The 67,831-nt window shown below is 45.9% G+C and overlaps 7 protein-coding genes across 15 annotated transcripts in view; 4 read left to right on the top strand and 3 right to left on the bottom strand.

Annotated features, from left to right (window-relative positions):
- SARAF (store-operated calcium entry associated regulatory factor) overlaps positions 1–3,266 on the bottom strand; it is a 9,233-nt gene extending 5,967 nt beyond the window's left edge. Inside the window, exons 1-3 of the mRNA XM_079305488.1 lie at positions 3,137–3,266; positions 2,305–2,480; positions 725–1,115 (exon numbers count right to left, since the gene is read on the bottom strand). Coding sequence (XP_079161614.1) covers positions 725–1,115; positions 2,305–2,480; positions 3,137–3,212 — 643 coding nt within the window. The 5' untranslated portion in view covers positions 3,213–3,266. The remainder of the gene's footprint in view (positions 1–724; positions 1,116–2,304; positions 2,481–3,136) is intronic.
- A 51-nt stretch (positions 3,267–3,317) lies between these two features.
- Positions 3,318–6,454, top strand: LOC306801920 (leptin receptor overlapping transcript-like 1; the record flags this gene model as incomplete). Its single annotated transcript, XM_079305487.1, has 4 exons — positions 3,318–3,546; positions 3,750–3,825; positions 5,076–5,262; positions 6,250–6,454. The coding sequence occupies 4 exons, from the start codon at positions 3,318–3,320 to the stop codon at positions 6,364–6,366; spliced, it is 609 nt and encodes a 202-aa protein (XP_079161613.1). The 3' UTR covers positions 6,367–6,454.
- A 3,750-nt stretch (positions 6,455–10,204) lies between these two features.
- On the top strand, positions 10,205–24,028 carry SRP72 (signal recognition particle 72). Its single transcript, XM_079305436.1, has 19 exons — positions 10,205–10,362; positions 11,379–11,499; positions 13,258–13,381; positions 14,190–14,333; positions 15,001–15,112; positions 16,176–16,207; positions 16,761–16,885; positions 16,979–17,036; positions 17,216–17,347; positions 17,741–17,869; positions 18,359–18,431; positions 18,995–19,059; positions 20,071–20,166; positions 20,616–20,719; positions 21,333–21,410; positions 22,034–22,171; positions 22,455–22,492; positions 22,802–22,961; positions 23,773–24,028. Exons 1-19 carry the CDS (start codon positions 10,257–10,259, stop codon positions 23,945–23,947), a joined length of 2,010 nt encoding a protein of 669 aa, XP_079161562.1. The 5' UTR covers positions 10,205–10,256; the 3' UTR covers positions 23,948–24,028.
- Positions 24,029–25,960: 1,932 nt separating this feature from the next.
- ARL9 (ARF like GTPase 9) lies at positions 25,961–31,988 on the top strand. The gene is made up of 4 exons (XM_079305478.1): positions 25,961–26,265; positions 26,693–26,861; positions 29,597–29,772; positions 30,802–31,988. Exons 1-4 carry the CDS (start codon positions 26,110–26,112, stop codon positions 30,979–30,981), a joined length of 681 nt encoding a protein of 226 aa, XP_079161604.1. The 5' UTR covers positions 25,961–26,109; the 3' UTR covers positions 30,982–31,988.
- On the top strand, positions 30,902–40,014 carry SPMAP2L (sperm microtubule associated protein 2 like). Of its 6 annotated transcripts, none has more exons than XM_079305463.1 (9): positions 30,902–31,039; positions 32,897–32,939; positions 34,979–35,029; positions 36,023–36,145; positions 36,780–36,893; positions 37,192–37,312; positions 38,356–38,487; positions 38,999–39,174; positions 39,742–40,014. In XM_079305463.1, the coding sequence occupies exons 1-9, from the start codon at positions 31,000–31,002 to the stop codon at positions 39,854–39,856; spliced, it is 915 nt and encodes a 304-aa protein (XP_079161589.1). In that variant the 5' UTR covers positions 30,902–30,999; the 3' UTR covers positions 39,857–40,014. The 6 variants fall into 6 exon arrangements, with proteins under 6 accessions (XP_079161589.1, XP_079161591.1, XP_079161592.1 ...); XM_079305464.1 differs by lacking the exon at positions 30,902–31,039 and adding an exon at positions 32,132–32,236; XM_079305465.1 differs by lacking the exon at positions 36,023–36,145.
- A 1,631-nt stretch (positions 40,015–41,645) lies between these two features.
- Positions 41,646–49,186, bottom strand: HOPX (HOP homeobox). Of its 4 annotated transcripts, none has more exons than XM_079305483.1 (3): positions 48,923–49,186; positions 44,394–44,569; positions 41,646–42,088 (listed from the first exon to the last, which is right to left on the bottom strand). In XM_079305483.1, exons 2-3 carry the CDS (start codon positions 44,529–44,531, stop codon positions 42,011–42,013), a joined length of 216 nt encoding a protein of 71 aa, XP_079161609.1. In that variant the 5' UTR covers positions 44,532–44,569; positions 48,923–49,186; the 3' UTR covers positions 41,646–42,010. The 4 variants fall into 4 exon arrangements, with proteins under 4 accessions (XP_079161609.1, XP_079161612.1, XP_079161610.1 ...); XM_079305486.1 differs by lacking the exon at positions 48,923–49,186 and adding an exon at positions 46,595–46,619; XM_079305484.1 differs by lacking the exon at positions 48,923–49,186 and adding an exon at positions 44,834–44,911.
- A 10,169-nt stretch (positions 49,187–59,355) lies between these two features.
- SPINK2 (serine peptidase inhibitor Kazal type 2) lies at positions 59,356–65,085 on the bottom strand. Its single transcript, XM_079305482.1, has 4 exons — positions 65,012–65,085; positions 64,549–64,586; positions 63,983–64,092; positions 59,356–59,519 (listed from the first exon to the last, which is right to left on the bottom strand). Exons 1-4 carry the CDS (start codon positions 65,052–65,054, stop codon positions 59,474–59,476), a joined length of 237 nt encoding a protein of 78 aa, XP_079161608.1. The 5' UTR covers positions 65,055–65,085; the 3' UTR covers positions 59,356–59,473.
- Between the last annotated feature and the right edge of the window lie 2,746 nt (positions 65,086–67,831).

The raw sequence follows: 67,831 nt of genomic DNA, 5'->3' as shown, positions 1-67,831 counted from the left end.
ATGAGTTAATCAGACACCATATGAGTGATGTTTATTTCCCTGAGACAGTATGAGGCCTAAGGAAGACCATTTATTTATGTGACAGAAGTCACTAGTTTTCTGGGAAAACTGCCTCTTTTCCCTTGTCACTGCTTTTGTAATTTTCAACTTCAAATGAAAGGTCCCCCATGAGATTCAGATGCTGTACCCTATAATGACACTTCACAGACACTGTTCTCTGCTCTGGGAACCAAATCTTTCAGCTGCTGGGACTACACGGAAGCCCTGTTAAACAGAGGATTGGTACATGATACTCCATCAACTGCTTTGTGAATGAAATCAGGGCTGAAAGGCTGTTCTGTAAAGTTTCAGACTGCTCCTTTGGCATGGGTTTGTTTGCGGCTGCCTAAGAACATTCTCTTTTCCAGATTACCTATGACAATTACTCTCCCCATCACAATCCTGCTATTTCACAGGTGATGAAAAGAATGATTGCAAAGCAAGCAGGGAGGTAGCTTTTCAAAGGTTCAAAGGGCAGCCTGCCCTGAAAGCCTGTGGAAAACCAAGCCTTATTTCCTATTTGGAACAAAGAGCAGAATACAAAGCTGGCTGTAGTCTCCACAGTCAATTCGGTAATTGCATGCAAATTCTGTGGTTTTAACTCTATCCCACCTTCTCTAACCACAGATGAAACAGGACAATCCTGCTTGCTCTTTTGAATAAAGAGTAAGTTGCTGAGGCCTACCTGTGAAGGTGGATTTAAAACCAGGAGGAGGAGGTGCCTGCTGACTCTGCCAGAAGGGCTGAGAGAAGCCATCACTATGCCCAGAATTCTGCTGAGACTGTTGGTTGCTGAGGAATAACTTGTATACTCCAAAAGCAAGAACGAGAAGAACGATAACAACAATTGCTCCAGAACCAGAATCAGAATAATCTTTCCTTAACTGGTAATAGCTAGAGCCAAAGCTTCCAGAATTCTTCACTTTCCTTTCACCTTCTTCAGTAAGCTCTAGGCTGAACAGCAAACTACAGGAGCCTCTTAGTATGTAAGGATCATCTGGGTAATCGTAGCCTTCACAGCTCACTTCCATTTGTCCAAAACGGTAGGTATTTTCCAAGTCTGCTCTGCACTGCCACTGAAAAAATAAACACAATACAAAGTAAAACATACTGCCCCAAAAAGGAAAACAGCTATCTGCTTCTCCACATACCCTTTATCATTTACAAGCCATAGGTAAGAAATTTCTGTGAGCTCCTATTTTGAAAAGGAGTAGGAATTTGATGTTTAAATGAACTTTAAATCCTAAAACTTAAAAAAGATCTTATCTTTCAGAACACTGAAGAATTATAACTCTGGGAGATTTTGTTTTGTTCTTGATACATAACAATACTTCTAAAAATGTGGTGAACTCTGTACGACAGCTATTTAATAAAGGCCTGTCCTGTTCAAACTTGACAGCACCCACAAAAACATAAAACATGAGAATGAAATCCAGTTGCACCACTGTGTCCATTTGTGCAGAAATCAAAAGAAATTTGGACAGACATCATTAGGCATCTATATGCAACACTTAACAATTACATTGGTGATTCTCTGGCTGAACATAGGTTGCTTGTCAGGCTCACAACCCCCTGAGGTACACAAACATAGGGATCTCTAATGGTACGTGACATGTATTTTGGAGAGAAAATAAGAAAGTAGTTGTTTCTAAATTAGTCATTCAGTACAGCAGTACCAACTGCCAATTAATATTTGACTGTTCTTTCACAATACTGTGTCAGTTTTAGCAATTACTTTCAGCCTTGGTTCCTGGTTATCTATTGAGAAGGGCCTCAGTAACAGCTATAAGTCAAGACTATTTACTGACCAGCACTCACAATCCTAAGGAGGAAGTGAAAGTCAGGCAAGTCTGAAATCAAGTTTTTAAAAGCTTTAAAAAGAGCTGAAGTAAAGAAAATTTTTAGAAGCCCTTTCCATGATAATAAAAAATGGAAATTCACACAGCAATAATAATTCAAAAGCATCCTCTGGGGTTTGCATGTGTTCGATTTTATAAACTCAAGCACCATTTTGTTTAAAATCAGCAAAGACTTGTTATGCCATGCTTTTACATTAGCTTCTTCAAAGATATTTTAAACACATACCTACAGCAGTTGTGGAAAATCCAACCCTAAAAGTATCTAGATTAAGTTTTAACTGTAAGAGTTCATCTAACAAAAACTACCTAAACCGACAACCTCAAACACTACTCCTTGCTCCTTCAGAACTAACCAACTTGGGACAAAGTGATTTCATAAACAGTTTAACAAGTTTTAAACAGTTACCTGTACATCATAGCCATCCCATCCTTTGTTGTAACACTGAATAACCTCAGGGACGCGAGAACACCCCGCAGAGCCTCCTGTGCACTGCAGCTGAGGGACCGCAGCTGTCCGCCTGGATGTTGTGTACTGCCCTCTGTGGAGAGTGAGCGCCTGAACATCCCGCAGCAGAACCTTCCCTGAAACAGACAGCACGAAGAATCAGAGAATCCATTAGGCTGGGAAAGACCTCTGTGATCACCGAGTTCAACCTCGATAAAAGAACCCTACCATGTCAACCAGACCATGGCACTGAGTGCGACTCCCAGTTTTTCCCTAAACACCTCCAGGGACGGTGACTCCACCACCATCCCGGGCAGCTCATTCCAATATTTGATCACTTTTCCTGTGAAAAAACCTTTCCTTCTGCTTGTCAGCGCTTGTGCAGGTGCACTCCTCTTGGCTACAAGGGCCTCCTCTCAGGAGAAAGCTGGCGATATAGAGACCGAAGCAGTAAGCCTGCACCTTTACGAGACGCAGCTCTAGGATGCATCAGACGCCCAGAGGAAAACACGGCAGTTTCCCATTTCCCTCCAAGGCGGCTCTGGGATACTCCTCGCAGGCCGACAGCCACCACTGAGGGCAGTGCGGGATCACTGCTGCGACACAAGCCAGTTAGAGGGAGCCCAAACCGAAATGCTTTCCTAGCGCCGACCCCGGCACAAGCCCTTCTTCCCCCTGCGCTAAACCGGCAGGACTGCGCAGTGCCGGGCCGCGAGGAACCGCCAACGCGCCGGGAGAGGAGGCGGGGGCGGCTGAGGCCGCGCTGAGCCCCCCCTATCCCCACGGGTCTCACCCGGTCGGTCCCAGCCCAGCGCGAGTCCCGCGGCGGCGGAGAGCAGGAGGAGCAGGTGTACAGTCAGCCCTGCCATGGCAGCGCCGAGAACTGTCACCCTCGGCCTAGGGGGCGGGGCCCGAGCCGGAACGCGCGGGGCCCGAGGAGAAGCCCCGCCCCCAACGTGCCGTGGGGCCAATGGATGGCGAGGGCGCGCGCTTCCCGCTCTCTGCGAGGAAGCGAGGCTGCGGCCGGGGAGCCTACGCGCACATCACGTATGAGCGTCACGGGGCCGACCCAGCAGGGCGGCGCATGGGCCTCCCCCTTGCCGGAAGTGGCTTCCGCTTCCGCGCGGCAATTCCGGTTTCCGACGCGCACCTCTCCGGTGCCGCGCGGTTGGCGGGCAGGCGGCACCATGGCGGGAATCAAAGGTGCGCGCGGGGCAGGGTAGGGCGGCCGGTTAACGGCGGGCGCGCGCGGCTGACGCGGGGAGGGCCGGGCTGGGGCCTCGAGTGCCCCCGCTCTGCCTGGGCTGCGCTGAGACCCGCGTTTGCTTGCGGGCGGCGGTCGGTGTTTTTTTTTTTTGCACGATGCGTGGTACCTTTCATATTGCTTTGATTTGTTCTCATTGTAGCGCTGATCAGCCTGTCCTTTGGTGGAGCGGTCGGACTGATGTTCTTGATGCTCGGATGTGCCCTGCCCCAATACAAGTATCGTGCACTATCTTTCCATTTCTCTATTTCTGTTATGTGTGTTTGTAATTTCAGAGGAGTCCGGCTTCCGTAATGGTAGATTGCGAAGTCCTTTCTGTGTAGGAGAGGCCTCCGTTTTTTGGGGTGGAATTATTAGGGTGTTTTGAGTTTTTTTTCTAGTTGATTGGGCTTTTTTGACTTCTGCTTCAAAAGATTGGGGTAAGGAAAAAAAAAAAAAAAAAAAAAAAAGATCATCCAGGAATTAATTATTCCTAAAAAGAAATTGCACCAAAAGTTAAAATACCAGGCCTGGCTGCAAACTATAAAAAGGATGCATTGCCCTGACTCTCTCAACTGGTGTCCTGTTGTGACTGACCTTCAGATAGCAGTGTCTCCCGAGGTGGGCAGCAAGTGTGTGTTACCCAGGGCAGCATTTGCATTTTCAGTGGCTGTATAGGGACAGCTGGGCTGTCGATGATAGTCAAGTGGATTCTTGGCTGTGTCCCACACTTGTAGTGTAGCATCTCACTAATTGCAGTTGCTATCTGTACTTTCCTGACATCGATTTATGTCTCTTGGTTTTCAGGAGATACGAAGTATCTCAGGTGTTTGGCTAGTATGGGGTGTTCAGCTAGTAAGGCCTATGGCTTTGACCCTTTGCAAGTAAATGCTGACTTTACAGATAATATTTTAAATTTGCCTATTCATTGTTGAATAAATACCAAATATCCTGTTGATAGACCTGATACTGGTTGTGAATTGCAATTTCTATGTATATGACTAGAATGCTTAGGCCAGCCTTCTTTTTTTATAAACCCAGTGCTAGTGACACCCTTGTGAAGGAGACCCTTATGCAGTTGCCCTTCAAACAATGCAGTAAAGTTTTATTGAAATATGTGCACCTGCATTTGTGTGCCTGAGAAATCTAGTCTGGGATGCTGCCAGGGTATCTTTTAAGTACAGCTGACAGGATAAACTTGGAGTTGAACTCACCTTATGAGGTGGCATTAGATTTAGGCTTACCTAGTGAAATCTTGCTTTATGAATCCTGTTAGTGAGCTTTCCTGCCATGGAAGTCAGCTGAAGCCACTCATGCACATGGTCTGGATTAATGTCAGCTCATTCCAAGGTAAAGGATTTGCTTTCTCTGGGCTTGTCTGTCTTTCCTAAATGGGGGTGTTGAATGGCAAAAATGCCTTGCATTGATTTTAGGAGGAGCAGGAAATAAGTCCAGTTAACTAAAACTTTTCTTCTCCTTTCTTTTTCAGCCAATACTGGCCACTGTTTGTTCTGTTTTTTTACATCCTTTCTCCTATCCCGTACTGCATAGCAAGAAGATTGGTAGATGACACGGATGCTACAAGTAATGCCTGCAAGGAGCTGGCAATATTCCTTACAACAGGCATTGTGGTCTCAGCATTTGGGCTGCCCATAGTGTTTGCAAGAGCAGAACTGGTTAGTAATATTTCAACTTGTCCATTTTTCCTAGAAAATGTTGGGTTTTGTGCTTGTTTGTTTATTGAAGATAAAGCTTTCGTGCACTGAGTAAGGCTTATAGTTGCATACTTTTGGAACTAGAATAAGATTTTTTTTTTTTTTTTGCAAGAAAAATCAATACAGAAACGGGAGCATGGCAGAACATTGTGAGTGCCAGTGGCTTCATGTGGTCATGGAATAAAGCTTAACAATGCAATGCAGAGAAAATGAGACAGAAAATTTAACAGGGATGTAACGAAATACAGAAGTGTAAAGAATACTTTGAAGACCATTTGTGGAATAGTTGGGCTAAAGCATGAATAAAAAACAAACAAAAGAAAGCATTTTTGTACTCGTAAACTATATTGTAAATTATATTGGTGTCATTTTCTTAAACTTCCAAGTTCTCATTACATATTTCCCAGTGTATAGCTTTTCACTAAAATACTTCAAAAGTTCACTTTGTGGGAATGACAGAAAGCACTAGTCAAAACCATGGACTACACTTTCATAAATGTCTTTAGGCAAGAACAGTTCAGATGGGCAGTTTGAATGCCTCACACCCTTTGAGTAATCCACTTACTCTTCTGTGAAAACCTCCTTTTTGTTACTGGGATACTTTCTGGCATTTTGCAGACCTTAAATATCTGTTTTAAAAAGTCTTACAGCATAGCTGGGCTGCAGATGTGTTTGATGCTGTTATCAAGGCTTACTTTACATACCAAACCAGTTATGCCTGCTAGCCAATGCTTTGAGTACAGCTAGAAGAAACTTGCAATGCTGCTTGGCTGGCTGTGAATTTGTCAAGTAATTTTGTGTAAACAACCTAGCCTGCTTGGTATAACCATAGATGAGATAACACCTCATGGACATGTTACTGAACTTTGTTGAGAATGGGACAATAAGATGTTCCCTTTTGTCTTGTTCAGCTCCAAATGCATCTAACTGAATTTCCCCTGTTCACAGATTTACTGGGGCGCATGTGCACTCGTTCTTACTGGGAATACAGTCATCTTTGCCACGATCCTAGGATTTTTCTTGGTCTTTGGCAGCAATGATGACTTCAGCTGGCAGCAGTGGTGAAGGAAGAGAACTATCCACAGGCATCCTGTCATGCAGTGGCCATCCATACAAATGAGAGAATGGGCAATAAAGAGAAGTAGCGTAGCAAGCCTCTCGAGTATTCTAGATGCTCCTTTTGATGTTGTTCGTTCTGAGTGTACTACTGTTGCTGACAGGGTTTCTATGTTTTTATGAAGTGGAGAGATTATTGATTTAATTTTTACTTATGGTATGTTTTTAGGTGCTCTCTTGGTTTAAAATTGTCATCCTCCTGTCCAATAATGTTTTATGTGAAGCTTTAAACCAGGAACAACATTTAAACATAATTTCAAAGATTTAAAGTTGGGGGGTTTTTGGTGGGGTTTTTCTTTATTGGTGGGTTGTTGTTTTGTTTTTTTTGGTTTTTTGTTTTGTTTTTTTCTTTTTTAAGTTAAGCATTAATAGTATGTTTCTTTTTTTTTTTTCTTTTTTTAAATAACAGGATTAAATTATATACAAGCTGAATGGAGGTAAGAGATTGTCCACCACTGTTGCCAATTACCATATCAATAGATTTTTGCTGTATTTTAGCAGAAGCAAGTTGGGTTGGAGAGTACCTGTTGCAGATTTTCTTCTGCCCATACCTCAGACTGGGTGGTGAATGCTGATAGCCTTCCTTTCAGGAGAAGGCTGGGGAGCAGGTGGAGTTATTTGGGAGAAAAGTCCTAAATTTTAACACCACTAGCTCTTTTACCTTCTTTGTTACCAATTCTGTGGATGTGACATTCAAATACTCTGTAAATGTATTGATGCTGACATACAAAACTGAAGTGTATTGTAGGGGAAGAGAAAATGATGTTTAAATTCCATTTTTTTGAAAAAGTATCTTTTGAACTCTTTCTATTTATAAGTATTGTATGGTTTTGAACTTTTATGTTAACTTTTTACCACAAAGATGGTAAAATGTTCATTTATGGAACTACTGGTCTTTTTAATTTGAAGCATATAAAAAGCTATTTCCTCCTCCCCTTTTAAATTTATTTTATACATAGCATATATATATAAAAATATATAATGAAACAGCTTTTAAAATGTAGATTAAAACTTTGTGTCAAACTTTCCTGAGTTTCCTCCCCCACCCCTTTTTTTTTTTCCTTTTTTCCCCCCTTCAAAGCAGCTGAGGCATAACTTTTTTGGAAGTCACTGGCTGAACTGATTTCATTGACTGTTTTTAAGTTCTTATGCATTATTGGTTAATAAGATTTACTGCTCTGTCTGTAACTGTAGCTTGTGTTCTGTAAGATTGCACATGTAGCTTCAAGTATTTAAGACAAGTTTTCTGCATACCTCTCAATTGTCCAGATTTTTTATTTGAAGAAATCTGTCATTGGACATTCCATCACAACACATTTAGTGAGTACCACTTAAGCAGGTTTGCCCGTACCACGTGCAGTGATAACCTTGACCAAACTTAACTTCTAAACATTTTTCAGTTCTTTAAAAATAAATCTATGAAACTTAGCCATGTGTAATTGAAAGCTGACAATTGCTTAGGTTTTGCTCAACAGTATGAAAAGGTACAGAACTCAAGGTCTTGGCTGTAGTATTTGTGCATGGATGCAAAGTATAAAGTTTGCATATATATATATATATATATATATATATGTATGTGTTTGTAAACATGTATGAATATATACAAAGTCTGATAGCAATAGGGTGTGCTCAAGGCACTGGTACTGGCAAGTGGGAGCAGCTGGGGTGTAGGTACCTCCACACACTGCTTTCTTAATGTCCTGCATGTGGAACAGAGGAACAAACAGGTGCCAAGGCTCCAGTGCAGAAGCCAGTCCAGAGCAGAGGTATTTAAAGCACAAGCAAGTGCTTCACCAGGCTGCCTGTGATGGTGGCATTTGGAGCTGCATGAGCACTGTAGGATCATGTTTGTTTCCCTTTCTCGGCAAGGTTTCTGCGCCCATGCCCCCAGTACAATGGAAGCTTCAGAAAATCTTCCAAACCAGTGGCTAAAGTTTCAGTCCTCTGCAGTCTTTGTTAAGGAGGAATGCCTAGGACTTGTACAAATATGAGTCTGTTACCTATTACTTTTTCATGGTCAGGAACTGTTTTCCTTCATTCCTGAATACACGTGATGCTACTCTCTGGATCACTGGTCATGGAGCTGACTGTGTATGTATGGTAGTGTATTTTTTGTTTGTTAATTGCATTACAGCACTCCCTCCTTGCTTGCACACCAATACAGGCAGTATTGCTCTGTATTTATGAGCAGGACACTTGAGAGGTATGATCCTTCCACATAATATGCACTGAGATTGTGTTACCATCCTTGTAGAAGGAACAACTTTGAGCGATACAAATTTTAAATAGCAATCTTGAGTTCTGTATGTTTAATCAAAAATACTCTAATAAAAAGAGTATTTTGTTTAAAGTGGTAATTGTTCTTTTTCCTTTCTTTAATGTGGTTTTCACTCCTATGTAAGAGATGACACCAGACTGCTCACTAGTTGCTCAGAGCAAGTATTTGTGGTTTTTACCTGGGACTGCTTTATAAAGAGAGGCACCAGTGTCCAAGTTGCACTGAGCTAACTTTGTTGGTCATATCTCACATTGCAGTTTTTTCTTCAGCTTCTGTTTGAAAGCCAAATCCTGATATGTTGGTGATGTTATACAAAGTGATGGCCACCTTAATCCTTTGACTGTGTTTATTATAATTCTATAATTTTTATTTTTAAAAAACACACAGCCTTTGTGATATTTGTATTCATGACATTTCTGGAATTTGAAAACATAACTGATACCAGTCTTTTAGCAGAAGAAAGTAATGGGAGTTGGTGGAAAATCCTTTTTGGGGTGCTCTGTCAGACCTTCCCTCTGCACACACAGGCTTTGTTCAAAACATTGGAAGAGGAGTGGAGTTATTTTGCAGTGATTAAGGTCCTACATCTAAAGAGCTCATTCATGAAAGCAAATTAAATCAGTAGAATCATTAAATATTCTGAGCTGGAAGAGACCCATCAGGATGACTGAGTTGAGCTTCAGTCACTGTACAGGACCATTCCCAGAATCACACCGTGTGCCAGAGAGCACTGTCCAAAAGCTTCTTGAATTCTGTCAGGCTTGGTGCTGCAACCCCTTCCCTGGGGAACCTGTTCCAGTGCCTGACCACCCTCTGGGTGAAGAACTTTTTCTTGATATGTAACCTAGGCCTTCCCTAAATAAGCTGTATTCCATTTCCTTGAGTCCTGTCAGCAGAGGGAAGAGATCAGTACTTGCCCCTCCTCTTTCATGTGGATGTTGAAGGCGACAAAGAGGTCTCCCTCTCTCCTCCAGGCTGAACAGACCCAAGAGATCTCCAACACTCTTCAACACATCTTCCTCTCAAGGCCCTTCACAGTTCTTTGGACACTAACAGCTCCATGTCTTTTTTAGGTTGTAGCACCCAGAACTGCCTCCAGCACTCGAGGTGAGGCCGCCCCAGTGCAGAACTGAGCTGGACGAGCCCCTCCCTTTCCCTGGCTGTGCCTAATGCGCCCAGGACAGGGTTCGGCCTCCTGGCTGCCAGGCACAATGACTCACATTGCTATTCACCAGGACCACCAGCTCCCTTTCCACAGCACTGCTCTCCAGCATCTCATTCCCCAGTCTATATACACCACAAGGGTTGCCCAGGTGCAGAACCGGCACTGGCCCCTATTACACCTCATAGTCGCAGCGTTGCCCGCAAGAGTAGAAGCTGGACAATGATAAAATCAAAGCGCACGGGTCCAGCGGCGGCTCCAAGCAAGGCGGGGGGAGGGGCCGGAAAGGGTGGGGCTGCCGGAAGGGTACGAGCGCCCGCTGGGGGCGGGGCCCCGTTCGTCAGTTCCGCTTCCGGCGCAGCGCCGCTCCCGCGACGTGTGTCTAGTCCCGGTGCCAAGATGGCGGCGGCCGCCGGGACGGCAGCGGTGGCGGGGTTGTGGAGCGAAGTGAATCGCTGCGGCCAAAACGGCGATTTCGCCCGCGCACTCAAGTCCGTCAATAAAAGTGAGTACGGCGACAGTGCCGGTCCCCGCCCCGCGGCTCTGTGGTCTCTATCGGGGCTCGTTGGCCTTGTGAAGGGGCGGTGTGGCGGGGAGCGGGTGGTGTCCGTCCGTAGGTTTGGTGCTGCGAGCAGGGCTGTGGGCAAAGGCTCCGGGGATTTTACTGTGTTGGGGTAGAGGGAAGAGGGGCACCCGGGGCCCAGGCTCCGCTGCAGTACCGCGACCATCGGGTGCTTGTGTTGCATCACGCATCCTTTTTTTGTGGGTCAAGCCTTCGGAGTTACTTGTAGGTTTTCCTTCTGTTTTGATCTTGGGAGGAAGGAGGGCTTTTCCTCCGGGAACTGCAGGAGTGCTGTTCTGCATATGGACTGACTCGGGAGCAGTAACTTCCTCGAAACGGAGAGGTCACGATGAGATGTGTTGTTTTGGTGATTTGGCACCCAAAACGGAATTGCCCTATAAGGCACGTTGTGGTTAAAAGTTTTGTCTTTGCTGGTGATATGCAGTAGGGATTAATCTCCTATCCTGGAAAAGCTAGCATCCGTGGAAAAAATCAAATAGCAAATCCCATGCCTCTCTTCTAGTTTTCCTCACTGTCATCTACTAGCAGAAAGTTTTAGCATGTAAAGTGACGCTCTGACAAGAGCCACACTGTTCTTCTATACTAGCTGTTTTCATTCCTGAGTATCCTTTATGTGGCACTGGGGCCTTGACACTGTGTTCTCTGCTTGGAAGTGAAATGCCAAGGAACGGTTTGCCCAGGTGTGTATAGCCCCTTTGGTTCAGCTCTTCCAGACATGTTAGCACAGTGCATGTTTCTGGATTTATGCTGGATTCTTTTATCCTGATGGGGTTTGTTTCATGATCTGAGCCAAAGCAAGCCTTGCCAGGATGCTTTAAGTTGATGTGATAACTCTTTAGGATGGATTTTTGCAGCTGTAACAAAATTAGTCTCTTACAAAGCCTGAATGTATTTGATTATGAGTTAGATTGTTGTGTTGAAACTAGTTTCTCCTCCAGTATTGCAGATCAACAAAGATGATGTGACTGCACTTCATTGTAAAGTAGTGTGTCTTATCCAGAATGGGAACTTCAAGGAAGCCCTTGGTGTAATCAATACCCACACTAAAGTGTTAACCAGGTGAGTTGTGTCTTGCTGTGCTCTACAAAATATGACATTCCTAAGTCTTTGAGAAGCTGCTGCAGCCTCAGTGGAGGGGCCTAATAAGGCAACAAAATAAAGGCCAGAATATGCTGAAAGACATTGGGGTTGGTCTTCTCAGTGACGTATTTGTGGGAGGAGGTGAGACAAGGTCTGGTTGAGTTTGAAGTAGTCTAATGTCTTGCTGTTACTGTTGACGGGTTTGTCCCTAACCAAGTTTTCAGCTACCTTCACATGCTAATTCTGCTTGTAGATGTGGCTGAGTAGCATGGCTGCTACAAGGGAAGGGGACTCCAGGAAGGAAGTGAGAAGGGATAAACTTTGGTTGGTAGCAGCAAGCTGTTGGGTTTGCTTGGCTGTCTGACCATACAGATCCTTGCGGTCCATTGCTTTGCCAGCTTGAAGGAACTGCCTCAGCTTTTGGGGTGGTGCAGGTCCTTTGTGCATCCTCTCAAAACCAGGACCTTGGAGACAAATTGTGTTTGAGAACAAGTCAAGCTTCCCATTTGTCTCCGTAAGATTTTAATTTTGTTTCTCATAAGTATGCTCTTTGTGCAATGACAAGGATAAAAAGTGCTACCCAAGAACTGGCTGCCAGCAAAATTTTTGTATTCCAGATACTGTTCTTATTAAGGAACTTCCCAGAAAGGTGTTTTGAAGTTATCAGTGTGATGAAACATACCTTTGTTTTTATTTACATCTGAATAACATGTAATTACCCTTTTCACCAATTCCTTCTTTCCTGGGACAAAAGGTGCTTAATTCAAGTTTTATTGCTTATTATTTTATTATGTAGGAAGGAGAAGGAACTTTTTTTAATTCATCTGGTTTCAGAGTTCTTCCTATAACTTCTTTCAGCTCATTCTACTGTGTGTCTGTTTCTATGTCCTGTAGAGCAAGGAAAGTGGTGGTTCTTGGTCTATCTTGAAGTTTTCCTATCCTGCTCTGAGGCTGCTTTGCTTTAATTCTAAATGCCATTAATTTTCAAACTTCCTTAATACTCAGTTGAACTGAGTTAATTTTAAATAGGCAAAGTAAAGCTGACAATAAGTGGCCCCAGGCATGAACTAAAGAAATTGCTGATTAATTTTTCTTTGGCTTAAGTGGTAACTCAGAGAGTAAGTGGAACATAGCATTCAAGGCTCTGCTTCTTTGAGAATGCTTCCCTCCTAGTGTGAGCTTGCTTTGAAGCCAGTTTTATGTTGGTAAAAGCAAACTCTTTTGCTACAGTTCTGCTGCAATGATATTTCAAAATAGGTTAATGTTACCTTTGTCTTGATGTTGGCCTGTTGGACTGTGTTTTATACTTCGCCCCCCCTCCATCATGAGTCGATTGTATTTAAAAGTTTGCTGTAACAATATTTCATTGCAATGTAATGCCTTCTTAAGAAAATGTTAGGGAATGAAGTTTGCTGTTGTTTTACCTTTTAAGCATTTGATTAGCATAATTTTTAGGCGGCCTGGAGCAAAGAGGATTTGGAATACAATGTGTGTGGAAATGCCATTAAAAAGGAACCTTTTTTTTTTGGATGAAATTTTGTTATGCTTTCTCTGTTGAATGCCGAGTAGATAGAAGATACTTTCAGTGCTCAAGAGATACATAATTCAGTAATCTGGGATCACATATTTGGGTTTTTGGTATGTAGGAGTCTCACTAATTAGGGCTGGTTATACGTCAGTGAATGCTGTTGAGTGGAAACTGTAGTGCATGCTGTCAGCATTTGTCTGTCCTTGCAGTGATGTTATTGCCTTTGAGAAGGCCTACTGTGAATACCGGTTGAACCGTATTGAAAGTGCTCTCAAGACCATTCAGAGTGCCAGTCAGCAGACAGACAAACTGAAGGAGCTTTATGGACAAGTGGTAATTACAAGCTTTTCTTCTTCATGGGAGTTTCATATACTAGATGCCTTGTCCCTCCTCTAATGGGGGGCAGGTATGGGGACAGAATTTCCTTCTCTGGCTCGAAGGTAAGGACAGGTGTGTTTCCAACTGCTCAAACTTCAGTGGAGCTTCAGTTGTCTATTTCTGGCAGCAGAGTCATCATCTTATTCCCACTGAACCAAAGCAATACATTTGTGACTTCCACTCCCTTCCTGAGTCTGGCCTGGTATTAGCCATCTGGTTGAGGAAGAATGAGAACTAGTGGGACTTGTTTGTGGTTCAGCCATCTGTTTGCATTAGATACCTGTTCAGGAATGGTTTGTGGGACCTGACATCTTAGGCATTAAAAGTGATGCAGAAAAGACATTATGCTTTTTCTTCTCTTTTTTTTTTTTTCTTGGTTGATCAGAACAGTTTTGTGAACAATTCACTATCTTCTCTCAGCTGCATGAAAGACCATTATTTAATTTCTATTTTAGAGAAGCAATCTAATTTGGAAGAAGGCTGTTTTAGGACAAAACTGAGTAAACTAATGCATTTAAAGAAGCTGTTTTAGGAGTAAAAACTGTGTCATTTTGGTGCAGGTATCTGGTGTCATTGCTTGAGTCCTTGTAAGTGTAGTCTATATAGTTTGCCCTTAAAAGTAGATGCAAATGTTAGTAATGTTCAGCTAGAAAACATAAGATGCTCTGCTGCCCTCAGTCCATGGGGAGGGAGGAAGGAGGCTACAGTTACCAGCATGCACAGAAAAATACTGTTCTGAGGGCTAATCTCTTTCCTTTCTCAGTTGTACAGACTGGAGCGTTATGACGATTGTCTGGCTGCATACAGGGATCTTATCCGCAACTCCCAGGATGAGTATGAGGAGGAGAGAAAAACCAACCTCTCTGCTGTTGTGGCAGCACAAAGCACATGGGAGAAGGTGGTGCCAGTAAGTGAGTATGTGTGTCTATGGGTGTAAGAGTGAGAGCCAAGGAATAAAGAATACAGGTTGTATTGGAATTGTAGATACTGAATGGGTTAGAAATATGTTCCTGTCTCATAAAGATTTCTGAGTGTGTTGAAGATCACCAAGTGATTTTCCCTGTATGGAGAAATAAATGTTTCTCTCTCATTACTCTCTTGCCCAGGGTTAAAGCTAGTTGCTCTGATCACCAAGCCATGCTTGGGAATATTTTTGTTAATGAGCAGTAAAGATTGTAATGTTCACATTTGTTTAGAAATCCTTGTCCTTGGAGGTGTACACAGCATGTTCAGCTTTCTGTTCAGTGCTGAAGATCCACTTTCTAATTCGCTAGAGCAGCAGCTCTTACTTGCCGTCTTGCACCAGCCTAAGTAGTTCCCAGGTTCAGGTCGGAGTTTCTTTGCTGTCTTGTCAGTTGCCTCTAACTTTGTGTAGTGAGTGGGAAGATCCTTTGTGCTGCAACTTACTTGCCAGGTGTTAAATTTAACAGGTGCCCTGCTAAATTTGCTTCTTAGATTTATTTTTCAAGGATTCATTGGAAAATACAGGAAAACTTTGGTTTGTGTCTGTTGCCTGTTAAATCTGTACAGATCAGTTGGTGTTTATGCAATGTTATATTTGTTTTTCATGCTAGGAGGATTTAGGCCTTCGAGAAGCTACCTATGAGCTGTGTTATAACAGTGCATGTGCATTGATTGGGCAAGGAAAGCTAAATGAAGCAATGAAAAAATTACAAAAAGCAGAAGGTAAGAGCCTGGTGAGGTGAGAGGAAAGCTTTGTGTGGTATAAGTAGTTATTCGCTCTCCGTAGACACAAATCAGAGGAAAAGAGGTTTTGAGAATTTAAAGACTGACCAGCAGCAGGATTTGATGCAGAATCTTTTTGGTAAAGAATTCCTCTGCAACTCTTTTCCAGAGCCATGCAGCATGTACCACTTCCTGTCTCTTCTACAGCCCCCTGATTTGTATTCAATAACTTTGTGTATTTTTATGAAGCAGAAAGTAGATGTGAGATGCATCATCTATTCTAACTCCTGATTTTGTTAGTATGAGTATGTATTTAAAGACATGCTGTAAGACTTCAAAATACTTCATGCTATGAATTAGTATTAGCTAGTAAATGAGCTTTTTAGCAAAGAGGATTTTTTTTTTTATGGAGTGAAATGGGGATTTTTTGTGTTTAAAAAGAAGAACTGGGGAGAGGACTAGGAAGGACTAGTTTCTGTCTGATCTAATTGCTCTTGCAGATAAATAGGTCAGTTCTGTCCCAGTTTTGATGAAGAAAAAAACCTGTCCCATACAAGTGATAAGCATGTGTAATTTGAGCGTGTGTCCTTTGATAGTAGTCATTTGGAGAGCAAACAAGTGATGTTCTGGTGAAGGATGAGAAAGTTAAGAAGTGACTAGTATGGGTACTGAAAACTAACAGAATTGCTGCTCTGTAAAGGGTGTTGTAAGCTGAATATTGCAGGCTTGCAGCACTTAACTCCCAAGACCAGTAAGCAGTTCCAGCTGAGAGATCTGTATGGGAAAGATCAGAAGCTAGGTCTAAGGAAGTTTGCTCAGGAGAGAAAATGAGTGTCTGGGAGGGACAGTCTCTTCTGTGCCTTTAATATTTCTTCTGCATCTCACAGTCTACTCTCTCATGCTTAGTCCCATCCATTATCAGGGTGGTAGTCTGCTGTGCCCTTGTAGTTTTGCAGAAGCTTCAGGGATACATGAAAAAATTGTATGTTTCCTCATGCTTGTTGCCTGATTTTTCCCCCTAAAGCCTTCTAAACTGTGTTTTTCAAATTGTTTTTCCTTGTAGAGCTGTGCCGCCAGTCGCTGTCAGAAGACTCTGTAAGTTCCTGATGTTGTCCTGTTGCTTTGCAGCAGCGGGTGCAGTCACGAAGTGCAGAGAGCCAGAGGAGAGCCAGGGCTGTTCTGCTAGTACCAGCTTTTGAGGCTGGGGCAGCCATCATGGCCATTGCAGGAGAGCAGCTGACACTGCAGGCTGTTTGTTGCTGTGTTCCTTGCATAGTTGCCTGTTCTGGTGCAAGTAGAAGGGTACAGGTTGTCTGAAACCTCCCTGTGACCTATTCCTGCTAGGGATGAACATACTGAGTGAGCGGTGACAAACGGAATTTGTAACCAATCACTGCAGAGGGGCAGATTGAATGTACAAGTTAAGGTAATCTTCAGATTCTAGCTGGAGTAGGTGAAGCTTTCTTTTCACCTAGTTTAACTCAGATATGCTTCTCTTTGTGCTGTGGATACAGCCTTCACCTGTGGTAGCTTGGGTACTTTGCTGCTAATACTACCCAGGAATGCTCACAGATGTTTGCCAGCAGAATTTGAAGCTGGAAGAGAGGTGAGATAGCAGCTTTTTACTTTTGCTTTGATTTTCCTTCAGGATGTGACAGAGGAGGACATTGAGGCTGAACTGGCTATTATTCATGGTCAGATGGCTTATATCATGCAACTGCAGGGCCGTACAGAGGATGCTCTACAGCTCTACAATCAAATAATTAAGTTGAAGTAAGAGGATTTTTTTAAAACAAATGCTCAGCCTTACATCTCTGACAGACTACTGTTCAGTGACAGTATGCTTTCTGCTTTTCTTATCTGCAGGCCAACAGATGTAGGACTCCTTGCTGTCATTGCAAATAATATCATCACAATTAACAAGGTATAGAATTACCTTGCCACTTTCATTGTGGTTACTCAGCTTACTTCTCTGCTTCTGTGGAGAGAAGGGAGATAATCACTAAAGATGTTTTCTTAAACAGTAGTTAAATTGCAGACCCAGGGACCTTTTCTTATTCAAGGAATGTAGTGAAATCTTCTCATGATGTGCAATTTCCCCAGGACCAAAATGTCTTTGATTCAAAGAAAAAGGTGAAGTTGACTAATGCAGAAGGTGTTGAGCATAAACTCTCCAAGAAGCAGCTCCAGGCCATTGAATTCAACAAAGCTTTGCTTGCAATGTACACTAACCAGGTAGGGGAAACTGATCTACAGTAAGTAGCTACGGATTAAATCCGCAGGAGTTTGACTGGGCAAAAATAGAGATGCCACTGTTGTGTGTCAGAAGATAGAACCTCTTGGTTTAGGCACATAAATGAGCAGGAAAATAAAATCATCCCTAAAAGCACAACTGTTTGTTTAGTGACTTGGATATTGGTGCAGGGAGGATGGTGTGGAGATAACTAGAAAACAAAAGGGATGTGGGGGTTCTTAGATGTATTTGAAGGGCCACTGAGCAGACTTCCTGGTTTTTTGTACTCATTTCAGGGGAGTCACCACTAGTACGTCTTCTTATATACTGTTGGTTTCTTAGCCATGTGTAAGGTGCTTACAATGAGAAAAGTGTGTTCTCTCATTCCACTCCAGGCAGATCAGTGCCGCAAGCTGTCAGCAAGCCTGCAGTCCCAGAGCCCTGAGCATTTGCTCCCTGTGCTTATACAGGCAGCCCAGCTGTGTCGTGAGAAGCAGCATGCAAAGGCCGTAGTGCTTCTGCAGGTAGATAAGAGAAAGTTGGCCAAGTGCCATTTAAACTTGTACTTTGTGTTCTCCTGTGCTGTTTTCCCTTTGTTTAATTTGGTTTAAATTTCCAGGGCTATCTGACTCCTTATTTTGTTTGGTTTAATGCTGCTGGAAAGCTTTCCACCCAATTGAATAATTCTGCATTTAAAGGGGAATAGTTCCCTTTCACCTCTGATTTTTATGCTTAGGTAGCTGTAGTAGACTTCTAGGGTAAGAGATGGGCTTTGCTGCGCTGCTTAGAAGCAGTTTCCAACAGCCTTCTTGGGAAAGAATGAGTGGCCTGGGACAGAAATCTGAAAGGGCACACTTGGAGGTCCTTCTCTGCTGTGTGCTGAAGCCTGCCTGTGCTGGAAAGCTTCCTTTGGCTGTTGCCAGCTTGCTGTGACTCAGCATGACATATGATTCACCAAAGCAGCAGCCTGCTTCCCACACACAAGTTTAATTGTTGTTTCTTCTGATTCTCAGGACTTTGCAGAACAGCACCCTGCCAATGCAGCTGAGATCAAGCTGACGATGGCCCAGCTAAAAATTGCTCAAGGTATCTAGTCCTCCTTTGGGAAGTGTCTGCACATGACAATGGTACAAGGGGTAAGAAAACCAGACTTCAGGGCAATCTTTGCTGCAGTCACTGTTGTGACAGGAATGCAGAGCAGAGATACTTTCAGTCAGGTAATATATATATTTTGCTATGGCAGAATAATGCTGATAACTTAATATTTGGATATATAGGCTCCACAGATTGCTGGCAGAAGTGCCCACAGTCTCTGTGAATAATAGGGCTGAATCTCTTCTGGGGAGGATTTTGAGAGTAATGTGAGGCTCCATAATGGTACCATTCCTGTGTGCAGTCAGGCAGCATAGACTTGAGCCTGACGAGAACTCCCTGATAGCCAAAATCCTTGAATTCTGTACCTTTGCAGGATGTGGCAAGAGCAGAAAGATCCATTTTATTGAGGCCTGTCCTGAATTCCTAGAATAGGAAAGATGTTGTGAGAAGGGGAATTGTTCTGTCCCCATTGTTTGCCTTTGGCTCAAAGTTCACTGGTGGGATCAGGTGTTGTGGTTCCATTCAGAGTGTGTTCTTCCTTGTTTCTCTTCTAGGCAGTGTCACCAAAGCCTGCATGATCCTGAGGAGCATAGAAGAACTGCAGCACAAGCCTGGTATGGTAAGCAAAACTGCATCTACACTGTGTAAAGTTTTTCCCTTGAAGGAGACCTTTGCACTGCCTGCTCCTTTTTGCCTCTTCCCCATGGTTTCCTCTTGGCTTGAGTGTCTGCAAAGATTCTGAGCCCATCTTCCTTGTCTTGGACAAAGGTGGTATTATTATAACTTGCTTCAGGTAGCCTGAACATACCACAGAAGTACTCTGCCTGTCAGAGGGATGCTCTTTGCCTATGTTCCCACTCCCTGGTAGGTAATCTCTCAGTCCTTGCATGTTGCATAACTCAGTCCTGACTCTCAGTCCTGCATTTACTTGCATAACATGACTGGAGCAACTGCTGGTTGCTGGTATGTACTGTTGGGATGTTTAAGAAGCAGCGTTTGGACAACAGGCCTTAGGAGGAAACTGCTGTGTTCCATCCCTGCAGCATCAGCCTGGTCTGCATGCTTATTCACATCTGGTATTCAGAAATGCTTGATGTAAATGCTCATATGTTCAGCATAAGGATAAGGGGCTCAAAGTTGTGGACCTGTTCCAATTGTAAGTGTGAATGATCAAAATAATTTATAGGGGCTGTCAACAATAACAGCTCCTTGCCCTGTGTCACCTCTACTTGTGACTGGGATATTGACAATGGATGGTATCCTTATAATCTCTTCAGTGCTGATTTCTTTTTTCAAGGCTCTTGGCATAGAAAATGGGGGGAGAAAAAGGTTTTTGAATGAAACTGAGTCCTGTGATAAGCAAATAAAGTGCTAGGACATGAAGAGTCCTTTTGTGAATGCAATTTTAGGCTTGTGCTGTAGGAAAAAGATGATGGGGAGTTCCTTTGGGAGTGACTTGGGTAGGAGGATCTGACCTGGGTATTCGGCCAGTTACCACAGCTGTTTTTTAGGGACAGCAGAAAGCTCACACTGACTCTGCTTTTGGGAAATCCATCATTAAACTGCTGAGACTCTGGCTATAGACAATTTGCATTAAGATCTGCTATATACTGCTCTTGAATGTTTGCAGGTGTCTGCATTGGTGACAATGTACAGTCACGAAGAGGATATTGACAGTGCAATTGAAGTCTTCACACAGGCTATCCAGTGGTATCAGCAGCACCAGGCAAGTCAGGCCAGAGGTGCAAGAATCTGTCCTGGATTTTCTAACTCATCCAATTCAGCTTTTTCTGTTGATGTGTAGCCCCAGCAGTTATCCAGTTGGGGGTTTGGAGACATGTGAGCTCCTGTTTTGTGAGCATTTATCAATAATATATTATTTTAGATGTTACAAATAGGGAGCAGCAGCTCCTGTCAGATTAGGAGAGTGGCATCAATGGATGCCTAAATGTAGCAATCAGGACTTCTCCCTGATGGAAAAACATGGTGAAGTAGCAAGTTGCCTTGTCCCTTGTTTTTCTGCCTGACTTCCCAGAGTGCATAGGTGGTCTGCTTTCTGCATAATAGGATGTTAGCTCAGTTCTCCTTGGCCAACCCAAGGGGCATTAAAGCCAGCTAGAGCTGGGCTCCATGCTGTGATAATAAGGAACTAATCATGGCTGCTGTGTCTTTCAGCCAAAGTCTCCTGTCCATTTGTCTCTGATAAGGGAAGCTGCCAACTTCAAACTAAAGCATGGCAGGAAGAAGGAAGCAATCAGCGACTTGGAGGAGCTCTGGAAGTGAGTTGGGTGGTTGCTGAGCAGCAGGTCTCCACCCAGAGTCCTCTGCAAGCTGTCTGGTGGCAGGCAGTGTCTGACAATTTTGATTGACTAGTAGCTGTCCTTTAGAGTTGCTTTTGCACAGGGGCTTCAATCCAAATCTGTATTTTGGAAGAAGGGGAGATATTTCATTTGATCTGTAATTGATGTTCACTTGAAAACCTGATAGACTTATCCCAGAAGCCTGTTGTGTGCAGTGACCATTGCTTTGGGGACTGGAATGCAGTTTTTTCTAGTGCTACATAAACATGGATGTCTAGGTCTTAGTTTCTGTTGTGCATTTAATGGGATCTTTTATTGGGGGGAGTGTTAGCTTGCCTTTGCTACTGGGTTTTTCCTCTTCTATTGCCTGCTTCATGATACTGTGAAGTTGTCTGCACCTCCCTTTATCCACACCAGTGGTGTTGGGTGCTATGCTCTGGAGAAGACCACATCCTAACATGTCTGTCCCCACAGATAGCAATTGTGCTGCAGCAGCAAGCACTGTGTGGTGTTATCAGTCTTTGGGATGAGTAACATCGGTAACAAAATTTTTCTGTTTTGTTTCGGACTTTTTTTTTTTCCCTCTACAAAGGCAAAACCCAAAAGATGTGCATACTCTGGCACAGCTCATCTCTGCCTATTCCCTCGTTGACCCTGAAAAAGCTAAAGTGTATCCTTTTAATGGTGGTGAAAGAGGTGTTTGGGTATTACTTCCTTGTATTTTAAGCTGGGTGGGGACTTCAGACCCACTCTTACTGGAAAAAAGGCAAGGAACTTCCCTGGAACAGCTACATATTCAGGTCAAGCTGTCTGGAGTTACAGTATTTCTCTAATTGGCTTCATTACTGTGATCTTAGGACCTTTTTATCTTTGGTCTTCCTCTCTTTGAGAATTAATAAGACAAGGTTGAACCAAAAATAAGAGCACGTCCGTCTTTTCTGTCAGAATCTTAAACCTGTGGTAATAATGCAGGACTGATATAATATGGCTAAGCTCTTGCTTACGCAAAATCTGGTTTACATACTGCTTTTGTCACCTGAGCTACTTTCACAGGAAGTTGTTCCCTGTGTCCCCATATTATTAGAGGAAAAAAATGAAGCAGATGGCAATTAAGCAGCTCATTCCAGCTTGTGTAAGAAGCTAGTGAGAGAGATGGAAATAGGCCCATAAGCCTGGCTGGTGTCTGCATTGCTAACAGACAGAATTTATTCAAGCTGAGGTTTCCTCTTGCTGTCTGGAAGAACATGGGTGTTTATGCTTGCTGGTTTGCATCCCTGAGCTCTTCCCTTGCAGTCTTAGCAAACACTTGCCTTCCTCAGACACCATGTCACTGAAAGTGGATGTTGATGCACTGGAGAACTCCCATGGAGCAACCTATGTTCGGAAGAAAGCTGGCAAGCTCACTGGAGACAACCAGCAGAAGGAGCAAGGGTAAAGCAGACTGCTAAATGTTTTATTTCATTTTATTGCCATAGCTCTGGTGCATCCTTCTTTGGGGTGGTTCAAGAACCACACCTGGTATGGTGAAGGAATAGCTGTAGAAGGCAGGTTAGTGGAAAAGGAGCCTGTCCTTTAACTGCAAGTAGCTTTATACAGCAGCAGACAGCAGCAGAAGTTCTTAAAGAGATGGGAATGGTTTAGCTTCTTAGAGTTAGTTTTAATTGACTTGTCTGCTCTGTCTCTGCTATATCACAGTGTGTTGTTTTCCTTTCAGACAAGGGGAAGTGAAGAAAAAGAAGAAGAAAAAGAAGGGTAAGTTGTGTTTTCTAGCTGTTGCCACAGCACAGCTCCAGAGAGCTCTCCAGATTCTTTCTTCAAATAGCCAGCCTCCAGGTCCCTAGGAGCTAGAGCCCTTTACTAGGACTGGGTCTCTGGGAGCCTGGATAGCTTGTTTGGTTGGGGCATTTTTTCCTCAGAAGCAAGAGCAACAGAGAAACACCTTGATAGGATGATGTAGTTGCTGGTTGCGCTGCCCAGCTACTGACATCCCATGCGTGTCCCTTGGTGATGCCTCTAGTGTGTTGACCCCAGTCTCATTTCCTGGCACTGGATGTTCTGCAGGAAAGCTGCCAAAGAACTATGACCCCAAGGTGACTCCCGACCCTGAGCGGTGGCTTCCAATGCGAGAGCGGTCCTACTACCGTGGACGGAAAAAGGGCAAGAAGAAGGATCAGGTTGGCAAGGGGACTCAGGGTTCAACCACAACTGGCTCCTCTGAACTGTAAGTACCTGGTTTGTAAAGATTGATGCAGGGATTCATTCCTGGGCAGCTGGGAGGGCTGTGTGTGTGCTGCTCTGCTGTAGCTTTGTCACCGCATCAGCCGTGATAGCACGTGACATTTTTGCTGCTGGAATCTGCTAATAGCTGCTCTCCCTGGAGATCCATATAGGTTCCTGAAAACCAATATGATAGAATAGGCATGATTCAAGGTGCAAATAAAATTCTCATAGTCTTTTAATGCACTTTTCTTTTGGCAATGAGATGAATTTTGCATGACTTCTCTTGAGCAATTTGCTTTCAACCGTTTTGGCAGCTGCAGAAGCATTAGCATGATTTGAGAAAACACTGTACTTTATTCTAAGCTGACACTGATTACTTGAGCTGGAACGAGAATTACCATTATGTATGAAGGCTGACAGCAAGGTGGTGTCTTACTGGCATCTGAGAGGAAGGAGGCTGGGTTTGCACTGCCTAGGAGTGGGACCTGAAAGGCTTCTTGTGTGTTGCATGAGCTGTCACATATCTATTCAAAAGTTAGCCTTGCTTTCATTGTCAGGGCCTTACACCATCTAGTGAACATCAGTTAGGAGGTGATTGCTGCCCTTTGAGAGGATGTTCTCATCCTCCGCGAGCTCTTTCTGCATTTTGAAACCTATGTAAGATGTCCTCGCATGGGTGCCCTCATAATGCTAGCTACCTAATGGGGCTGTTGCAGCTTTTCACTGTCAGCTTCCTGCATTAGTACCATATAACCACATCTTGCAGGTGGTTATAAACCCACATGGTGTCTTTTTCTCTTGTCCTCCTGCAGGGATGCCAGTAGAACTGCCAGCAGCCCACCTACCTCCCCTCGGCCTGGCAGCGGGGCAGCTGTATCGGCTACAAGTAACGTCATCCCTCCCAGGCACCAAAAACCTGCGGGTGCTCCAGCCACCAAGAAGAAACAGCAGCAGAAAAAGAAGAAAGGAGCTAAAGGAGGGTGGTAAAAAGCAAGATATGTAACCTCCCTCCTTCAGTATATGATGTTGGTTGCAGAATAAAGATCAAAAGCAAGTGCTGATGAAAGACTCTTGCCATCTGGATCTCTGTCCTGCCTGCCTGATCTGGGGGAGATGGGCTGGTATAGATGCCATGATGTGTCTGCTCAGCAAGTTCTCTTCCTCACGTTTGCCTCCACTGTGACTTGGGTTGTTGCCATCAAAGTCAAGCATAGCCCCTAAGAAGAAATCTGTTTCCGTGTTGCCAGACATTTAAGAGATATGGGATAATCAATGGGATAATTTCTTGAAATGTAGTTTCATGCTCCTCTTGCATATATGTCAGTTTAGGCCTTTAGATTTGTCTGTGCATCATGCAGTCACTGTGTTTTATGTCAGTCATTGACCATCAAAAAGCAAAGCCACAAAGTATCTTAGAAAACAACATCTGGGCTTTGTAATACAGGATAAGGGAAGCTGAAGGGGGATAACAAGTCTGTTAGGAAAAAGCATGGTGAAGTGGATGGCAGCAAAATCAGGGTCCTATTTTCTGCAGGCCGGCTGCCTTATTTTAAAAGGGCTTGGCAAAAAAAAAGTGAGCGGAATGTGTGTGGTTGTCTCAAGTGCACTTTATCCTCCTTTGGCCTTGATCCTATTTTTCTACAAGTCTTAGATGCTGGGTTTATGAAAATGGAGTGGTACAGCAGCAGGTCAGCTTAAGTCTGGTGACTGGAGAGGAGCCCAGAACAAAAGAAACTCCAAAGAAACCTTTGCGACTTGTAAGTGCCCACCCTGCTTCTTGGCCCACCCTTCTTGGCCCAATGGTTATTTTTGGTCTGGATCTTTAATACCTTACCGAGGTATTTCTCTGTGTGTGTGCAGGAAGACTGCTGATGGTTCTTGTTGCAGCTTTGCTGACAGTTGTCTCCTTATCTTCTGGTGCACCTACTCGCTGGCAGAGCATGGGAAGCTACAAAAACCCCAAGTGTTAGGATAAAGACATTTATCAACAATGAAAGCAACTGTGTTATCAATATTCTTCCTGTATTAAAGACAAAACACAGCAATATACCATCTACTAGGAAAATTACTAAGAAAACTAATTTCAGGTATGGAGGTGTAAGTTTATGGTTTGCAGCTTGAGGCTTTAGCAAATCCAGCTACTCAGAATGAGGGAGTAAAGCTAAGCAAACAGCATACTAAGTTATACAGAATTATAACTGTGTATCTCATTCTGCTGAAAACTTATTTATGATAAACTACTATCTCTCAATGCATGTCTCGAAACTTCTGGTTTGACCTGAATGTAGCCAAAACATTTTTCCAGACATGGTCTGTCAGTGGGTTGAAATAGCCCCTGGGAGAGTGGTTGTCAGATATCAGCCCAAAAGGCTTTTGTCTCTGAAAGAGTTTAAATAAAGCAAATGCCTTAAAAGGCAGGGATCGAGGGACATTACAAGTTACTGTGGCTTAAGAAATAACTCTTGAGTCTCCAGGGAGTAAAAATCTATTGTGCAGAATCCATTATTTTTTACTTTGCCTGTACAGTGGGAGTATCTGAGTAGGGGGCTGAAATGTGTTGTCTGAGAGAGACAAAGGAACAGAGCACAGAGAAAGAAAACAGTTGCCATGAGTGGCTGGCAGGCACTTGCTGACCAACTGAGTGCTGAAGAGTGGTGTTTTAAATTACCTCCCTGGGCCATGTGCCTCTGCTTAGGCAGCAGCTGGTGACTACCGGAGAGAGAGCACTGTCCTGCAGCAATCCTGTTTGGAGGAAAGATACTGGAGGAGAACGCAGCTCTGTTCTTCAAGCGTCTTCTCTGGTCAAACCTAGCACAAACTCTGCCCTGATGGGAAGGCTGACTCGTGACACTGCTGGAGCCCTGTCCCGGGTACCCAGACAGTGTCCTGACGGCTGCGCCGCAGCTGGGCGCGCAGGAAGAGGCAAGCTGGGAACAAATCCCGCGGGGATGGGAGCCGAGGTGGGGAGAGGGGAGGGTGTAGCAGCGGGTGTGCGGAAATCGTGGCCTCCCTGTACCAGCGAGAAGCCGCCCGCGTGTTCCGAGCCTGGCACTGGGCGCCCTGTCGGCGGCGGGAGCAGCGCTCGGGGCTGCGTGGGGGCGCTCTCCGTGCGCGGTGCGGCTGCGCGGTGTCCGGTGCCCGTGGCCGGAATGGCGATGGGCTCCCGCCTGCGGGCCGCCGCGCTCTGCGGGGCGGCGCTGGCCCTGGCGGGTGGCACAGTCCTGGCGCTCCGGGCCTGGGCCCGCCTGCGCAGCCGTGTCGCGCTGCCCGCCCGTTCTGTAGCTGCTGCTGCTGCCGCCGATCAGGTACCGGGCCCGGGTCGGGGCGGCGGGCGAAGCCGCGGGGTAGGGGAACACCCGCGGGGCTGCCCGGCTCCTCTCGGCGGGGCAGCGTCGCCCCGCCCGCCTCGGGCCACCCCAACCACGCCCGGCGCGCCCCGGCAGCCCCGGCGGGCGCCCTGGGCTGCGGCGGAGCGGTGGATGGGCCGGGCCGCCCTCCCCCCTTTTCTGCCCCGCGGTGCCCGGCACCGACTAGCATCCCAGGGGTCCCTCATCGCTGCGGCCGTGCGTTTGTGCCGCAGGAGCCCCGCGGGCATCTTCAGCTTCTTCACCGCAAAGGGGCTTTAGCTGTGCCCTCTAGGCCCCTTGTTCAGCCTCCTTCTTTCCTCCAGCCCTGCTAAGCCTTACTCTTGCCTCGGCTCCCCGGGTAAATGTGGTGCCCGTCGCTTTGCAGGGTAAAGGACACAGTAAGCAGATCCTGGTACTGGGCCTGGATGGGGCTGGGAAGACTAGCATTCTCCACTCTCTGGCAACTAACCACGTCAAGCGCAGCATGGCTTCCACCCAGGGCTTCAATGCAATCTGCATCAACACCGAAGAGTCCCAAATGGAGTTTCTAGAAAGTAAGTGAACCTGTTTAGTGTTGAACATAAAATAAGTTTCTGTTTTGTGCCCTCGGGATCAGGCACGTATTTTGAAAGCTCTTTAAATGTCCCCACATGCCTACTTCGATAATGTGAAGTTATGATTATTTTCTCCTCGAGGATTCTGCTTTCCTACCCAGCATCTTTAAAGAAGAAGACACAATGGTGTTAGACATCAGTTTTCAATCAGCCCTGACATCCTGGGAATTCTGCTCCCAGAGAGAGATGGGTAATAAGCCTGATTGGGTGAAACCAGCAGAGGTTTCCCCAATAAGCCCTGTGTTGTAGTCCATAGCTGTTGTACTGCTTCTCCTTGGTGCTTGTGCCTGGCAAAGAGCAAGAACTACAGAGGAATAAATAATAAATGAAAGAAGAGAGAAAAAGACAAAAACTTTGTACCCTTTCTGTTCAAAAGCCTCATAAAGTGGTGTTTCCTAGTCTTAAATAGTCATTTGAATGTCTGTAGCATTTTGTTAAAAATTCTGTACTGTCCTTAGCTCTGATTTTTGGATATTGCCTGTGCCTGCAGAGGGCATCTCCTGTGATGCCTTTGGTGTGTCACAGCTATTCCAGGTGCAGGTAGCTGATGGGAAAGATGGAGGTCCTGGGGTCAGGTCACTCCCTGGTACAAAGAGGCTGACATCCCAGCTTCATCCATGCCTGCCTTCTGTCAGGGGAGGAGCTGCTCACTGCTTCCTGCTGTTTCTCCACTGTGCTTTACCAGTGCTTAACTGGCTCAGTTGGCAGTTAGCCCATAGATGGCTGTGTACCTTTAGCAGATCTAAAGGAGTTGTGCTGTTCCCAGGTAAATTTTTGGGGTGTGGGGATGAGGTCACGTAGGCAGTTTCATTCCCAGTCTTATTACCATAGATGTCTCTGCAGTGGAAATAATCTTTAGAGAGATGCTTGTAGTCTGTGTCCTTTGCCTGGTAGGTGAGAGGGTGTCTCCTACTGGGATGTGCTTTGACTGTCTGAGCCCAGAGAAATCCACAGTGTCTCTTCTCCTGCCTGGGGATAGTTTGGGCCCAGCACTGCCCATACCACAGCAGAACCTGTTGTTTCTGAGTCATCCTTCCCTCTCTGGTCCAGGTAGGTAGTGACTGAGATGTGATGGCTGCGATCTGACCCATGGGAAATGCAATGTCTCAGGCCAGTTTCAGCCAGGTAAATCCATGCATGGCTCTCTAATCTGGTTACTTATCCAGTCTGTACCATCGCCTAGTCCAGGGGTTAGCAGCCTATGCTGTGATCACATAGCAGGGGTGATCAGCAAATAGCAGAGGTTTTATTTTTCTGGCTTAGGCAGGTGGAAAACTGTTCTTTTTCTTTGTACCAGCACACAGATAACTGGGTGGTATCTTGTCCTCTGCAGGGGGTAGGAGCTCCTGGCTTCTGCTGAATTCCTGTAAGTTTGGGGGAGAAAAGTACTCTCTGTGAGGTTGCTGACCCCTGGGTTATGCTGTGCATGAATACACTTAACAAAGGGAGCAGTACCGAGCCCCTGCAGTATCACAGTACAGAATTGGGCTCCTGTTCCAAACATGTCAGTCACAGCCCTTTGGCTCCTTTACACAGTGGCAGACTTGCAGTTCTGCCTCTAGGTACACTGGGCCACTTGAAGAGGCAGGCATGCTCTAGTGGGAGCATGTATTCTTGAAACTACAGAACCCTTTTGACTAAAGTGAAAACAAAGTTGCTTTGACACAGAACAGTCAAAGAGGGCAATAAAAGATATCTGTATAGTCAGACAATTTTGAAAAGAGGTCCTGTGTAAGGCAGGAGTTAGTGATAGGGAACCCCAGATATATGGCTTTGAAAACTTGCTACTTTTGAGAGACTCACACGTGCCGTTTGAGCACCTCAGTACTCTTTGAGTGAGTGGTTCTGCAGTGTGCCTGGAGAAGACCTAGAGACCTGAAAACAAACCTGAAATACTTAATATACTGATATTTATTCCTTCTGCTATTAAACTCAGCAAACTACTGAATTCTTTGTCCTCAGATGGGAACAACAATTTGAAACAATTTGCTGACTATAGTTTCACTAGAAAATTATTTTAAGACCTAGTTTTGATGGTGAACAGCTTTCCTCTGTATCCTGCAGAGAAGAGCTCATGGAGAAATGCATGCTGTGCAAAGATAACTCCAAAGGGTTGCCTGAAGAGTCTGCTGGGATTTGATTTTTCTCTCTTCCTTAAGCACCTCTGGTTATGGACAAGACTGTGGGAATTTTGAGCTAGTTCATAGTGTCATAAAAATAAAACGAGAATCCTCCATACCTCAGAGCTAATTTCTTCTCTGGAAATTGTAGACTTGCTTTGTCTTAAAATGAGATGGGCATTTGGAGGTAGGTTATATGGGGACATTTGGCGTTTATGGACACTGAACTCCCCTTCTACTCTCCTTACTTGCTTGAGAGCAAGAACCAACAAGGCAGAAAGCAGTTGTAAAGAAACTAAACCAGAATCCTCTCAAAATAAGAGTTTAAAGTGAAAAGATTTTTTTTTCCCCTCCATAGCATACACATATGCCTTCATGGGATCTGACTGGGGAAAATAAAGCTGTTTTCAGTCTCATGTACAGTAGCTCAAATACTTTGAGGTTTTGGTAATCCAAATGCCTTCAGTTTTCGGCCCAGGGCTTGCTGTCTGCAACTCTGGGAGCAGTGCTGCATAAATTACTTGGTGAATCCTGTGCTGCTATCTTCTCTTCCAGTCGGGGGCAGTGAATCTCTGCGTTCATACTGGAAGATGTACTTGCCCAAAGTGCTTTTGCTGATCTATGTCGTGGACTCGGCTGATCATGCCCGACTGCCTATGGCGAAACAGCTGCTTCATCAACTAATCCAGAATAACTCCACCCTGCCTGTGGTAGTTTTGGCCAACAAGCAGGTAAGAGTTCCCTGCTGCTGGCACAGCTTGGGCTGGCAGCAGCTGTGGAAACAGCAACAAAGCTTTTTGAAAGAGGCTTCATGTCTTTAAGGAGCGCACACAGCTGGCAGTCTTTCTGGCACACTTGACCACAAAACAAAATATTCTGAGGTTGTTTTGGATCTGCAAGATGCAGGTCCTGTTCTTGGTGAAGATGCATTCAGAGCTGTGGGTGGAAACTGCTGTACAGTTGCAATGTTTGGGAGCTTCAAGGGAGACCACAGTTAGATGTGAAGTTAGGTTTCTGTTCTAAGTATCTGCCTAGAAGTCCCACTTCACCAAGCAGCAGCTAAAAAGTGAAATACTGTTGTTTGCTTTCAGACTGTCCAGTTGGTTGCTCCTAAAGCAGCTTCTGAAACCTAAGAGAAAGAGCAGCTTTCCTCACAAGGTAGTGCTTGCTCCTAAGATCTTTGTGAAAGTCTCAATGATTGGTGCTGTACCTGGAAAATAATTGGACCTCTGGTACAATCAGATGATGGAAGAAACTAAAAGTTTCTCTTTTATCAAGGTTGTATGCTCAGTTTGCTCTACATTGTTACCTCCTAAATTTCTAGTAACTGAGGCCTGTTACTAGTAGTCATTTTTGTTACTCTTGAACACAAGTGCAGGCTTGAACTTCATCAGACTCAAATGCATCAGAAACACTGCTGGCTGAGAAGGTAGGCAGGGCATGACTGTTGTGTATTTGCCCTATTCTTATAAATCTTTGCTGTGCACCTGGGGTCTTGAGCCAGCAGTGCTTTTGTCTGTCTTGTGCAGGTGGTCTTACACAACTGTACCCATATTTCTTTGGCAAGAAATTAGGTTAGAGATTAACTCTTTACCCCAGGGCATTTTAGGACATGAGAAGTGACCTTATAGAAGGTACATAAGAATGGTTCCCCAGAGCCTTTGAGACTTGTTCCCTCCCTGGACAAAAGCAGTGGCTCAAAGTAGGAATGGTGCCACCACCTCTTGCAACTAACGGGGCTGTTTTATTTTTGTGAACAGGACCTTGAAGGTGCATATTGCATCACTGATATTCACGATGCTCTGGCTCTGTCCGATATTGGGGATGAGAGGAAGATGTTCTTGATTGGTACCCATGTGGCAGAAGATGGCTCTGAAATCTCTTCCGGCATGAAGGATGCCAAGGAGCTGATAGGGCAGCTGGTTTTGGACACACAGTAGCAGCTCTTTTCTTACAAGATGGTGTTTGCAGCTGAGGGAGGTCAACTGTTAGTATATGGTCAGTTTGCTATGTGGCAACTGAAATGTACAGATGTGCTGTCCTGGTGGGTATAAATTCCTCTGAAAGTGATACCTAGTCGGTAAGAAAATCTTAATTTATAGTGGTTTGAAAATACATTTGATAAGTAGTCTATTTTTAGCATGTTTGTAGGAGAAAAATAGTCTGTCTCTCAGGCAGCAGATTTAAGGGAAAATATAGCTTAGATGGGCTAGATGCTTTCATGTCAGGTGAGGAATCAAGCACTGGCTTCCATGGGAGAAAGTTGCATCCAGTGAATGTAACATGACTTCATGTCTCAGGTTCAAGTGAAATATGTTTACTTCACAGATTTTTTGCAGAACCATTTTAACAGTGATGTTCTGTTAAAAATGAGACCTCACTTCTTGACAATATCAGAAATTTAAAGTGCTGCAACTGGTATTTTTGACAGTGGCAATTCTTGTTGTGTTGGACCCAGTTGTTATGGAAGTGGCAAATTGGTAATCTCTGGAAATTGGGTTGGTTACTGCTTCTTTAGTGGGTAAGAATGAAAAAATGAAAGCAGTAATATATTAGGTGTTTCTTTGCCTACAGGCAAAAAACCATAATGTGGTAGTGACTGGATGCTTTTAAGTTAAATTGGCAGCAAAGGTGGGAGACTTAACCATCAGGTTGAGCAGCTTATTTAAGCTTAGTCCGAGTTGTCCTCGAGCAAGCAAGCAGTCTTAGTTGTGAAAACCCTGTTGTTTCTTGATAGTGATTTGTGTTAGCACAGCAGGTTAGGAAGGTGACAAGTTGTTGAGGACTGTCACTCTCCCAGTGGTCTCCTAATTATATTTAAAGCACATGACCCAGGAACAGGCCTGTAAAGGACCTATTTTGCACCCGCATCTATTGTACGAGGCTTTTATAGTTTTGTCCTTTTTGTAACAGACACATAAAGCAGAAAATTCCACCCTAACCACCAGTCCGGGCTGCTCTCTTCTCTTCCAGTTGGGGAACAAGATGTTCGGGTGCGGGAGGCTCCCGAGGCTCTCTGGGACGGCCAGCATGACAGGGATCCTTGTGACCCACGGGCAGAGGCCGCTGCCGTGGCCCGGGCTCGGGCTGCCCCCGGCACCCAGTGTGTGCCCGGGCCCGCCGCGGCCGGGCGGGGCGGGCGGAGCCGTTGGGCGGGGCGGGGCCGAGCCATGGCGGCGGCCGGGAGGTTGTACGGTGCGTGGGGCCGGGGCAGCTGGGCCCCAGCGGGGCCGGCACCCGCGGGCGGGGGCGGCCCCTCACCGAGCCCCGGCCCCGGCTGCCGTAGGCTCGGTCAGGGAGGGCTCCCGGGCGCGGAGCACTGGCTGGCGCCGGCAGGCCCCGGGCACCGCGGCGGGGACTGCGGGATAGCGGCCCCGTTTCATGGCCATCGCTGCCGTCAGGGCAGCGTGTTGCCACGTCGCTGGTTTTCCTGTCATCCTGTATCCCCGACCCCCCAGTTGTTTTGTACTGGCACCGCGTCCCAGTTTAACACAGCTGCTATTCCCCCGAGGCTCTGAAAACCTCCCATGGAAGCTGCTGAATGCAGTCATAAGGGGTGACTACACTGAGTCAGGTGGGAGCCCATAGGCTGGTGACACTGCTGCTTGTGCCAGGAGGAGGATGTAGTGCTGGGGGTGCTCTGTCCTGCAGCCTTGGGGGCTGCCAGCATCCCCCCGTGAGAAGCAACAACTGGAGAGGAAGGTACCAGGGAAAAACAATATGAACATCTGCTGAGCAGCTGTCCTGAGGAGATGCATACTTCATCTGCCATATGATTATTGCATGCTAAAGAGTAGACAGCCCAGGCTCTAGTTGTTGCCAAGCTTTTAAATTCACCTATTCTTGTCTTTGCAGTGCCACCTTATACATCCGACATACCTGTACGCCCACGCAGCAGGTAAGAAGCCCTCCCCTCCTGGCTGGGTGTTCAGGCCAGCATCCCATGTTTCTTGAGAGGGCTCAGTCAGGGATTTACACCAAGCAGTGAGTCAATATATTGGATGACACTGTGATAATCACTTGAGAAGAAATTATGCCTGGTTTTGCCCTTACCTCAGCTTCTGAAAAACATCCAACCATCCTGCCCCTTCAAAACAGAGGCTATGACTCTTTGCTTTACAGGGAATTGGTCTCAAAAGGAGTTGATCTCCCTTAAGCAACAAGTCTGTGAATGTTCAGACAGTGGAGGGGAGGTGTTTCTGTGTCTGGCTGATGCAAGGCCTCATTTTTCTTGCTGGGAAGCATGAGCAGGCCCAAACAACAAAGGTTCCACCAGGGTTGTCTTGTCAGTGAGGTGGTTTAACCCCTTCAAGCTGTTGAGCTGCTGCATTTAGGATGCCTGTCTGTCTAGAGCTTTTGCCATGATAAATGTAATACTTCTTTTTGTAATTGGAAAAAGACAAAGAAAAGATTGTCAAGTGAGTTGAGAGACCTGATCTGAATGTATGTGTGCCTCGTTCCTTTGCTGGATCATGATGCAAGCTTTGTACAGTAGTGTGGGGCACTAGGGCCATGTGAATGTTGTGCTTAGATTTGGCTGTGGCTGTGTGTTGGGTCTGTGCCAGCAGCTGAGGAAAAGCAATGAGCCTGCTTGCAGAGACAGTGCCAGCTCTGCAACACAGCTAGGCTGGGGGCAAAACTCTGTGTGCTAATCCTGCTAATTCCCTTGCACCTTTGCAAGGAAAACCCTCTGGGGATCCGCTTAGAAATAAAAAACTGGGTTTTGGCTCCTGAAATGATGTCTGCCTTCCTGACCGTGTCCTGTCTTGGACTAGTGGCAGGGGGCCAAAGTCCTATGGGCAGTTGCCTCTGTGGGATCTCAGCAGGACTTGTGTTTGCAGCACTTGGGCCCAAGTTAGGCGTGACAGGCATCTATGCAGTGATATGCTGTAACAGCAGCCTGCCATTTCAGGGATCTCTGTGGCACTGAGCTCTCTGACAAGCATTTTCCAGGGCTTGGCATCTTACTAGCAGTCCATCAGAGAAACCACAGGTGTCTCCCCAAAGCACAGATTGTTTTCTGTTGACAAGTATCTCTCTGCTGGTGTCCTTGCTCATCTCTAGGGCCATGCTGCCACATTGCCAGGGGATATGAAGCAGGGAAGCAATCCCCCAGGCTTCCACCTTCTGTGCTTTTTCTATGGTAGGGCATTTCCACAGCTGCCTGCACAGTGTGGTTGTTCACTAACTGGCTGTGGGTAGGCACCTGTAGCCCCAGTGGGTGGGTATGGGGTTGGTCTGTGACATCAAGGAGTTGTGTAACATGCTTGTGGCACTGAATCATCTTGTTCTTCTCTGTGTAAAAAGGCTCATAAAGTTCAAGCACTTCCCAGTCACTGGGATTTCAGACCTCAGCAGCGATACCTGATCTTCATGTAAGAAGATCTTTTGGTCTGTTCAAGTATATTCAGTAAAAACATTTTCAGAGCTGCTCCCAGGGCAAAGACCATGTATGTTTCTGTGTCTCTATAGCATCTCTTTGCTAAATGGACTGAAATAAAATGTACTTCTAAAGCCATGTGGGAACACATGGTGCCTTTTAGTAAACCACGACAACAGTGGTGACAACAGATGTTTGTTCATCTGGCCTCCCATAGGCTGGAAGATAATCCTTCTCGTACCTGTTTCATGGTATGTTATTGACCAGAAAAGTTCCTTCCCATTCTCCTAGCCATCAGTGGAGGCAGAATTGCAAATTTGTGTCTCTGCAGTCCAAGAGAAAATAAAAAATTCATGGGCTGGTGAGTTTGCCAGATTAAATGGATGAAAAGTACTTGAAGAGAGAGGTCCTTAAACACACTCTCAAGGGAATGGAGGTAAAAGCACAGGGGTTTGAGAGTGTTTATATGGCTTTGAGTACAGCAGTAGCTTCTTTATGCTTTGTTGGTTTAACTGTATTGTTAATGGCATGATTGTCCTTTTCTGCAATTTTGGCAGGATACATGTACTTGCAGAACCCAAGCCAGTATTTTGTGAGAGCAGTCCCAGGTAAGCAGGTGCTCAAACACCATTTTCTTAAGGGCTGGTGACTGACAGGGCTCAGCTGGAGCAGACCCTTGGCCATTGTCTTGCTACTCTTTTACCCTCTGTCCCTAGAAAAGCAGACTGAGATGTTCCATATTTGAGCAGTCTCCCTTCATCAGGGCTCCCTACAATTTGCTCTTTCAAGTTCTCAATCAAAAACCTGGGCTTGGCTTGAGCCTTGCCTTTGTTGCCCCATCTGAGCTGCCCAACTGAGATGTTGTGAGATAGAATGGCGTGTGGTGCAAGGTGACCGGACCACGGGAGCCAGGCTGTTCTATCCTGAAAGATACAGCCTAGCTTTAGGAACAGAGTAGCTGTCTGTGTGATGTGATCAAACTACAGCTTGACAAGCTGGGGCAACAGTCTCTTGATAACATCTCTTTTCTGTTATCTGTATGGGTCTTGAAAAAAGCTCCACAAACCCATTGCCCTGCTGTTCCCTGTACTGACTACCCTGGTACCCTCTCCCACCATGGCCTCTCAGTGAGAGATGAGTAACTTCAAATTTGCCCTGGGCACAGGAGAGTAACCACTAACCTGCTATAAAACCTCACCCACTTTGCATGGCACACCCTGAATGTAATGTTATTACTATTTTTACTGTCATACCTGTGGTGTAGTTAGGTGGTAATGGTGAAGCAAAAGAAATGCAATGATGAAACTCCTTCAGGGGTTTCAGAGACGTAATGAAATTACCCTTTCTGCACATCCACTGGTAACTAAAACCAGGCCTATCACTTTAAGACCCTTTTCTTTTTCATTGACTACAACCAGCAGGAGAGTGTTGGGAAATTCCGTGCCACAGAAGGAGAATGCTCAGGACACTCTGCAGGTGTGGGGAACCATAGGGCATGTGTGTGTATGTGTTCCATCCTAGGCAGGGAAAGAGACTCCCAGCAAACACATTTCATACTTGTGCATGTTACTAAAATTTCACAACCTTGCTGTTCCTGCTAGGCTTGCATGGGGAGACCAAGAGACGATATGGACCCTCTCATGGGGTGCTTTAACAGCTCGACCATCTGCAAGAATACTGTCTCTGTCCAAGCCCAAGACAGATTTTAGCAAGTACAAGTTCAGGTTAGTGATGTGGTAGCACATCCTGGGGAAGGAGGCAGCTCAGAGTATGTTCTCTAAGGGGGCATACTGGCACCCAGGGAAAAGGGAGAATGCCATCTCCTCTCCAGAAGAGGCTGCCCCACAGGTAGCTCCATGGCATTGAAACTCACCAGCTGTTTTGTGTTTGGAACAGGGGCTGTCTGAAGCAATGAAGAAAGTGCTGTGGGACTATAGTCACCCTGAGTACTTGACTTCCAAAATAGGGAGGAACTTAGGAGCACTAAATTTTGGTGCCCTTTTATTTCCTCATACGCACTTCCCAACTGTGAGAAGAACTTCTGCAACACATAGGTGTCAGTCTGATTAGAGCTCTGGATTCCTATTAGCTGCCCTAGAAGCTTGTCTTGATCTCAGTCTCCAAGCATGTTCCTTTGCTGTAACAAAAATATGCATCCAACAGCTCTGCTTTAGTTTAAAGTAGACATCATGTGCATGCATGTATTCCTTAATGGAATGTGTGTATTGCAGAATGTGTGAGTAGAGAGCAACTGTCTTTAACCAGGCTTAGGTTACCATCTGCCAGGATTGTGTTCTCTGTCAGTTGCCTTTTGCTAGCTGTTCTGTGCTATTCCTCAAAATCCTTCTTTCTGTACAGGTGCAGACCAGTAATTGGTGGGCGTTCCCTGCTAACAAAGTTTGGCTACCCTTCTGAACGGCTACTGAGGTTGGCTGAACCTAAAAAATACCTCCCTGCTTACCTGGAGAAAAGGTGAGAGGCTAGAAAGCCTATAGGGTGGTCTAGGTAGAACCTTGGGCCTTGTAGTATCACTGCATCTTCAAAGTAATAAATGCAGGAACAGAGGATAGGTAAACAGAGGGCAAAATGCAGAGCAGGGTCTCTGCTGGGATTAGAACTTCTGGATTCTCTCATGGGATGAGTTCTACACTGGAAATGGCCACAAGACAAAGCTGCCTTCTGCTGCAGCAAATGTGAGGCCTTGACCTCCCAGCTGCAGCCAGAATGGGGAACATCTGTGAGTGGCAGTGCCATGACTCTCTGCTTCCAGAGCCCGTGAGTCCCCTGAGTGGCCTGTGTCCCTGGCTGCACAGAACTATAATGCCTCCCAGCGGATACTGGAGCTTGCCCGGCCAAAGGGGCTGCACCCAGACTTCGTGCCAGACAGAGAGGTGAGGAGGAGGTTGAGTGAGATTTGGAGGGATGCAGCAAACTGTCCAGAGTTTTTAGACCCTGTATCACATCCCTGGATGTGCCCAGTGTATGGAGGGTAGAAGCTGTCTGGTTCTGCTGGGGTTTATGACACTGGGAGAAACTGCCTTTTCAGAGAAGACTGCTGTCTTTGCAAATCTCCTGTTGGGAGACAAAAACCAGCCATGTTGGAGCAACTTAGTATAGCAGGAGAGCCACGGGAGGCATCTGGGCTGCGTCCTTTGATAAAGCAGCCTGGGAAAGTGGAGAAACCTGATGGAAATGGCATGTTTAGCTCTTAGGGAGTAGTCATGTTTGTAGTTGGGCAGCTGTGCTCCTGAGTACACAGGGGGCATGAGATTGCAAATACTATGTGTATTTTAACTACATTTTACCAGAACCCTAATTTAGATTTCTGATCTTGTTCCTTTTAGATGGGTCATTGCTTTGGCAGGGATGAAAGATCTTGGAGCAATCTCAAATTATACTCATTTCCATTGCAAAGGCTAGGTTTTCTGGATACAGCCTCTGGGCCTGGGAAATGGAAGGCTGGGCTGCAGCAGGACTGAGCAACAGTAACCCTGTGAAAAATTTTGGAAGAAGTCTCCTGCCGGAGAAGTAATCACATTTTCTGTAGGAATGCAGTTAACTGTACCAGCAAATTTACCCTGAAATCTGAGTCTCTCTTCTCAGCAGAGAAGTTATTTGATTCGGCCAGGAAGATGAATATAAAAAACATAGAAGAGATTTCTCTTTTCTCACTTTTACCTGGCTACGCAGGCTCTCATTACAGGTGCTCCCCTCCTGGCTCTGAGTGGGTGACAGCTGGGAAATCCCTATAGCATCAAAATTACTTAATAGTTGAAGTGAAAGAAAAATAATGGATTCTGGAAAATTAAGAGTGACCATGTCTGCAGAGGAAGGGTGCTGGGATGCTCATCCTTTCAGAGAGAAAGTATGTCTCTCTGGGCTGCTGTACAAGCTCTGTGTCTGCACATCCCTCCCCCATTCTGGACCCATGCAGGTGCCAACACGGGTTTCCAGCTTTGCAACCTCGGCATATGCATCGGTGCGGGTCCAGAAACTCGCTGAGCCCTTGATCAGGGAGTTGACCTGCTGCTCTAGGCACACCCATCCTAGTTCAGTCATCTCTACGGTAAGGAAGCATCACTCCGGACTCTACATGGACGGGACTCTTGGCAGAGGAGAGGGCAGAGGTGCTCAGTCACTTTTGGCTCTCTTCATCCAGCCCTGGATATTGCTGCTGTCCATGAGGCTGGTGTAGCTGCTTCCTGAGCTGGAAGACAGGACTTGTGCTCCATTCAGAGCATGAACTGACTCCCAGCACATGTCCTTAGAGAACAGCAAAGCTGTACCTAGCCTGCACTTTTGGGGATGGGGAGAGCTGGACAAGTGCCTAACTGGGATCTCCAGTGCTGGGGGTGGGTTGTGAGTAATAGGAGGCTGGAGGACAGGTTGTGGGACTGGCCAGGCAGTGATTTCTCCTTCTACAGTTTGCCTGGTGCCAAATACAGCTGAGGACAGCATCGTGTCCCATCTGCATGTAGTCAGTGACTGTGAACCTGGGAGCACTGAGCTGGTTCCAGGCTGAGCACCCTTGAATGCCAGGAGCACCTCTAAGGACCTTCCTCCCCATTGTTCCACAGGTTTCCGGGCCACCCCAGAAGGCAATTGCGAGCCCTCGGACCATTGAGCTGTCAAAGCCAAGACAGCTCCCTGCTAAGTATGCGCCCCCGCGGGATCCTGAGTGGCCTGTGACAGAGGCTGCCAAGCGTGCAGTGGCTACACCAAGGGTTCTGGAGCTGGCCCAACCTAGCACAAGGTAGGTACGGCTTCCCTGTCACAGGGAAATGATCAGCTGCCAGCCCATTTTGTGTGGCTTATGGCACATTGTTCATTTGTTTTTCGTCAGAGAGATTAGGCCAAGATTAGGAAGTTCTCTTCCACTTCCAAAATGCAAGGATTTTATGTCTGGATGTGTTAATACTACATGGATTACAGTTTAAAAAGCCCTTTTGAAGTAGAAGGAGTCAGAAGAGAAGAAACAGAAACATTGCAATTCCAGCAGGAATTACTGGCTGGGACTTCTTAGTAATTCCAACTATTAAAAGCAACCAATTGGCAAAGGGCATGCTGCCCTGCATGTTGCAGCTGACCTCAGCCCAGTCTGCAGGAAGTGCTGGGGAGGATGTTTCATAGAGGGTGGGGGAATGCCTGGCTATAGTGGCTGAGAGATATCCCTCCCCTGATGACAGCAGTGAAGGTATGGTGCCTTTTATCCTCCCTTGACAGCGAAGGGCAGGCTTAAGTGGAAGTGTGGGAGCTGGCAGGCAGCTGACACCTGGCCTTGCTCCAGTCAGGACTGACCACCCCTACCCTCTTTCTCCAGACCTCGTATGGGCTTGACTGCATTCAACCCAGATGCATTCAGAGTGAAAGAGGCTGCTATGAAGGCAGTTTGTTCTCCACGGCTCCAAGAACTAGCTCGACCAATTCAGCGCTAAGCTCCCTCAGAAATGCTTGCCATCTGCCCACATCACCCCTTGGAACATCACTCTCTGGGTTGTGCTGTGGCTGGAAAATCTCCTTGAACACAGCACAGAGGCAGCACTCAGCAGGAACACTTTTTGGGAGCTCAAATAAAATCATCATTCCTTAAGAATAGTCATCAGGGAAAATTAACAGAATTCGACCTAATGTGGGAAGACTCTCCCTAGGATGGGTTATTTCTGGAGTTTCTCTCTTGATTGTTTTGCTATAAGAGTTTAAGAAGTAATGAAACAACTGCTGGGGGAAGGTAGCAGAAGGAACTGTACTTTCATGCAGGGAAGCATGGCAAACCAAACCCAAGAGTGTACAGTAAGTTGATGCAACACAACTCCTGAATTTGGATTTAAAATTTTTTGCTGAAGTTTAAACATCATCTTACTGACACTCAAACAAGAAGTCACAGAAGTAGAAATAAAAAAGGCTACAATATATGTTGAGTTGGCTTGGATTTGGGGCCTGTTTTCTCAAATGCCTGGAGAACAAGCAGATCCAGTTATGTAGGTGGGTTGAAGCTCTGTGGTTCAGATACTCAGTTGTGCAACCCTGGGCAAAGTAAGAGAATTCTGCACTGGGAGTTTTGGAGCCTAACTCAAAAAAACAGAGTTCCCCTCAGTATAAGAGAGAAGGCAAGTTGCAAAGGCTAAGCAGAAAACAAGTATTGATGCCAGAGTCTGCAGAACAAATTCTGAGCTCCCGTCAGATCTGTGGAGGAGTCAGTTTGGCAGCTGGATTGCCAAGAACAACACAGCCTGTGTGGGGCATGGCAGAGGGAAAATGCTTTTATCTACTTCCTATATGGTTAGTGTGTTTTGCACTGGCTGCCCAATCACTGGCGACAGGCTGGAGATACTGAGGCAAGAGAGATGCTTACCAGGGACAAAAGGGACAAAAGCCACAAATGAAAGCATATGGCAGTTTCAGAGCAAATGGATTTTAATCTCCCCTGTGTTAAGCTGATTTTCCTTTCAAAGGAGTAGAAGCAAGTGACCACAAACCAGAAGGGTTTTAATGATAGGATCCATTAATTGATTCAGTAATCCACTAAGCAGAGGACTTTTGAACAAGGTAAGGTCACTGGGCAATGGTACTGGTTATTTTTAGATCAGGCTTTATCTTGTGCCAGGATGGATGAGAGTTTGGACTTCATCCAAGAGCCTCAGTGCAACTGCATTCCTCAGGCTTGAGAAAGGCCAGGAGGAGACTGGGGTCTCCCCCTAAAGCCCCCATGCTGTGGGGTAACCCCAACACCACCAGCTTCTGCCACCCCATGGATTAGGAGGTGTGTGGGGCTGTGTGGGCTGACATGCATGGACACCCAGGTGCCCTAAGAGATAGTTGCCTGTGGGTGTCCCTGTGGCAAAAGGAAAACCCACTGTGCCCACTGAGGCTGTCTGGGAAAAATGTTGCCCTTCCAGAGGAAGAAGTCTGCCTCCTGTCATGGGGGCAGGGAGCACAAGCAGGGACATAGCACAGCTCTTCTCATCAAAAACGTTGGGTTTTTATTATTGCACTGGGAAAAAAAAACCAAAACAACCCATGAGTTTTTTCTCTTTGGTGGCCTTTAACAGAAAGGTAAAAAAGGCATTCAAGGGGTGCTTGGCTTGGTCTGATTATGGTATAGGCACTTGGTTTGCCAGTATCCAGAGCTGATTCAGGAATGTTGAGCCAAACCAGGTCACCTGAACAACACACTTGGTTTTCCATATGATCTGTAACTTAAAGCTAGAACACATACTTTGCCTCTGAGGATTGTAAGGAAAAGGAATCTTTATTTCTTCATTCTATATTTGAACATATATCATGGCAAATTTTCTGCAAGCCAGGGACAAGGGCATGAAATTGCCTTTTCTTGTGCAGCTGCCGTTAATGAGTTGGAATCACTAGACAGGTTATCAGCCATCAAAAGTTGTATACACACATATGTCTATGTATATATATATATATATGGTTTTTTTTCTGGTTATGTACATGTTAAATAAAATTTATGTTAAATAGCAGAGTATTACTTTGTATCACAAAACCTATTGCAACAGAAGAACCCCTAGGAAACCCACTCTGAAGAGCTTCACCATGGTTTACAAGAGGCAAGGGGATTGGCGCAGCATCCTCTAGTCCCTGACGGACCCGCTTTCTGAGGGCAGCCCTTCAGACTTCCTCCACTCAGCCAGGCGCTGCTTGAACCATTTCTGGAGAGAAAGAACAAAGCAGAGGCTGAGTGCACTGGGCTGAGCAAAGCCTCGGAAGACTTTGCTAGAGGTGCAGATGTCAGCACGTGGGTCAAGGTGAGGGGAACTCATGGTGCTGCTGCCTTGTAGCAAGGTGCTGTTCCCAGGCAGTACAGGCAGCCAGGATGGTGGTTCCTGACTGAACAGTCTTATAACCTACTTCTGCACCTCTTTCAAACTGATTTCTCTATCTCACTTCAGACCTTGGCAGCATGGGTGAGTCCTTTTTTTGTTGCTGTGATTCCAGGGTTTTTCTTGCAAACACAGTAAGAGATTGGCTAAGGAGCTGGATGGTGTCTATTAAAATGACTGGAGAAGTGAAACAATCACTTGTAGGTCCAAAACTGACAGGAATGAAAAGCTCAGCTGTTTCAGAAAGCATGAGAGGTACAGCACATTGGCTCTCAACAAATTTAAGAACATGTCTGTTTTTAAAATTGTTTCTAAATTGTCTTACTGTTCAGGCAATATGCACATCCATGTTAGCAGTAACTTAGCACTATGTTGTAACTTAGCATCTGGGAAGTCCATTCCAAGAGCTGCTGATGCCACTTCAAGACAGCCACAATTTAAATTATTCGATAAAATGTATCTTGTTATAGAACACTACCTAAGAAGAAAAGTAAGAAAAGAAATATAACTAATGTGCCGGAAGCACAGCTCAGCCTTTTGTTTGGCAATGTGCCTGTGATTCCTTTTGTTGTAGCTCATTTAGTTGCTATATTTGTTCATAGTTATTTCTGAATCTATTATGGTTCCTAATGATACAACCACGGTGCTCTCTGCGTCTCTCACACTCACACTGCCTTTGACCACATCCAGTGATTGATGATTGACAGCCTAGCCTCCTCTCAAAAATTTCACTTTCTGTCCCAAACTATTACCTCCTCTTTGCATCTCATTGTAACTGAATTTTTTATTAAAATGGCTGCTATTTCTGGACAATAAAGCACTCCAGATGTCAGGGGCGATGATTCCCTGTGTTCTACACAATGCAGGCACTTTGCAGCTCACCACCCTAGTCTTGATTCTGTCCCTAACATGACCTTCAACTCCAGATCTCTAGGAGCACTGTAGATTAGTGGAAAAAGATAGCTATCAGGGAAGATTTTAAGACCTCTACAGAAGTTCCCTGGGCATATATGGCTTGTGTTTACAAGTTGCTGTAGGGAAAAAAAAAAAAAGGAACAGTGTCATTTCTACGGAGAAGAAGGTATTTTAGGGGTACTTCCTCCTTCCTTCCTTGCTGCCTCAAACAATCAGTGATTGATCCCTGCCTGTCACCAAAGCACAGTCCACTCCAGCTGAAGACTATCAGTGCAATAGATGCTTGTTCCAGCATCTTTCCTTGGGACAGGCTAAATGCTGACATTGCCAGCTCAGCTTTTATATCCCTTTGGCTTTGCTGAGGCAGAGCCAGGCTTGGCAGCTCTCTGCAAACTGCTGCTAGCTTTCCAGTGGGTTAAGTTTCTTTCTATACTCATAAATGCTGCCCTGAGTCTAGTAGACACCTGCATCACAATGAGCTGCACTGCCACCTGAAGGAACTGGGAAGAAGCCGTTTGCTTCTGAAAGCCCATGGTAGCCCACAAGTAGCTCGTTCGAGTACAAGGCTTGCTGGAATTCCCAGACAGTGGCAGCCTGTCCCTGTGGAGGGGTATTTGGAGGTCTCTATGTCTCCTGAAGAGGCTGACAGACTTGCCTGACATCTGGGCTTAGGGATGCTGAGGCAGAGGGTGCACAGCCTGAGCATGTCCCAGAGCATATTCTGCAGGAATTGCATCTATCCTCTGTTTTTAAATTACAGTAGTTTCTTCAGACCTTAAAACCAGCAATTGTGCATCCAAGACTATCAGAAATTATTTGAAAGAACAGCATGCATGGGTTGTACATTCAGGAGCAGAAACACAGAGAGTGCAGGAAGGATGTGGGTACAGGGAGGTTCTGTATTGCATTAGAGCTCTCTGGCTGCAGAGGGTTGTGCTGGGGGTTGCAGAGGTGCAGACACTTGTGGGTGCAGTGAGGAGTGTGCAGGGTGCACGATGATGCAGAGAGTGCAAGCAGGGAGCACATGGGGCACAGAGGAGTGCAGGCAGTATGGGAGGAGCATGAGAATGGCAGGGGCTGCTGTAGGAAGCCTGTGTGGGGGACAGATGGGTACAGGTGTATGGTAGAGAGACCAGGACAGGGCAGAAAGATGTGGGGCACAGAGGCATTCAGGGGGAGCGCGGCTGGTGCCAGAGGTGGGATGAGGGCATACACTTACCAGCGTCTGCTCCTCAGAGAGCCCTGTCTCAGCAGCGATGAGGCACAGTGTGGTGGGGTCAGGATGCTTATTCACCTTGCAGAAGTGGTACTCCAGGATCTCCAGTTGCTCTTCAGTGGGAATCACTGGCTTTTCCATGGCTGTTTCCTCCTGGGGAAGGTCTATGTGGGCAGGCACTGCAGAGAGGGGCTGGTGTCATTTCTTAGGCTGGGAGTGGCCAGTGGGGCCACACTTGCTGAGTCCAAGATTTGCCATCTGTCATCCCACCGACCTCCCCCCCCTGCCCCAGCTGTTGCCTCTGGCTGCAGCAGGGCTCAACTCCCTTCCCAAAGACATGCCAGGGAGCTCAGCAGGGAGCACCAGCACCCACAGCAACTCTGTCTCAATTTCCTCACTGCAGTGACCACACGCCAGCAGTACCCAGCGCTAAGCTGTCTCACCATCCTCAGCTGGCAGGAAGCTGCAGCCTGCTCAGCACTCCCCTGGTGCTGTATTTATAGCCAGTGTGACTCCCATGGGAACGATTCCCGTTTATAGCCGTATTTAGGCCTGGACGTCACTTAGGAATGATGTCACAGCAATGGGCATGTTCAGGGGGTTAATTTAAAGATATTAGTTAAAAAAGATTATTTATCCTCTGGGGGAAGGGACACTATCTGACATCTAAACTTTTGTTGTCTTTTTTTTCCCTGCTTCTCCATCAGGCAAGTTTGTGCAAAGGAATGATAAAACAGAGCATACAAGATGTTCTAGCAGCATGGTCAGCAACCACCCTATTTCCCCTCCTCAGGGTCAGTGTCCTGGTCCTTCTCTTAACAGTGTGGCCGGACATCACACAATGCTGGCCATGAGAAAGTGAGCTGCATTGTTTTAAGTAATATTTAATGTTACCACATGCAGGCATAAGCAGTTCTATTGTTTCTGAGCATCACTGAACTGGCTGGTTGATTGGTTGGTTGGGTTTTGGTGTATAAGTGTTCAAATCCTTAAGGACTGTACCCAATTTATGTGTGTTGCTCAAGCACTTACTGCCTCTGTGGTCAGTCCTAGGTGCTCCCAGCAATGGCAGCACCAAGAAGCCCACATTTTCCTCCAGAATAACATTTGTCCTACTTGTGCTTTGCATAATCTCTGGAAGATTTGGCCCAAAAGAACAAGTGAAACAAGTGCATCTTGGCTAAGTCACACATCTCTCCTCTGCTGGGGTCCAGGTTTGCTTTCACATGACAGAGGGTCCAGCTTGCTAATTCAGTCAACTAAAACACAAGGCACTGCCCCTGCACAGCACGCACAAGTCCCCTGATGCTGAATCACTGTGGTGTTTTTGAAACCACGCTGTGGGGTATTGGCAGGGGAGGAGCCGGCTGCAAAAATGTGGCATTTCTTGATCAGCTCTCCTGCTGTCCCAGTTGCCTGGCCCATCTCTGTCGGGTTGGCTGGTTGGTGTTGCTGGCTCTCCAGTGCTGCCAGGAGCCCTTGGCCCTTCTTGGGACTCCTGTGGGCCATCTGCTGCAGATCTGCCCTACCTCCACACTGCAGTCTACCCTTTGGCTCTGGGGAATAAATCCTGGAACATCCATCATGCTGCACTCCTGCATAGGTTTAAACCCAACTGCTTTCTTGGTTGACTGATAACTCACTTTTATGTACCCTGGGGTATTGAATGTTCCAGGGCTTTCACTTGCTGACAGAACTTCTAGGATGGAGCTCAGCTTCAAAACTGTCTTGCAGCTTGCTAAGATCCAGACACAGTGAGAAGCTGGAGAGATCCTCTTCTTTGAACTTTACCTCATAAAGCAAAGAAGCCCTGAGCCTCCTCTGCAGAAAGTGCTTTGACTAATAAAAGAATTCTTTGGCATTTGAGTAGGGGCTTATAAATAGACCAAGGCTGGTTGTGAAACAGCCCACTCTGCTTGAGTCACTTGGTAACTCCTAATTGTAACACAGTGGTTGTGTAACACTGGAGTACCTCTGAACGAGATGGAGTGCTGGTAGACAGTATCACCCACCAGTGCTGGATGGACTGAGGAAAAACCATTTTTAACCCAAGGTACTGCAAGCCAAGCTGGCCTTGTCTGCACCTACCTGGGTTTTCCTGGGGTCAGCTCAGTTCAGAAGCATCCATGTAGGAAGGGGGCAGTCATAATTCAGTTCCTCATTTATGTGAAATAGTAGGAGACTGCTGAATGCTGTTTACTTACCTTAGATGTTTGCAGACCTCTGGAAAAGATGCAGGGGTAGAAGGAGGACCCCTGGATTTGCAGTTCTGCTCTCCAGCACTGTGGCTGCCAGGCTCTCCATGAGGTCAAATGCAGGTAAGGCCAAGCTCAGGCCACTAGTCCTGCCTCTCGTTTTTTCAGTACACCACTGAGCCACCTGCCCTTCTCATAGAAAGCCCAGCCACAAAGGGATCCTCATCACCTCCAGATCATGCATCTAGCTCAGGCCACCAGCAGCAACATGCCTTGGCAGTTCATAAATCATTGTTTGCAGCCTGCTACATTAATGTGCATTGATGTGTGTGCATGGATTTGCATAGGGAACACGTTTCACCTTTCATGTTTAACCTGCACAGCTATTTCTGCTTCTCATTATTTCCAGGTTCCTGAGGCATTGAGGCATTTCCCCATAGGACAGAGTATCTTCTACCTGCTGGCAGCTCAGGGAGCCCAAGCATGTGGGATGTGATGCCTGATGGCTTTTCTTTGTGTCCTCTCCACCCCTGCTCTGGAAGGAGAACAGTTTTCACCTCTCGAGGTTGGTTTGGAGACGGGTTTCTGGAAAAGGCCTGGGGCTCCTGGAGGGCTTTGCAAGTCTCCCCACATCACTCCACTATGTCCTGGAGGCTTTCAGGAGCCATGTGACCCCTGTGCAGCATATGGCCTCTAGCACTTAGCACCTCCTGGGTGCTAAAAACTGGGGGTATATGATATGACTTGAGGGCACCAGGAGTGCCTAAATGCCATGAGTGGCCCTATTGAAGCCACTAATCACCTGTCCACTACTTAAATGGAGCCTCTTTTAAGCTCAGGCATGCAGCCTGGCCTTCAGGCTGTCCAACATCTCTCCCCTGTAGAGGAAAGGTGATTGTCTCAGTTACATTTATTTAAGCCTGGCAGAAATATGGAGACTCACAGCTGTTTGGCTTAGCTGCTGAAAAGCACCACTTCTCACTGCTTTTTTCCTCTTAAATTTTTTACAACATTGAATAAAAAAGGCTTTTTCAGTGCAAGGAATGTTAGCCATTTAGAAGGGCTGTGGGGCTGCAGCTGTCATTCAGCTGGGGTTTAACTCATCCAGGCAGAAATGACAATGCCAGATGCACTGTCACAGGGAAACTACCACACCTGCTCTGTCCTAAGTGTCAAACTAAAGACCCCTTGGCTCTGACTGTCTTGGTTTCAGGTAAAGCAATGTGAGAGCAGAAGCTTGCATGTGGTTCAGTAGTTGCCTGGGCCGTGGGCAGCTCCAGCCAGCATTGCTATGTGCATGACAGCACCTGGTGCTCTTAGTGTGGCTGACAGGGCATTAAAATGCACCTCCAGGGTAATTTTGGAGCGAGAAGATAAAAGGTAATGGCTGATGGACACAAGTTGCAGCAAGATAAAGTCTTATTATAAATACATAGTACTCTGCCCATGTCCTGCAGTTGCACCTAGCTCCACAGAAACACCCTGGGGTTACTAGCAGGACTCCTAGCGCTGGCCTGAACTGGGAGAGGACATCTTTCTGTCTCCCAGCATGCTTGCCTAGCACTGCTAGTGCAGTCAGCATTTACTATCCTGGCAGAAATCTACCACTTTTCCAGAAAAGATGTGATTTCTGTTTGCTCAGCTTTGCTTTTTTTGAACAGTTGTCACAATAGCTGGCTGGCCATGCAGCTTTCTAATGATTTTACTGTACCCAAAGCCCCTAGACATCTCTCTGAGCAGTAGCTCCTGCCAAGCTGATGGGGCTCCACAGCCTCTGTTGGGCTACTTGACCCCTTTCCCACTGCTCCCACTGTCAGGGCTGCTATGTGACTGGAGTAATCTGCTTGCAGCTATTTCCTGCCACTGCAGGGGATCAAAACGGCAGTTCTCTGCTGCAGAGCCATGTCCTGTCCTGAGCTTTGCTCAGCCTCCTGCTGTGGGGTGGCTGTGGATAACATCAGCCAGCATGGTGCACAGGACAAGGTGGAACAGAGGCTTTAAAAATAAACCAAGCCCTGACATAAATAAGGAAAAAAACACCTGTTATGCATCCTGTAAGCTACCCGTCCAGTCTTTTAGAAGATAACATCGGATGAGAAAAAAGCAAACAGGAGCACAGCAGCTGCTGCAGCAGAGGCAGAAGCCCGTGGTGGCCCCTGCCTGGGGTCTCTTTTGCCTGGGTGGCCTTCTGCCTGCCCCGGGCATGAGCCTTCCTGCCCTGCTGGGTGCAGCTCCGACTTCCTCAGCATCAACACTCACAGGGCAGCTCCTCCCTCCGTTCCCCCATCCCCAACTGCAAACCCACCACAGCACCCCCAGCTCACAGCCTGTGCTTACCTGGAGCTGGCAGTCAACGGAATTCTGTAAAACAAGAACCCCGCAGGTCCCTGGGTGACTGCTTAAGTATCTGCGTGTGTGTTTGACAGGCGGGGACCTGAAAAACCTGCCGCAAATCACAGGAGCTGCCGGGATCCACAGCCACTCTCCGGTCCGGTAATTCAGGTTTGGCACCCGCTCCCTTTGGCAGGGCTCCGCGCTGCTGTGCGCGCCGCGGGCTGCTCGGTGGCCGGGCAGCCGCCGGGGCGCGTCCCGCCACTCGGGGCCCCAGAAGCGGCCCCGGCCGGGGCTGCTTCCTGCGAGGTACAGGAAAGGTGCAGGCGGGGTGCGGCGGAAACTGTGCTTCGTACAGCGGAGCTCCAGCCGAGCCCGCCCGTCCCTCTCGGCCGGGCTGCATCCAGCTGCGCCGCTGTAAGGAACCCCTCTCCTACCTTTGCTGATGGAACCGTGCAGCGCTCGCTGCTGTGCAGGGCTGGATTCTCATCTCGCTTTAGTGTTTTGCAAATGATGTGTCCAGGTCTAACATTCCTGCGTCAGCCTTTAGTCAGTCCTGTGATCCCGCCAGGTTAGGTATGAGGACAGGACTGGGTCCTGGATCTGTCCTGCTGCTGCAGCCCGAGTACCCTCAGAGGCACAGCCCGGCTGGGGAAGAGGAGGAGAGCGTTCTCCTCTGCCGAAGACCTCTCGATTAAAGTGCCCGGGAACCTGCAGTTCCCAGTGGGGTGGGCTGCAAGCATTAGACAGGAGCTTAAAAAGAGGCATCTTGTGGGGTGGAGTGCAGTGGGAATGGGCTGATTTTTCTCTCAGCTTATAGACAGCTGGAAGGGGATACTGGAAAATCAGAGAGGCTGAAGAAAGGGCTCATGAAAAACTCTGTACAATTGGCAGTGACTGAGATTATCTGCCAGAGCAAAACTCAAACTGGCACAGAATGCAAAAGCTGTGGAGCTGGCTGGAGCCAGAGGCAGTGAGCCCTGACCCTGGGGACAAACCCAGGCAAGAAACCTGCCATGTGTTTAGCAGTGAGCCAAGACCGTCCTGAAGGGGTTTTGTAATGTTGGGAGAAACATGGGCAAAGGTGAGGAGATTGCAAAGAGACCTGTGCCAAAGGACAGGCAAACCTGTGCCAGTTTTCCTAGCACGATGACATTGATCAAGCAATATCAGGGTATGGTTTCACTGCCTGATAAGCCAAATGGTGCTGTTCAGTTGCTGCCAGAGAGGTTTTTTGGGGAAGACTTACTTGATCCTGCGTGCCTTGGGCAGGCACCTGGCCAAAGGAATAGGTCCTGTTTATCACTGGTGCTAAGCAACAGTAGCACGGGTAGCAATGGGTGCACACAAGCAGATTGGACGATGTATCAGGGACCATGGCTCCAGGAGCCGAGGCTGGGAGCATCAGGGTGCATTCAAAGATACTGGAACAGACCCCTGAAGCAGGACTCAGTCTTGAATTTCAACCCCAGTGTGGGAAGGTCCAGGCAGAGCTCCCAAAATGCATACTGACATGTCCTTGGAGGGGCTCTCAGTGATATTCTACTTATCTGCCCCATACTTTGCTATGTGCTTTGCTCTGGCATCTGCTCTTGGCCAGCCTTGGTGACAGGACAGATGGGAAAATATTCTGGTCCAAAAAAGATTTTCTTATGTTTATATGCTGTCTTTGTTTTTTCCCTCCCGTGCACGTGCCCCAAGCTTTGCAAAATGTAAGTAACCTGGCCCACAGGAACAGGAACAGGAACATCTCTTCCCTTGTTTATTACTGTCAACGGAGAGAAAGTCTTTAATGTGGAAAAAACCCTTTTCTCTTAGTCTGTGAACCCAGCCCAGACTTGCACTGGGAGCACTGGCGCTGACGTGTTTCAGGCTGAGAACACCCCATTGAAATGGTTTCAGAGTCCTGGGAGTCCTGCAGTGACAGTGTCATGTCACTAATCTGTTCACATCTCGCTGGCATGTGTTAATGCTTTTCTGACCTTTTCTAAAATCTTTTAGGCCCCACTTCTCCTCCTGGGAGAGGGTCAAAGTACTGCTGGAACTTATGCCTCACCTGATATGAAAAGATCCCGTCCCCAGAGGATGTTCTTTGTCAGCAGAATTAGATTAAATAGAAACAAAATGAAGAGTGCATCAAGGCCTATCACAGAGACTTTTTTCCCGTACTGCTGATGTGATGTGCATTTGACAATTTTGCATAATACTATGGCATTGCAGGGAGGGGTTGGCAGCCTGCAACCTGCATTCAGCGACCCACTCCTCTGGACCCCTCTTACAGAGGCTTGAATATCATCCATATTGCTCCATGGCAAGATATTGGCTGAAGTCACATTTGGGGGGAAGGTGGGGTGGGCATTCAACACACAGCTCATGCCCATCCTGGCCCAGTTGTTGTTCCTTTAACACTGCATGGAGACAGAAGTGATAAAAAAAAACATGGAAAGGAGATGGGGAAGCAATTTGTCAAGTCATAAGAATAGAAAGGGCTATAGCATAGCTTGTCTGACTTGCCCATATTTCCTCATTTTCATGCATGCGTCTCTGTTGAATTTTGCCATGTTTTCTTTCCTGAAAACAGTCTTAGTACCAGCACCACTTGTCTGGGAATTAAACAGAGATTTTTTTTTTTCCTTTTTCTGAGTATGTGAATTAAAAAATATGTGCTTTGCGGACCCCACCCCAAACCAAGTGTTAGAGAGAGAACAAAAGCTTCCTTTCTCCCTCTGAACATCCCAGTGCAAAGGAAAACCTCTAAAAAATCCATCTTATGTTTTGTTTACCAGTGTTTTTTGGTTTGGGTTTTTTTCCTGATATGTTGGGTTTTTCTGGCCTCCAATTAAAAAAAAAAAAAAAAAAAAAAAGTGGCTGGAAACAATGCATTTCAGAATATTTTGACTTCCATTCAGTTAGAGAAGAGTTTTCTAACTAGCTAGTACTGACTCACAGGACAACTCTTGCAGCTAACTAGATGAGAATTCTACCTCCATACCCCACTTGCCCCATAACAACATAAGAGATTGGTTGTTCTTCAGGGTGCAGCCTTTGTTGGATATCCCAACACACAAGAACTTGACTGAGCCATTGTTCTTTTGATCAGTTTTTTCCCTAGGAGAGCAGCAACACTGGTTGCACCCTAAGAGCCAGCAGCACACAGTGCTTACCCAGACCATGCCCCGGGCAGGGGGAAGAGGAGGTGGGCACAGGAGACTCCTTGCTGCTGGAGCAGAGCTGCTGGCCTGGGCTCAGTAACTGCCTCTTCTGCTCTCTCCTTCATGCATTTTCCTTTGTTTGTAGTAGGCAGGGTTCAGCCTGTCTCTCCTCAGCAGTAGAACAGACCCAGACCAGACAGATGCTAATCATATGTGACTTCCAATAAGACCCCTGCCTTTGCTTTGTCTGTGGGATACAGTTGTGTGGATAGAAACTTCAGTGTTTTATTATTCCTCCTGTTGTTCCAGTACTTCTCAGAGAACAGTGTCATCTCATTGGTATTTCTATGTGCAATCTCTGCCTGGGGTACAGTCTTCCTCCCTACTCTCACTCTTACTAACCAGATTGTTTTGAAGTGACTAAACCGGGAGTTGATTCGTGCGGTTCCTTGCCGGGAGGATTTTCAGCAGCGCTGCCGTAGCTTGCAGGCAGAACGTGCTGCAGCACGCAGAGATAGCCAGCAGAGCATTATCACACGTGGGAGCTGCTGCCATGCCCAGCCCAGGAAAACACGGGCTGCAGGACTGGTGAGAGGCAGTGAGGGAGTAGGACAGAGTAGACCTGTAGATCCACTCTCTACCCTGAGAGTGCCAGGGGTATTTGCAAGGGTGTGAGTGCCCTTCCACAGACTTGGATGGCTGTGTATTTTCTAGGGAGCAAGTCAGGGAGATGGGAGCCTGGAAAATGTCTGCTGAAATCTTTTCTGTTCTGAATCTCTAGGCTGAAGCTGCCTGGTTTTGGAGGTCTTAACTCAAATACTTCAGTGATCAAATACTTCAAGTCAAATACTTCAATGTCAGTGAAGGGACTTTATCCTTCCCTAGAGCAGGGATGAGCTCTGTCCAAACACCTGCCTGCCATCAACATGTCCCTCTTAGTTGCAGCAGGAATGCTATCCTGAAGACCTACTTCGAGGGTCTCAGTAGGGCGAGCATGGGTGCTGACCATTCCAGACTTTCCTCAGTCTTCACTGTGTGGGACAAGGACCACATTTTCCCAGTGCTGTCCCATGCCAGGGAGCCCACAGGTCTCGTGCCCACCTCATGGCAGCAGTGCCATGCAGCTGGCAGTCTGTGGTTTCTGTTGGACCAGTTTGGGCAGGCAACTGTGGAGAGGTAGTTCTGGTGCCACCAGCTGCTGGGGCTGGGTTGCTCTGTGTGACACACACCACAGCCCCTGTGGCACCTGTGGTGCCCTGTGACACTGGCAGACAACTAGAATGACTTGCAGAATGACAATGAACAGGGAAGGAATGTAATGGAGACTCTACCTTCTGAGTGTCAGGGAGTGGCTTCAAGGGCCTTAAGCAAGTAACTTTAAAAATTTTGTACTCTTTAGCATCCTGGTTGCTAAAGAGGGCTCCTAGGAAGCTGGCACTGACAAGGGATGCTAGCTGCCCACAGTCTTCTCTACACAGTTGAGCATGGGGGCAGCTGAGTGAGCACAATAGAAGCACTCACAGATGCCTTCCTCATTGCTCTGCCACCCTAGAAAGCAGGTCACCCTCAGTGGGACATCCCCTGCTCCTGGGATCTTCCCCCTGCTGTCAGAGGATTGGTTGTGTCTAGTGTGCCTGGCAGAGAGACTCCAGGATGGAGGAGGGTGCCCTTGTCATGTCTCTCAGGGTATGGTGATTGGGCTGGTGGATGGGGGTGCTTTCCAGGGAAGGAGTATGGGAGCAGGGTGCAGTGATGCACAGGCATGCAGCTGGAGAGTGCTCAACCCATGGGAGAGCCCAGCAGGCTCAAACAAGCACAAACATCCTAAGAAACCTGAGCTAACAAAGTTGTACCTGTATCACTGCTTAGGGGAGTGACACTGTTGTCACAGCACGTCTTTTAGCACCTTGTCCTGCTGGAAGGAAGTGGTTTGGGGGACACCCAAGGCTGGGGGGCCACTTCCATCAGTGGTGAGGGCAGGTTATGGAGGTTCACTGCCAATCTGAGGCTGTTTGAAGTAGAAGGAAAGCTGGCACTGGCTCGGATTGCTCTCAATCTGCTCCAAGTGTCTATGTGCCTGTCTCTTGACTGGCTGGTGCTATACACAGCCAGTCTGGCTTCTCTGGGTGGGTTTTACTTCCTTCTTCAAAGGCTGTTTCTCATCCTAAGCCTAGTGCTGGCTAGTAAGATCTTCTCCAGGGAGGGCTTTATGTAGGGCCATATCTCCTGTTTCTTAGGTCTCTGGCCTGGCTGCAGATAGCCCTGCTCAGAGATCTGGGTCCCCTGTGCTACTCCTGCTGTCCAGCACAGGCCTGTCTGTGTGGCAAGGGAACACTGGAACAGACTGTAAGGGGTTTCCAGAGCCTGTTTCCCTTGAAATATACTTCACATAGCAGATACTCTTTAAGCAAGATACTAATTCTAACCTCTGCTGCCCATTCACCTGCTCTATGCATAGAAATGGATTTGCTGACTTGTGTGCCTGACCATGGTAAATATGAGCCACGGGGAAAATAAAATACACAAGAGGCCAGCTCTGCTCTCTGTGCCCAGCCTGCTGTTGCATTGCAAATGTTGGTGACCTAGGAGTAGGGACACACAGGAGACATCTGGCGTGTAACTTCTCACAGCCTACTGGTCTCTGCCAGATGTTTTTCACTCCTGTAATTTCTGAAGACCTGGAGATTTCTTGAGTCTCTGAAAGTGTTTTATCTGTTCTGAATAAAGTACTCTTATCACTCCCTAATGGCAGACTGTTGACCCTAAACACTCATTTCATTATGTTTTCACCCAATGAAATTGCATGAAAGACATGGAAAGTTAGGCAGAAGGCTCAGAGCAATTTTTCTGCTGAGCACTTACACATAGCACTCCATGTAACTGAGGAGCTTTTTCATAAGTAGTCAGACCTGTCGGGGTGGTTCTGGTGGTTCTGATAACACTCGACTTTGGGCAGCACAGGTGCTGGTTGCAAATGCATCAACTTGCTGCTATTGCAAACTGCAGAATAAATGAGGTGAAAATGACCTCTCCCGGTCTCTAGTCCAACCTCTTGCTCCAGGCAAGGCCCTTTAGATCAGGTGGCTTAGGATTGTGAGCAGCAGAATTGTGAACATCATGAAGAATGCTGTTCCTAAAACATGCATGTATACAAGATCCCTGTTCTAGCCTAATATTACTTATATGTGGGTTTTTTTTGTCTTATTGGTGCATGGCAGAGCCTAAAGGCAATGTTTGCCAGGGGACAACAAATGTTTTTTTCCCTCCTCATGAACCCAAACAGCTTTCTTTTCAGAGTTCAAAACCTCATTTTCCTCTTCTGATGATTTTTAAAAGGTTATCCCTCTTTCTCTGTGTAAGAGTGGATGAAGTCTCCAAAATATGTAGGTTTTTCCTCTTTTCAGACTCAGTAATGTAGCAACAGGGGGCACTAGGAGTTTACAGACCCTTATGCCCAGAGTTTAGGAAATCTTTACTTTGGCTGATCCATGGAGATGACTTGCTTATTGCCTTGTCCCATTTGATTCTGACATGAATACTATCTAGCTCTCAATAGATAGTCAAATCTTAAATTTGATTATGGTTGCAGATGCCTAAATTCTCCTGGAGATACTGGCTGGTCATGGGTGTACTGTTTACCATGAAAAAAACTGTCTGGGTGGCAGGACCCAGAGAGTATTGGTGAATGGAGTTACATACAGCTAGTGGATGGTCCTAGTGGGGTTCCCCAGGGCTCAGTGTTGGGACCAGCCCTATTTAATGTCTTTATCAATAATCTGATCACAGGGATTGAGTGCATCCTCTGAGCAGAGGGCAAGTTGACAGTCAGAGAAAGCACCAGGGACACAATTTGCATTTTGCTTGATTGTCAGGATTTACATTTAATAAAACAACTTATTTGGGACTTGGCAGTGTTAGGTTTACAGCTGATGATCTTAAAGGTCTTTTCCAACCTGTATGAGTTTATGATTCTTAGCAGATAAACTTAATTACTGGTGTGACCTCCCATTCACAACCTCACATTTCACTACAGCTTTGTGCATCCAGCTGCATTTATGTCTCCTACCATAGGCCTAACAGTGAAACTGTGTGGAGCAAGAAAATCTATGAATCTTATGCAAATGCAAAGCTGATTTTTAGAAATTTGGAGAGAAGCAGGCTACTTGGTGTTGCATCTAGCTGTTGCTTGGGGTGAAGGTGAGTAAAAGAGCAGGAAAGGCCTTTGTAGGGGTTTTACAGAGATGTTATTTCAGTCAGGTCTGCATTGTCCAGAGTTCAGGGAACAAAGGCAAAGGGGCTTGTGGGGGGGTTTAGGTTTTGTCATGGGATAAGCAGGCATGTAAATCCTTAGGGACCAATTGCCAAGGGACAGGGGGTGTTCTAGAGTGGGGTTAGGGTGAAAAGGCCAACAGGGTAACAGAGTGGGAGCGACCGAAAGGCTGACAGAGAGAGGGCACGGGGGTTGGTTTGGCTTCTCTGATTGGGAATGCCTTTCTGAGTCTCCACAACTTGGAGTTTCCCAGAGCTTAGCAGAAGAGTGTGCATGCAGATAGCTATGGTACAACAGCCCCAAAGCCTCCTACGGAAGCCACTCCCCTTTGGCAGATGCTTTTCAAAGGAAGAGAGAGGGTTCACTTCAAGTGTCCACTTACAGACACCTGCAAATTGCTGGATATCCAAAATATTTGACAGGGACTGGCAGATAAGAAGGGAAAACCCAGGCACTTCCAGTGGATCAGTTTGGGGCTTGCTGCAATATCCCACAGAATCTACAGTGACAGCAGATGTTACTAGACAAGTTAAAGGTCTCAGTCCCAGCCCTGTTCTCTGCTCCAGAGTGCTTCCCAGTAGGATTTTTCACTGGGGAAGCTGGAATAGACTAGCTTACGTAGGAACAGCTTTAGGTCAACTCTAAACATTTCTGCACCTAATATCAGGAAGAAATATTCAGAACTTCTTAAAAGGTAAAATTAAGCACATGTATCAGATTCTTGCATAATTTCTCATCAGTTGACTGAAGAAGCACTTACAAGGGTTAATTTTTCCTTGATGTAAAGATGAGGCACTTTCACAGAAAAAAAGTTGGGATTTTTTTCGAGGTTATCTAGCTAAGAATTCCCTGCCCAGAAATCTACACTACAGATGTTTAGAGTTTAGAAAAGCAGTTTCTATGCATAGCAGTTGCTATGTGACCAACTCGAAAATCACAAAGCTAAGAGAGAAGCCAGTTCAATCCTACACATGGCAATGAATGCCACAGCTTCATCTGTGAGTCAGCATTTCTACCAAATTGTGTATCACGGAGTCTCCTCCAAAACAACATAATTGGATTCAATGATCAGGAAAAACCAAATTAACTTTGCCAAGTAAATGAGATTGACCATGTATCAATGACACTAATAGTAATACAGTTGAAAACAAACAGCTCCTAACAGAACGTTTATGCATTCAAATGACAATGATTAATAAAAACCCTTTCCTATACTCCCTACTGAGAATACAAAATGAGATTTAAAAGAAAACAAATGCTGCCACCTAGAGAGCAAGCTGGAAATCCACAAACCCAGGCTCTTCATACTGACTGTCTCCCACAGGATTCAGACATGGCTTTCCCTTCTGCTTTAGCTCATGGTCCTGTGTCCATGATCCATGGTCTGCTCACCCAGAAGAGACTTCTCTTTTCCTCTAGATGTGTAACATCCTCACACATGTGTAATAAGCTAATGAGAATGCTTACCATAAGGTTGTTGATGTCTAAAGATTACAGTAACATCCTTCTGTGACACACTATTATGAATTATGCTGGGACACTGTTTTTATTATATATGTTATTATATTATTATATAATTTTTTTTAATATATATATATATATGTTATATATATATATTATATATATATGTTATGTTATGAAGCTGAGGTTTAGGGTGGATGTTAGGAGAAGGGTAGTTGGGCACTGGACCAGGTTCCCCAGGAAGCACCAAGAAAGTCTTGAGTTAAAGAAGTGTTTGGCTAATGCTCTAAACATGGTCCTAAATGTAATGTACAGTGGGGTTTTTTAGTAGTGTTTTTTAAACTTAAAATAATTAAACCCATTGTACTGAAATTCACCATATTTTTGAGCTATAAGGCTTCATAAACACCCAGCTGGGGTACACTACTGTTTTGGGTTTTTTTTTGCTTCCAGACCTCCAGTTGTGCCACACGTGACATTCCTCCATCAGTGATTAGTCTTTGCTCAAAGAAAATTAAAGTAGGCATGTGTTGGAAGGTAAGGATAGTTTCAACCCTTTAAAGGAACTGTAAGGCAAAAACATTATGGTTTTTCAAACCCAAAGTCACTGATGTAAGAATGTTCCTCAGGCATGAAATGTGCTGTACATCTCTGTCTGCACTGCTGCTGCCCAGCAAAGCCTGACAAAGCCATTGTCTGGGGCCAAGGGAAGGGCAGGTGCTGCTTGGCTGAGATCAAAGGTAGAAGCCACCTGTGTATTACCAAGCACTGTAGGATGGTTAATTTCAATCAACAAGCGAAAAACAGGTACTCAGTGGAACAGAAAGGAACAAACCTAAGATATGTGCCTATATCCATGACAAGTACAAGGAGAGGACCAAACCTCAGTTCTTGCACACCCTCCTTATGGGAAGGCTCACCAGAGCAACTCTGGAGTGCACCCCTTCAAAGGAGTCTTGAGTTTTCCAATTTTGCTTTGATGTTTGCCACAGGAAGTGGCTCTTGGATGCCAGCCAGGCTGGTGACATCATGGCCCCAGGGAGCAGTGCCCAGAGGAACAGGGACCTGAAGGGCAGTGGATGCCCCCTGCCCACGTCTCCAGCATTCCAAAACAGCCCTTCCTTGCAGCAAGAGCAGAGGGTGCCCAGGTCACTGCCCCCCACCAGCTGGACCCAGAGAGCCAGAGGCAGAGGCTTGGTATGTGTCAGGTGGCCATCAACAGTTCGATAGTCACCACAGGAAACCCCTCCAGTGGCTCTCCAGGGGTTGGTGGCATCTGTGGGCTCAGAATATCCCAGAACCAAAGAACGCTGCCTTTGGCACAGATGCTGGGGCCTCCTTGATCCCAGGCGGGGCTGTGGGAGTGGCACTTGGTACCCATTCACTTCCTTCCTTGGTGCACTCAATCTCTTCTCTGGACAACTGTTCTACTGGTATAGAGTCAGAACATCTCTTATGATCCATCTTTAGTAAGGAAACAAATCAGGGTTCAGGTTACAACTGTACTATTGATATGTTTACAATGCAGTTTACTGATTTTAATGCAGTAAACATACTTTAAATATGCAAGCTTGTTTATTAAGACAGGCTACATAGAAAGAACACTTAAGGCATTGTTTCCATTTGGATTGTCTGTGACCCTCTTATTTTCTTGAAAAGTGGCCAACTGTCATATCAGCAATGTCCCTTTCGGAGAATTTCTATATTCGTGTTATCTTCACTGCAAACAGAAAAAAAATACATTAGAAGAGGAATACTTCTTCAATTTTACAGACACATTTTATAAAGTGGACTCTCTCATGTCTTTCTATGTATTCAGTTAAATGCTGAGATGCATTAATTGCATCACTTACTGTAAGCATTACCACAAAGTAACCATGATGCAAAAATTTATGAACCACATCCCAAGTGAGTAACTTACCACAGGCTTTGTTACCTATAAAAATTTGATAAAACCACCTGCAAACCTGAGAACTGTCAAACTACATGACCAATCACACCATGAAGACTAATATGTCCATTACAAAGCAGAACTGCAAGTTTAACTTGGCAGTCTTTGAAGTATGAACCAGTTATAATGCTTACAAAGTGAGAAGGGTGCGAATCCTGATGCACCTCTGCATCTGAGCCTTCACTAAATTTTGAATGTGCAGTTCTCTGAATGCTGGAATCTTCATTTAGGAAATTTTAGCCAAGTACCCATTAGCTGGGAAACAATGGTTTGGTTTTTCTGCAAGTCCTGTACACAGTATTTTGGGATGCTTCATTTACAAATCTCAATTTACCAGGCAAGAACAGACAGAAAAAGAAATAATAGAATGCAAATTGTCCCAGATCATCAGTTTGTTTCCTTATCCTAATACAATTAAGATGGTTTACTCCTCATAAAATTCAACAGACTTATGTTTACCCAAAAGCAGGCACTAATAGTTTTATCAGGGATCTTTTAAGCAGAAGGTAGTGGAGCAGATCAAAAGGGCAAAATCAAGGCCAGGGGATGTAAAACATCAGTAAGGATGTAAGGAGAAGTTCTAGCTGAAGGTCAGCCCTTACACTATACCCTGCAGAGACAGCTCAAGCTGCTGCATCTATTTCCAAAGAGTGCATGCTGCTGTTGGACTAGGTTTAAACTAAGATCAAGTGCTGTCATTGCTACTAGACACCGAGTGTGGAAGAGACCTGGAATTTGCATTTGAGCACCCACTTAAGAAAAGAGTAAATCTAAGCTTAAAAAAAAAAGTAGGTAGAAAACCAACTTTGGTCTTACAGTTAAGGGGGTTTCACTGCAGAGCCAGGATGGGGAGGGTTTGTGCTGCACCTTTGCTCCAGGTATCTCATGTTATCATGGATCAACTGCAGCAACCTCTTCTGCAGCACTCAATTCACACAGGGCTCTCCAGGTGCCCACACAGTCCTTCATGGCTAAAAGAGCTCATGGACAGTACTGTCTTGGCCATCAGGAGGTGTGAGGTTAAGACCTCCAGTGCTCTAGGCACCAACTTCATTGGGTTATCTTTCCTTAAATGAGCAAAGCAGCTAGCAGTTGCTATAAAGCTTATTTATTACAAAGGCGCATCAGTCTCAAAAGCACAGTCACAGACATTAAAGTCCATGCTAAGTTTTGGTATAGAGTCCCAAAGAGAAGCAGAAGATGCTCCTGCCAAGGTCCTGGGAAGCTGATGTTGCTGCAGCTCCTATCTTCTTCTTGGGTGTTGACTGATGGCAGCGAGAGAGCAAAGCAAAGCAATAGCAAAAGAAATGGCAAAAAGCGATGGCAAAAGCAGAGAGCCCCAGCTCTCCCCAATGCATGCTCTTATATAGAATCTTCCGAACAAGCTGACACAAACTCAGACCACCGCTTAACCTATTAGAATTGTAGTTTCTTAGCACAGCAGGTTACGTATAAACTATGCACATGGTCTATCTTGTTCTATCTGAAAAATGTAAGCAATATTCTTACTATAGTTCTATTATGTCTGAAACTACATTCCTGGAGCCTCTACAGAAAACACTAGTTTGGTTTATAACCTTCATTAGAACTCATAATTCTACTCTGGCATTTGAAACCTTTCACTTACTAAAAGCACTAGAGCTCATATTAAAACTCACTTACTTATCCTAAAAAATACACTTATACTAAAACTTAAACTTCTACTTTATGTGTGAGTGGCTTAATATACTTCAATCCATCCAAAGGCTTTAATTCAATCCCTGCATTCTGATCACTCCCTGAAGAATTCAGGGAGACTCCTGACTCACTGACTTCAACAAGGAAGTAAAACTCCCTCTAAAAAGTCCCTTCATGGGGTTAAACATGGTTAGAACAAACCTGCAAGTTGGCCATTTAAAAATCACTCCAAGTTAATTTAGAAGTGACTGTTCTGTAATTTAGTACTGGATGTGTCCCTACATTTGTTTCTATATCACCACATTACACTATTTCAGCAACTGGTCATGCAACTTGCTAAATATGGCAGAAAAATCTTTGTTCTGTCCTCCTAAGAAGTGTGACGGACTGTACCTTATATTACTTGGAGTGGAATGACCATTGGGCTGTTTGTCAAAGCTGAAATTCCTCCAATAAAGCAAAATGTTTTATCCATGTTGTATTCATGCCAAGTCAAACACTTCAGAACAACTCCAAACTGAACTAGAAGGTCCCCAAACATGCCAACTACTGAACTATTCAAAAAAACCATCAGGAGATTATCTGACCACCATGTCCCTCCAAACCAAAATACATGTTTCTGAGCATGAAAGAGACAGCAAAAAAGATGGTTAAGACAAAATTCTATCGGATTTAATCCCATATATCACACAAAACATGTACTTTTACATCTTATACTAAAGAGACATAAGCCTCATCACTAATTACTTAAGGAATTGAAATAAGCAGCAGATTTGACTGGAGAACCCTTTGTTCTGTATGCAGTGCTGTATTTACGAATCTGCCATGCATCCATCTGGAACTGAGGGATCATACCAAAAAAAATTAAGCATCCTAGAAAGGTAAGGCTGGATCTCAAAGCCCATGCTTCTGCTCTGATAGGATCAAAGATACTGTTAAGGTCACGAGATGCTCTCCTGTCTGTATCCCCACAATATGGATTTTCACACTATGGGTGATAACTCAACATTTCTCTTTGGGTTTTACTGTACTGATTTCACTCAATTTCTCCAGATAACTGGGAATTTTTGTAATATCCTGTACAGATCACCAGATCCATGCAATTTTGCAATTTTTATTACATAAAATATAATAGCTCTTTCAAATACAAAATGCTGGTTGCTGCTTTTGAACCATAGAATTTCAAACTTCTGTGACTTCATCCTTTAACAATTTCAGCTGAATAACTATTTGTCTGGTTATGTGAATGTCAAGTGAAGGTAATGTAAACTGTCTTATTAATGCTATGCACCAATACTTCTATTTCCTCCTACTCTGTTTGGTCAGTTTCATGCCAAAAGACTAAATCTCATGGATATGATGGATTATTTCTGACATATCTGTATCAGTTTTGCTTATATTCCTCTTTACCTCCGGCTGTGTATGAAACCAATCACTTACTCCAACATCACTCAAGGCTGGAAAGATGGGTAGGCTCCTAATACATAACATGCCAGAACCTCTTTTCTTCCCTTCTAACAGATTCTACTGTGTGTGCATTTTGAATGCTTTTTTTTTATTTGCTAACTGCAGGTTTACCAATTCTCTTTCCAATTTGTTGCTTACTTGGGTTGTTTGTACTGTACTCTGGTGAAAGTCTTACCAAATTCTGCAGATCTGCTTGACACACTTCAGCACTTCCTTAACAATATTACCTTGAGTGTCCTTTAATATTTTTGTCACTTTCCTTATTTTGGCCTATGTTACTTTTACCTTGGTCATTTGAATTTTGTAGATCATCTGGTCAGAGTTATTTTTTTCTCTGCCCCAAGCCAGAAACACATTTCAGCCTTCCGTTTCTTGAGATCTATCTGTTTGCAATTTTGTAAGTTCCCCTCACTGCTATTCTGCTACTCTCACTAATACCTTCTGCTGGAAACAGATCTTGTATTTCATGAATATAAATTGCCTTTTACCATCAAAATTCTATTCACAACAGTTCCTCCCAGTTTGTACTGAGAGACTGCTCTATAAAGGTTTCCAGTCAATAGTAATGGGGAGCAATAATGCCCATTAGATACTGATTTTGTGTTTTCAATTTAAAAAATTTATTACATTATTAAAGAATAAAATTCTCTCAAATATCAGTCAGTCTTTTTCTTGATGTTTAGACAACCAGATGGCAAAATAGTATTTTTTCCTAACATTTAGCATCCTTACTCTTCTTTGTGAAAGGAAGTGCAGGAGATTGGATCTGAAACATAAATATTTTATACGTACAGCTGCATTTTGGGTGGGATCTTTCATGTTTTCTGATGGAAAGTGTGGAAGGGTCTGGCATTATTGGTAGTATAGCATTGTACAAACACTCCTTCTCAAGAATTACTAATACAAATATTCAATACATCCAGCCGACCCATTTACAAGTTTTGTAATAAAACCTGTTGCAAGAGATTGACTGCTGAAACTGCAGTACAACAGTGCAAATGATCCAAAGTCAGTAAACTAGCTATCAGTTATCTGGAATGTCAGGGTGAATGTTCTGCTTGCATATAGGGAAGGACAGAATTGACTACCTGTTAGCAAGGCAGAGCACACACTCGTTGCCGTAGGTCTCTCCATCAGTGCCACACACTGGATGGTAGTCCCTTGGACACGCATAGTTCCCATACTTGGCGCAGTCAGGCTAGGGAAGACAGGTACAAAAGCGAAAGTTACATTTGAAACAGGTTTCTACCCAGCTTCTCAAGAATCCTGGCATACAGTGAGAAAAAGGTGTCCAGTGGGAGCTGGCACAGCATTTTAAAGTGCCACATTGTCTTTCATATTCTCATGGAAATCCATCACTTGAGGCTTGGCTCCTGCTGCCTGGCACGGCTTAGCTGTGGTGTCAGAACATATTTGTGACCCACAGCGGGGACAGCAAGTCCCCATGAATGGCAATTCAGACGGAGATGGTAAGAGGCAGGCATAGCCAGGGCTTCTGTGCTGCGGAGCCAGCAGCCTCCCGCGCCCCTCAGCTGGGGAGAGACACTGCTCAGCGCCGGGACCCCGGAGCCAGGGCAGGTGCAGACCCCCAGCGTGGGGCCCGCGGATCTGGGGAAGTTGGAGGCAGGGAGGGCAGGGGGCAGGCGTTACTCACCGCGTAGCGAGCCATGGCGCCGGGACACGAGAGGAGCCCTGTGAAGAGCGAGCAGCGTTAACGGCGCCTGGTCCCTCACGGATTCCCTCGACCTCCGCGGGATCAGCCCTGCCTTTACCGACAGGACACTGCCCCGTTCCGGCAACCCCTGGCTAGTCTTTGCCCGCTCCTGGGACACCCTGACGAGCCACTGTCCCGGTCCGGCTCCCGCTCCCGGCCCCGACCAGCTGCCATCCGGCACCATCCCGTGCCGGTTCCCCGCTCTGCCTCCGGATGGCTGGTGCCCGCCCCCGGCTAAGATTCCGCCGCTGCGCTGCTGAGCCAGTCGGGGCACAGCACTGCTTCAGGTTTCCCCCTCTCTGGGACGGAACTGGCCGGGGCACGGTACCAGTCCGTCTCCCACTTCCTCGGCACCGGCTCCCCTCCCCCGAATTCCAGTGCCCCGGCGCGGTGCGCGCGGTACCGGCAAGGAGGACGAGCAGCAGCAGTGCCAGCGGCCGTGCCATGTCGTGAACAGCGACGTGAACTGTGCAGCGGGGCGGCTCGGGCGCGGCTCGGGCGCGGCTCGAGGGGCGGCTCGGGGCGCAACGGCCACAGCGCGGGAGCCAACGGGGGCGGCGCGGTGCTGAGCGGGTACGAGGCGGGGCGCGAGGAGGCCGCGGGGCACGCTAGGATGCTACGAAGGGGATGCGGGGTTGAGCACTGCAGGAACCTCCCCAAGGAACACGCTCACGGGGATGGAAAACTTTTCAGAGTTGTGCAGGTGGGCAGCACACTTAATGGGGCGGCACAGGCTGTGATTTCAGCGTTCCCCAGGCTTCCCCACTTGTCTTCAGCTCGTTAAGGTTATGTTTTAATAGCAGAGTATCTTAGGCAGTGCAGGGAGGTTGGAAATACGCACGTAGTACCGATAAGAGTGGCTAGATTTGCAAAGCCCAGAGATTGGCTTTGCACAGGGTCTGGCTTTGCAAATGTTTTTATGTGGTTTCCTAAAAAGTAGGGTATGAACTTCTTGTAAAATGGCCTGTGCTTCTGTGGATGAGCTGGAGTTAGACTTGTCAAGTGTTTAGATATGTTCCACACAGGTACATACATAGGCATCACACACACCTTTCCTGTCTGTGAGTCAGTCTCTGAGTCCTTTCAAATATAGCTTTTTTTCTTTCTGACTATTTGCCCTGCCTACACGGCATCATAGGGAGGTTATTTTATTATCTACTTAATGTGTTCTTATTCCTCCAGGTAATCTCTGCAAATTGATTCCAGTTTCAGATTTTCATTCTGTGCACACCTTTGTGATTACTACCCAACACAAGGCATGTTTCATGCAAAGGTCTCTGGCTTGGCTGTTTTAAGCAAGACGCCTAATCAGAACATTTTACGACTGGTGAAGCCCGTAGAGGGTTATTTCTCTCTGCCTGATCTCCTTCCCTAGCTTTCCCAACTTTCTGCTTCAGCTTTGCCTTTTCGGCCATTTGAGATGAAGGTATCTTTCTGTTACCGTGCTACTGGTGGGATGGTTGCTGGATTTGCCATCCTGAGGGGAGGATTGTAAGGGGGCTTAAATACTGGAGAGTTATGCTGGGGTGGGGTTTCTTGTTTCTGAAGGTGTGATTTTTCAAAAGGAAGGGTGCCAGCTGAAGGTGAAGAAAGCAAAAGCAAGTGTAGAAGTTATCTCTCAGGTTGTGAATCTTGTAAGTTCCTCTAACTAGTTAAATGCAAAGCCCTTGCTCAAAAAAAAAAAAAAAGCAAAAAAAAAAAAGCCTAAACAACATGAACCAAGTAAGAGCTCAGTGTTACACCTGTTGGTAGCCCAAACCGGCTTTCTCCTGAACAACTCCTGTACAACAAGCACTAAATGAGTGTACTGTCATCAAGTCTCCTAAGAGAACAGCTGTCCCCTAAAAATCGTTCTCTACACTGATGTATTTTCCAGCATATTTAATGTTAATTCTGTGGTAATCATTGTGTTGCACTTGATCCCTGTCCTGTTTTGAAGGACAGTTATCTGCCAATAAAGGCAGAAGCTTGTCTTTTAAATGGAGAATGTAAACCCCCTCCCTCCCAATTATTATAAATTTGAAATTAAGGGGCTCTCAGGCAAAGATCTGGGAATTAGGAATACCAGTTCTTTACTGGGAAAATTAAAATAGAAATACAGTATTAAAAAAAAATCCCAACCCTGGCAGAGTCAGAATACAGCCTGTCAGTCAGGGTGTTGGTAGCAGTCCAATCAAATGGTGGATACAGTCCTCCTGCAGTGGTAGATGTGGTTCAGCTGAAGCAGTGCTCCTGTAGAAGGGTGCAGCCTTCCTCCAAAAGTCCAGGGATGATGTAGAAAGGTCCGACTTCTCTGGAATCCAGTGGAAAGAAGGTAACTTGCTGTCCAAAAGTTCCTTTTTTATCTAGGTAGGAAAGGCTTGGTTCCTCCCCCTGGCTGGAGCATCTCTCAATGGGATTATGTAATTTTATCAGTCATACAGTGGGATTTAATGGGCCAGCAGCAGATGATATTTTCCTGGAGGGAGGATGGGTTGTCGAAAAGATAAAGGTGATTGCCCCATCTTGTCTTAAAGATGGACCATTAGCAGATAGTACGTGCCACGGAGATAGGGAATCAGTACCCCACGCAGTTTTAACAGATGGTGGCCATATGAACCCAACACAATCCCAAATAAATGGCATGAACAGGACCATTTGGATAAACACTTCAGTTGTTTTTCTGTTACAGTAATATGAACTCAATCCCAGCCATGTGTTCTATCCTAGAAAAAATAGGGAAAAGTAAAATACAGGTGTTCTATTGACTATGTGACAATCATATTTTAAACTGGTGCCAGTCTGCTCAATTCTCAAAACATTTTGTTTCATTTACTTATAGTTTTCTACAGACAGTACTTCATTTTGCCTTATTGTTGGGAGTTGGGTTTTGTTCTCTTACTGTCCCAGTTTAAATAATTTTTCTCATTATTATGCTAAGGGAGCCTGCCAGGTTACGCCCAGGCTCTTTTCAGGACTCTAGACAAAGGGGTAGGTGTGGGACTGGCTTCTGGGGGCTACTCTCTCACCGGCGAGCTCGGTGGAGGGGGACTGCCGTCGCCAGCCCATGCGATCGGAATCCCGGGGAGCCAGGCTATCTCTGCTGTGAGACATTGTTCTGCATCTTCTCCGCTCCAGCCTACCATCTCTGAAACCACAGCTGACCACCAGGACTCAAACGGTGAGAGGGGAGCTGTCCCTCCACCCTGCTCCCACCTGAGATACAGCGCGGCCGCTGCCGCCC

This window comes from Erithacus rubecula (assembly GCF_903797595.1).
Source record: "Erithacus rubecula genome assembly, chromosome: 5".
NCBI lineage: Eukaryota > Metazoa > Chordata > Aves > Passeriformes > Muscicapidae > Erithacus > Erithacus rubecula.
The sequence above is the reverse complement of the archived record's forward strand: the minus strand, read 5'-3'. Positions and strand labels throughout refer to the sequence as shown.

Excerpts from the sequence above, each read along its gene's own strand:
- SRP72 (XM_079305436.1), top strand. The coding sequence starts at position 10,257 with ATGGCGGCGGCCGCCGGGACGGCAGCGGTGGCGGGGTTGTGGAGCGAA. Across the intron at positions 11,500-13,257 it reads CACACTAAAGTGTTAACCAG|TGATGTTATTGCCTTTGAGA; the intron begins GTGAGTTGTGTC and ends CTGTCCTTGCAG. Across the intron at positions 16,886-16,978 it reads AATCAAATAATTAAGTTGAA|GCCAACAGATGTAGGACTCC; the intron begins GTAAGAGGATTT and ends TCTTATCTGCAG.
- ARL9 (XM_079305478.1), top strand. The coding sequence starts at position 26,110 with ATGGCGATGGGCTCCCGCCTGCGGGCCGCCGCGCTCTGCGGGGCGGCG. Across the intron at positions 26,266-26,692 it reads CTGCTGCTGCCGCCGATCAG|GGTAAAGGACACAGTAAGCA; the intron begins GTACCGGGCCCG and ends GTCGCTTTGCAG. Across the intron at positions 29,773-30,801 it reads TAGTTTTGGCCAACAAGCAG|GACCTTGAAGGTGCATATTG; the intron begins GTAAGAGTTCCC and ends TTTTGTGAACAG.
- SPMAP2L (XM_079305463.1), top strand. The coding sequence starts at position 31,000 with ATGGTGTTTGCAGCTGAGGGAGGTCAACTGTTAGTATATG. Across the intron at positions 36,146-36,779 it reads TTTAGCAAGTACAAGTTCAG|GTGCAGACCAGTAATTGGTG; the intron begins GTTAGTGATGTG and ends CTTTCTGTACAG. Across the intron at positions 36,894-37,191 it reads CCTGCTTACCTGGAGAAAAG|AGCCCGTGAGTCCCCTGAGT; the intron begins GTGAGAGGCTAG and ends CTCTGCTTCCAG.
- HOPX (XM_079305483.1), bottom strand. The coding sequence starts at position 44,531 with ATGGAAAAGCCAGTGATTCCCACTGAAGAGCAACTGGAGATCCTGGAG. Across the intron at positions 42,089-44,393 it reads TCTCTGAGGAGCAGACGCTG|AAATGGTTCAAGCAGCGCCT; the intron begins GTAAGTGTATGC and ends CTTTCTCTCCAG.
- SPINK2 (XM_079305482.1), bottom strand. The coding sequence starts at position 65,054 with ATGGCACGGCCGCTGGCACTGCTGCTGCTCGTCCTCCTTGCCG. Across the intron at positions 64,093-64,548 it reads GCGCCATGGCTCGCTACGCG|CCTGACTGCGCCAAGTATGG; the intron begins GTGAGTAACGCC and ends TGTCTTCCCTAG. Across the intron at positions 59,520-63,982 it reads GTGCTCTGCCTTGCTAACAG|TGAAGATAACACGAATATAG; the intron begins GTAGTCAATTCT and ends TTCTGTTTGCAG.